Here is a 72089-nt window from a genome sequence, read left to right as displayed (position 1 = left end):
ATTGCTCTAAAACAAAATAATATGTACGCTATCGACATTAATGATCTTTGTAATGAAATGTGTTTTTCGGTTTTGAATGACGATGCTTGGCTTTGGCATAGGAGGTTAGGTCATGCAAGTATGAAACTAATCTCTTAAATTTCATCTAAAGAACTTGTGAGAGGAATTTCTTACATTAAGTTCATCAAAGACAATGTATGTGATGTATGTCAACTAGGAAAGCAAATAAAAAGTAGTTTCAAAAAAAAGAACCAAATAAGAACCTCTAGGCCATTGCAATTAATCCATATGGACTTATTTGGACCAATTGCTACATCAAGCCTAGGAGGAAGCAAATACGTATTTGTCATCATGGATGATTTTAGTAGATACACATGGACTTACTTTTTAGCACACAAAAGTGATTGCTTGAGGTGTTTCTCCAAGTTTTATAAACTTGTTCAAAATGAAAATGAATTTATGATTTCATCAATTCGAAGTGATCCCGATGGTGAATTTAAAAATCATGATTTTTAAGAATTTTGTGAATATAATGGATACAATCATAACTTCTCTACTCTAAGAAATCCTCAACAAAATATAGTAGTAGAAAGAAAGAATAGAAATTTACAAGAAATAACAAGAAACATGTTGAATGAACATAGCATACCCAAATATTTTTGGGTCGAAGCCATAAACACGACATGCTATATTATGAATAGAGTTCTAGTAAGACTCTTACTCACCAAAACTCCTTATGAGTTGTGGAACAACAAAAAACCCAATGTTCCATATTTTAAAGTTTTTGGGTGTAAGTGTTTTATCTTAAATGAAAAAGATGCCTTAAGAAAATTTGATGCTAAATCCGATGAAGGAATTTTTCTTAGCTATTCTTCTATTTCTAAAGTATTTCGTATCTTTAATAAAAGAACCTTAATTATAGAAGAGTCTATTCATGTTGTTTCCAATGAAGTTTCCGAAGTTAAAAAAAATGAGTTTAATGATGATCTTAATTTTGATTCCATGAATTTAAATGAAACCCTTTCTTCATCTAACAACTTGGATGCATCTTCTTCCAAAACATCCTTACCCAATAAAAGGAATTATGTAGATGCTCATCCTAAGAAGCTAATCATTGGAGACACATCAAAAGGGGTTCAAACTCATTCTTCTCTTAAGAATTTTTATGTCAACGTCGCTTTTCTCTCCTAAATTGAACCAAAATGCATTGATGAGGTCTTGAAATATGATTCATGGGTTATCGTAATGCAAACAGAGTTGAATTAATTTGAGATAAATGAGGTGTGGAAGTTTATTCCTAGGCTAAATGACCATTTAGTTATTGGTACTAAATGGGTCTTTAAAAACAAGCAAGATGAATTTAGTATCGTGGTTAGAAATAAATCTAGATTAGTGGCCAAAGGTTTCAACCAAGAAGAAAGAATCGATTATAAAGAGACATTCGTTCTTATGGCACGATTAGAAACCAAAAGGATGCTCTTTGCCTATGCTAGTAGTAATAATTTTAAGTTATTTCAAATGGATGTTAAAAGTACTAGTCTTAATGACTTTATTTCCGAAGAAGTTTATATTGAACAACCTCCCAGATTTGAGAATGATAATCTCCCTAATCATGTGTTTAAATTGACTAAAGCTCTCTATGATTTAAAACAAGCCCCAAAGGCTTGGTATGAGAGACTTAGCTCATTTCTTATCAAAAATAATTTTTCTAAAGTCAAGGTCAATATTACATTATTTATCAAAAATTTTGAAAATAATTTTCTTATTGTTCAAATTTATATTGATGATATTATTTTCAGTTCTACGAATGAATCTCTATGTGAGTCATTTACTAAAAGTATGATTCTTGAATTTGAAATAAGTTTGATGGGGGAATTAATTTTCTTTTTGGGCTTACAAATCAAACAACTAAGTAATGGTATATTTCTTAGTCAAACAAAATATGCTTTAGATTTACTAAAATGGTTTAATATGGATAGCTCAAAGGCTATCAATACTCCCATGAGCATCTCCACTAAGTTAGACATTGATGAAAGTGAAGAAAGCTTTGATCAAAAAGCTTATAGGGGTATGATAGGAAGTTTACTATACCTCATCGCAACTAGACCAAATATCCTGTTTAGTGTAGGACTTTGTGCTAGGTTTCAATCTAATCATAAGATATCTCATCTTAAAGCAGTTAAGAGAATACTTAGATATCTTAAATGAACCACAAATCTAGTATTATGGTATCCAAAATCCAAGAACTTTGAACTAATTGCTTATGCTGATGCGGATTTGCTAGATGTAGATTAGATAGAAAAAGCACATCCAGAACATGTCCATTTTTTGGACACGCATTTGTTTCTTGGTCTTCCGAGAAACAAAACTCGGTTGCACTATCTACAATTGAAGCTGAGTACATTGCAGTTAGTGCATATTATGCATAAGTTGTGTGGATGAAAAACACTTTAGAGGATTATAAGATTCATCTTAAAAACATTCCCATAAAATGTGATAACACAAGTGTAATATGTTTAACAAAAAATCTCATTTAACACTCTAGAACTAAATATATTTATATTAGGCATCACTTTATATGAGATCATGTCAATAATCATGATGTAATCTTAGAGCTTATTGATACAAAATATCAATTAGCCGATACTTTTACAAAACCTTTAAGTGAAGAACAATTTGATTTTATTAGAAGAAAATTAGGTATGTTCATTTGTCCGAATGCATGAATTTGTTAAATTTCACTTTCAGACTTTCTTGATTCTTTGGATCAATCACTTAAATCTTCTCCTCTTATGATGCAAATTTTACATGATGATATAAATAAGGTTATGTACTTCACGACAATAAAATGTTTACTTTGATGTTGGAATTCTGTTCTTTGATAATGTAAACTTAAAATGCTATTTACTTTGATAGTGGAATTCTGTGCTTTGATGTTGAAAATTTCTATGATGTTGTGATCTTTTTAAATGATGAGCATGTTATCATATAATGATGCAAAATCATGCTTACTTTGATGCTGAAAATTTCTATGATGATTATGATCTCTATTGAATATTGACAAGTTTCAATCATACATGATGCAATATCGTATTCTTAACTTTTGAGTGCTACAAGCACTAATGATATTACCTCATGCAAGTAGTGATGAAAGGTTATGACAAAATATTTTATAAATGCATGAAGTGTTTATACATATCTTGATATTTGATACATGGAAGTAATTGACAAATGCATCTCTCACAGATTTCACTCTTATGAATTTTTAATGAGAAATGGATTTGATGTAATGCTCTTCTCACTATGAAGTTTTATTCATGAATTTCTCCTTCATGTGATACTCCTCTCCCATGAATTATTCTCATAAAAATTGAAGAAATTCCAATAGATATCTTAATCCTTGAAAGATGAATTTTCGTGTGTAATAATGAAAGCATGTTTTAACAAACCCTTTCTCATGTGTGATAATGAAAGCATGTGTGTGATAATTTTGGTGGGGATTTGATTTCATATGGATATCTCGATCCTTTTCATGAATCCATTCTCTTTGTCAAATGAAAGCATGTTTTAATAAAAACATATTTATCATTTTTCGACTTGATTCAAATCATTTCACAAATTTAGTTCTTAATGGATTCCCTCCTTACCTTCTTTCCTCCTCTTCATGCAAAATTGTGATGACAAAGGGGGAGAAGTTGTTGGAATCTATTGTTTTAATGTTGATAACATTTAATGATGAGAACTTTTGAATGTGAAACTTGCTTGATTTTTTTACCACACTTGCATTGTTGAATTGTTCTCCTTTTTGTTGATGACAAAGGGGGAGAAATAATACCAAAATATGGTAAATTGATGACAAATGTATGCAATGTATTTCATCATATATACTTGAAATGTTTGCTTGATAAATTTCTTTCATTATGTTAAGATATCTATAGCTTAACTTGCTATATTACAATTGATATCTTACCATAGAATGATGAATTGCTATCTTTGTCATATATCATATTTGAAATATCATACTAGAAAATGTATGTCATGCCTTGACATCATTTTGAGAAATACTTGGCATCGGAATGTTAGTTCATGATGGGAATCATAATGTGCATGTTAATAAGTTTGATGAACTTATCTTATTAGTTTGTTTCTTGAATTCAAAGGCCTTGAATTCAAGAATGTCTTTTCTCAAGTATGGCATATAGGTAGGGGGAGTTAAAGTTAACTCCGTCATTAATTGATTGTCATCATCAAAAAGGGGAAGATTGTTGAATCTCGGATTTTGATGATGAAGTCAATTATAAATTGTTTGATCTAATCTATATGTTGAGAAAAGTGTACAGGATTAACTATGATAGCAATAAGACATAAAGCAAGTGTTGTACCAGAGTCAAGATCGAGATCTCATTAGGAGTTTGAGAGTTCATCGGAAGTCCGGACGTTCGTCGGAAGTTCTGTCGGAACTAACCGAGAAGTCTAGGAGCTTGGCAAAGAAGCTCATCGGAACTTGCCAAGAAGATCATCGTAAAATCCAGGAACTTGCCGGGAGTCTGCCGGAACATTGCCGAGAGTTCATCGGGTGTTCGTTGGAAGTACGCTAGAAGCTCGTCGAAAAAGCAATTGATGCATCGGAACAAGAAGTGCTGTAATTATGTCTTAATTATTGTAGTTAGAGTGTAAATTAAGTTAGGATTAGATGATAATCTCACTAACTTAATTAGGGGCCAACTATGCCCTTAACAAGGCTGAATTGGGCCAAATTGATCAGTCAATTCAGCCCCTAAATTCTTGGCCAACGGTGGCACCGCCAGGGTCAAATTCAGGGGCTGAATTAGCTGATCAATACGACCCAATTCAGCCCTATTAAGGGCCCAGTTTGCCCCTAATTAAGTTAGTGGGATTACCTCCCAATCCTAACTTAATTTATACTCTAACTATGATAATTAAGATAAAATTATAGCACTTCTTATTTTGGTGCGTCAATTGCTCTTCCAGCGAGCTTCTAGCGTACTTCCGGTGAACATCCGACGAACTCTCAACAATGTTCTAGCGGACTCTCAACAAGCTCTTGGATTTTAGGACGATCTTCTTGGTAAGTTCTAACAAGCTTCTTTGGCAAGCTCCTAGACTTCTCAGTTGGTCCCGATAGATCTTCCGACGAACGTCCGGACTTCCGATGAACTCTCAAACTTCCAATGATATCTCGATCTTGACTCCGGCACAACACTTGTTTTATGTCTTACTACTATCATAGTTAATCCTACATACTTTTCTCAACATATAGATTAGATCAAACAATTTACAATTGACTTCATCATCAAAATCTGAGATTCAACAAGAACCACCTCATAAATCCATAAGTGTGAGATTCTATACAATCACAAGAACCAATATTTACCACATATTCATATCATTACACAAATTAACTTAACACTCCAAAATTCTAACATGAGAGGTTCTTTAAACTTTTTCAAAACTTATAAGTTCAGATTTACCATCAACATTTCAGACACCAAGTGTACTTATACAACAAAAACATATCATCCACTAAAGGTTTGCTCAAAGTCTTCTAGCTTTCCACTATCGGAGCTCAATTTAAACATTCTAACAAGCAACAAGCTATCCTGAAAAATTTATATAGCAACGGGATGAGCACTTAGAGCTCAACAAGCAACTAACATATTAATAATGAAAAAGGATAATTTCAAAGCAAATAAGGTACCAAATATAAGGCAGGGATACAACAGTTCATAGATAGCCGCTCAACAAATGCAAAATTACAATGTTATTTCATTCGAAGCTTGTTTTGTTTATAATAATGGAGTAAAGACTAATTGGAGCAAATCATTAACGTAATGAAATATTTTGAAACATATCAATGGCAAATGAAATATTTCGGAATATATCAATGGTATATGAAGCATTTCAAAGTATATCAGTGGCATAGGAAGCATTTCAGAGTATATCAATGGCATATGAAATGTTACGGAGCATATCAATGGCATATGAAGCATTTCAGAGCATATCAAGGATGTATGAAATGTTTCGGAGTATATCAATAACAAATGAAATATTTCGGAACATATCAATGATGGATAAAATGCTTCGGAATATATCAATGGCAAATGAAGCATTTTGGAGTATATCAATGGCAGATGAAACATTTCGGAACATATCAATGGCAGATGAAATGCTTCGGAATACATCGATGGCATATGAAGCATTTCGGAGCATATCAAAGAATAAATATGAAATAGAAGTTCAAACGTCGCATTTAACGTTGCACACATTTTATTCTTATCCAAAACACATATAGAAGCACATAACCAAAGCTCTGGATACCATATCAAACAGATAGAAGGTGAAGTGGGATCCCAAACATATTCTCCCACATTTGGGAGCATCATCCATCCACGTCCGGATAAAGCCAGAGGGGGCCGGCAAAGCAACGCGGGCTCTAAGCATATACCCTTTACCATTTCTGGTAAAAATCTAGATAATCCCTTTACCATTTCTGAAAAAGGTCCAAATAATCCCTTTACTATTTCTAGCAAAGGTCCAAATAATCCCACAAACACCAGAGTACAAAAGGGTATTGTGAACAATAAATTGGAATACATGCGAAACAATGGAATGCATATGCCTATACGAAATATTGCGATACAAATATGAACTTTACATAATATATTCAAATATACAAATAATTAAAGGACAAGATATACAAAAACTTAAAGCAATAATGTAAAACTCAATGAAGTAAAGATGTTGGCTGAAATCAATTCTCCACATTTGGGTACCAAACTTTTCTAAGGCAAGTATTCTAACCCCTTCCTACAGAACTCTTGATCTTTGATTTCATCTTAATCCTGAAAATTTTGGAAGATTTTGACATCATAAATAATATTTCTTTCATTTGGGAACAAAACTGTGAATTTGAAATTTTTTGAAGATTTGACCTTTCTGTATTGTTCTAGCTATAATTTTTTGCACCAATTTTGGAATCAAACAACCTAAATTTATCCGAAAATAGACTCACACTTCTTTCTTTAGACACTTAGAATGGTAAATTTGGAGTCTATTTGCCTATCCAAACTGTAAGTATATATACATATATATGTATATATATATATATATATATATATATATATATATGTACGCATGTAGATTAGGGTTTTTGATATATTTAAAGTTTTACCCTCGAGGCTAGGTTTTTATCAAATTATAGTTTTGTCATTTATAAATTTTATAATTCTAGTTTATGTCCTATCAACATATTTACATTTTTGCTCTTATGTATGAGAATTCTAATTTATATCCTCAATTGTAAAATTAATAAATATGACCCTTGATTGAAGGAACTCTCCTAATAACTTATCCTAGACCCTTTGCTCTCGCCTATATATAGACAGGACCTCTAAGGACTGAATGATGATTTTACGCATCTCATAGAGGAAATTTGAGAGATTATAGTTTCTCTCTCAACCTCCCTGAACCATCACTCTAAGTAGTCCTGTGAAAGGATACGAAGAGAGGAGAAGGAGAATCTAGTAGATTGAGAGTGATTTTGGATCTAAAGACGGTGCCCTTACAGATCACATAAAGATCCTTTCATATGGCATCAAAAGGTAAGCATCGTAAAACTAGATCTAATATTATTTGATTTCAATCCTGGCATAAAAGATTATTTTCACATTTCATATAGCATATTATAGATTTTATACTAACAATTGGTATAAAAGCCTAGGTTCTTGAAATCAAATATATTAATTTTTTTGTAACATGATGTTCAATTATCATGAAGCAGCAATGGTCACTATTGTAGCGTCGCTGCTGACCCTATTGCGTATAGCCAACGGATCTGCTAGCGGTAGTAGCTACACTGGGCATTGTGTGCGCCATAGCAGCATCAACGCATGCGAGCAGCACCGAACCCATGCGGCAGCCTCACGCGGGTAGAATCTGCACCCATGTGATGGCTATATGCGGGCAGAACCCGAGTTTAAGCAATGGCCACACGAGGGTAGGCAGCCGTCCATGCGGTGACTTCGTGCGGGCATAAGCCGCACCCAAGCGGTGGCCATGCACGGGCAAGAACGGCATCTAAGTGGCAGCCGCGCACAGGCGACGATCGCACGTGGGTAGGTTGCGCCCAAGTGGCGGCCATGCACGGGCAAGAATCGTGGCCAACCATGCGTAGGCGATGGTAACTGCGCAGGCAGCAACCGTGCGTGGGCACAGGCAGCACTACAGCAGCGGCAATCGTGCGCTAGCGACGATCGCACCAACGACGATGGTGCATGTAGATTAGGGTTTTTGATATATTTATAGTTTTGCCCTCGAGGCTAGGGTTTTTGTCAAATTATAGATCTGCCCTTTATAAATTTTGTAATTTCAGTTTGTCCTATCAACATATTTATAGTTTTGCTCTTATGTATGAGAATTCTAATTTATATCCTCAATTATAAAATTAATAAATATGATTTATTATAATTATGATTAAATTTGATCATGATTATATTTTTTATTATTTAATTAGATTTAATTTAAAAAATTATAAATTACAGTTTACTTTTATTCTTATATGACTTATTGATTATATTTTTACATATAGTAAATAAAATCCAATTATTGTTCTTGAATATTTATTTCATTATTCACATGTATATATTTGAAATTTTAAAATAATATTTATCTTTCACATGAAGGCATGATTTATATATTATCATGATTATCATATGAGTTTTTTCTTTCATTGATTAATGTTCATTAATTATTATGGTTGCTATTCTATTATTGAACTACTTAGCATAAATTAAATTGAAGAAATTTGACGAATATTATTTATAACTCATCTTCTTAAGTTTTATTTGACTTGTAACTAATAAAGTAGCTTAAGATGATAGGCTTTTGGGATGTGAATTACACTAAAAGTTTTATCATTTATAAGATATTTTAAATTATATTTTATATTATTATATTGGTCTTGTAGCCACTAAAATGACATAGACCAATAACTTATAAAATAACATTAAGGAATTAATCCTAAATGATATTAAAAAAATAATATTCATAATGACACACATAATTAAGAGATTTAGATAATCTCAAAAGATAATCTACTTCGAATAATTATATGATGGGGTAGTATGATACTATTTTGGATATCCTAGTAGTTTAGGATTATATACCCAAATGTAATAATACTATTCCACAAGGATGATATCAGTCCTCCATAGATGATCTTGAGTGAACACTAGATATGTCAATTTTTCACCTAAAGGTAAAATATAGATGATATCAATAGTTTATCATATTTTGAATAAAAAACTTAAAGAATTAATATTATTTTATATTTCTTAGTGGTACTTCTGTTCATATATTTTTATGCTCTAAGTGTCCCTGTACTCTCTGGATCAAACTATTTAGAATGATTAGAGCATGTGCAATTCACACTCGATGTATTAGATCTTGATTTAGCATTGCTTATTGAAAAGCCCACAAACTTGACTTATGAAAGTACCATGGAATAAGTTAATGAAATGAAGGCTTGGGAAATATTTGATACGCTTAGTTTAATGTTCATAAGAATGACGATTGTAAATAACATAAAGATTTCATTACTTATTGCAACTAGCGCACAAGAATATTTAAAGGTTATTGAAGACAAATTTAAATCTGCTGATAAGTTATTGGCTGGCACACTAATGAAAGAACTAACTATAACTCAATATGATGGCACTTAAGGAATTCAAGATCAAATCCTCAATATGGCTGATAAAACTACAAAACTTAAAGCATTAGGTATGAATGTTGATGAGTCTTTCCTTGTGCAATTAATTCTCAATTCTCTTCCTTCTAAGTTTGGCCCATTCAAGATTCACTATAATATAAATAAGGATAAGTGGGACTTGAATGAGTTAACTAGTATGTGTGTTTAAGAAGAATTGAGATTAAAGCAGGAAAGTTCATATAATGTTATAATTGGTACTCAAGGAGCTGGTAACAAGAAAAGAAAACTGAAACATCATCCATTAAAGAAATTTATCAAGTTGAAATGTTAAATAGATTAATGAAAAGAAAGCTTTTATTGTAAAGTGTTTCTTTTATGGCAAGAAAGACATGTGAAGAAGGACTGCATTAAACGCAAGACTTGGTTTGAAAAGAAAGGTATAAACTCGACCTTTGTATGTGTTGAATCAAACATTACAAAAGTTTCTTATAATACTTAGTGGATTGAACTAGTGCTTTAACTCATATTACCAATAATATGGAGGAATTTTTTTCAATTTGGAATCCAAAATAACATTGAAGATTCATCATTATGGGAAATCGTCTCAAAGCGAAAGTGATATTAGTGGAGACTTATCGTCTATGCCTAGAGACTGGTTTTTTGATGGATCTTGTTGACACATTTTATATTCCTACTATTTCTAGAAATTTAGTTTCTTTTTCTAGAATTAATGAGTTAGAATATTGTCTTTCTTTTAGTAATGGTAAATTCAGTATATTTTATTATTCAACAAAAATTAGTTCTGAAATTTTATGTGATGGTTTGTACATAATTAATTTAAATCTTGAGTTTGTAAAGATATTATTGACCTTACAATCAAGTGTTAGAGTGAAACATAGTTTCAATAATGAAATATCTTCTATATTGTTACATAGACGATTGAGGCATATCGTCAAAGAAAGAATTGAAAGATTAGTAAAGGATAATATTTTGGAACATTTAGACTTCACTGATTTTGATGTTTGTATAGATTGCATTAAGGGAAAGCAAACTAAACATATAAAAAAAAATATCACAAGAATTAAGAAACTCCTTGAGATTATTAATACTGATATCTATGGACCACTCCATATTCCTTGTTTTAGTGGAGAAAGGTATTTCATCATATTTATAAATGACTTATCCGGATATGACTATGTTTATCTAATATATGAAAAGTTTCAAGTCGTTGACACTCTTGAAGTGTACGTAAATAAGTTCGAGAGACAATTAGATAGAAAGGTTAAATTTGTCAGATTTGATAGGGGTGGTGAATTTTATGGTAGATATGGTGAATCCGATCAAAATATTAATCCTTTTGCTAAATTCCTAGAACAACGGGATATTTGTGCTTAATATGTATTACCAAGTGTGCCACAAGAGAATGGTATTATTGAAAGGCAAAATCATACTCTTATGGATATGATTAGGAGCATGATGAATTATTCTTTTGTACTTGAGTCAATGTGGGGTGAAGCTCTTAAGACAGCTATGTACATTTTGAATAGTGTTCCTAGTAAGTCAGTTCTATCAACTCCATTTAAGTTATGGACTAGTATAAAGCCTAGTTTGAGACATTTATATATTTGGGAGTATCCTACAGAGATAAGAGTATTCAATCCATATGAAAGAAAATTGGATCCAAGAACTATTTCTGGATATTTTATTGGTTATCTAAAAAAATCCAAGGAATACATATTTTATTATCCGAATCATAGTACAAGGATAGTAGAATCTGGTAATGCAAAATTTCTAAAAATGGTGAAATCAATGAGAGTGAAAAATCTCGAAGGATTAATTTTGATATTGAGGAGATTCAGGTTAATTCTCTCTTATTCAAGAATTTATTGTTCCTCAAATTATTGAGAGAATTGATGAGGGTGAACAATAAAATAACATCGATGAACTCTCACATGACATTGATGTCACCGCTGATGATCTTGTAGAACAATCACAATTGGTAGCTTTAAGAAGATCTCAAAGGAAAATGAAACATGTCATTTTTTATGATTATGTGGTATATTTACAAGAATCATATTATGATACAGGAATAAAAAGAGACCTCTTATCGTTTTCATAAGTCATAGAAAGTAATGATTCTGAAAAATGGTATAATGCAATGAAAGAAGAGTTAAAATCAATGGTCTAGAATGGTGTCTAGGAATTCATTGAATTACCTAATAATTATAAAAGAGTTGGTTATAAATGGGTCTTTAAGATAAAATGTAACTCAGCGGACAATATCGAATAATATAAAGCTAGACTTGTGGCCAAAGAATTTTTTTAGAAAGAAGACATCGACTATAACGAGACTTTTACTCTAATTTCTAGAAAAGACTCATTGAGAATCGTCATGGCGTTAGTAGCTCATTATGATCTTAAGTTACATTAAATGAATGTGAAAATATATTTCTAAATGGGGATCTATATAAGGGAATCTATATGGAACAACTTGAAGGATTCATAGAAAGGGGAAAAGAAAGTTGGGCTTGTAAACTTAAGAAATCCAATTATGGCCTTAAACAGGCTTCTAGACAATGGTATATAAAATTTCATGATAACATTACTTCCTTCGAATTTAAATAAAACATTGTTGATCAGTGCATATATCTGAAGATAAGTGGGAGCAAGTTTAATATATTAGTCTTATATATGGATGATATTTTACTAGACAGTAGTGATTTTGGTTTATTATACGAAACTAAGATATTTCTCAACAAAAATTTAAGATGGTTGATATGAATGAGGCAACCTATATTATTGACAATGAGATATTTAGAGATAGATCTCAAGGATTATTAGGATTGTCTCAGAAAGGATATATTAATCTTATTTTGAAGAAATTTAATATGCAGCTTTGCTCAGCCAATAATACACCTATTACTAGAGGTGAAAATTTTAGCTAACACCAGTGTTCGAAAAATGACTTAGAAAAGAATCAAATGAAGAATATTCCTTATGGGTGCATAGTTGGAAGTCTATTATATGCTCAAACCTGTACAAGACCATATATCAGTTTTGTAGTTGCAATGTTGGGAAGATACTAGAGTAACCCAGGAATAAAACATTAGAAAGTTACAAAGAAAGTAATGAGATATCTACAAGGAACAAAAAATTATATGCTTACTTACAGAGATCAGATCAGCTTTAAGTGATGGGAAATTCAAATATCGATTTTGTAAATTATCTCGATAGTAGGAAGTCCACATTAAGATTTGTATTCATGTTAGTTGGTGGGGCAATTTTATAGAAAAGTGCAAAGCAATCACTTATTACATCATCAATAATGGTAGCTGAATTTATGGCATGTTTTGAGGCCATAAATCAAGCTTTATGACTGCGAAATTTTATCTCAAGATTTGGTATGGTCGACTCAATTGTCAGGCCGCTGAAGATATTTTGTGATAATATCGCAACAGTTTTCTTCTCTAAGAATGACAAGTACTCTAGTGGTTCCAAGTACATCGAGATAAAGTACTTGGAGGTTAGAGAAAGAGTTCAGAAACAATAAGTGTCAATTGAAAACCTGAGCACCACTATGATGATTGTTGATCCATTTACTAAAGCTTTATAGTGTAAAATATTTAAAGAATATATTCTTAGAATAAGACTTGTGAGCAAGTCATAAAAGATATGGTGATGGATGTTTAGGTGGATGTTATTATTGACATTATTTCTTGCTTAATTAAAGTTATTTGTTTCTGCTATCTTATTTATATTTATGTTTATGCATATTATAGTTGAATGTAATAACAGGACTATCTTAACAAGACAAATTACAAGGGTCATTTTGGACTATATTAGGAAAGACTAATAATGTTGTGGTATATAGAAGGGAGTATGACATTGATGATATATGACCGCTATGACTCACATTAATAGTTGGACTTAATGTAGTATTATTATATTTATTAGACTTATTAGCTTGTTTTAAAATTCATGGCTATGTATAAAATTCTTTTCAAAATTCTTTAGAATCCAATTAGATAAAATTATTTTCAAACAAATTTTATTTTCTTTATTTTGATTTTGAATATTTTTTATATCTTATCAATTATGGGCCAAGTAGGTGTTAGGATAAAGAGCACTAAGAGAGGGGGGGGGGTGAATTAGTACAGCGGAAAACTTTCGATGATTTAAAATGACGTTTATATGATAAAAACGATTTCGGTAAGAAAGCCGATTCAGAAATCACTTTAACTTGTGATCAAGTGAGATGTAGTTAAAGTAAAGATATAGAGGTAATTTACAGTTAAGATAGAGAACAGAATGTAATTGCAAATCGAAATATGACGTTCGTATGATAAAAACAATTTCGGTATGAAAGCCAATTCAGAAGTTGCTTTAACTTAGATTAGGCGAAGTGTAGTTAAAGTAATAAGGAAGTGAAGCACATATGGAGGTTTGCAGTAAGGTAAGCAGCAAGAAAAAATGCAAACCAGAGAGCACCGCAATTTTAGAGTGGTTCGGTCAATCTTGACCTACATCCACTTTTGGCTTCCTCCTCCGACAAGGTCACCGACATCCACTAGAGGCCTTCCTTCAATAAGCGAAGGCCAACCACCCTTTTACAGTTTCACTCCTTTTGACGGGCTTAGGAGACAACCCTTACAAACTTTTCTCTCCTCTCTTGAAAGATCAAAACTTGGAAGAAAAGAGGGAGGAGAACTTCTAGCCTTTACAACACTTTTGAGCTCTAAAAATCACAGAGTAAGATTGGATTTTTGATGTCCTTTCATGCAGGAAAGAGTGGGGTATATATAGGCCCCAAACTGGTTTGAATTTGGAGCTCAAAAATGTCTTTTCTCGGATTTCCGGGGTCCTGGCGGTACTATCTCCTGACTGGGGCGGTACAACCACTTGGCAGCTCAGAAACTAAGCCTCTAGGCGGTGCCACCACCTGACAAGGGTGATTGCACTGCCCAATCTCGCTCGGAGACTGAGCCCAAGCGGTGCCACCACCTGACTAGGGTGGTTGCACCGCCCAGTCTCGCTCGGAGACTAAGCCCAAGCGGTGCCACCGCCTAACCTGGGCGGTTGCACCGCCCAGCTTTCCTGGGAGACTATCTCCTGGGCGATGCCATCGCATAGCAGGAATTCTGGTCCGAATGAGTTGATTCATTTAGCCCAATTTGAGTCTATCAAGGGCCCAATTTCCCCCAGATTAAGTTAATGGGATCACCTCCCATTCATAACTTAATCTACATGCTAACTATGATATTTCTTAAGACATTTACCGCAACTTGCTCCGGTGCGTCAATCGCTTCTTCCTGCGAGCTTCCGGCGAACATCGATGAACCTTCGGCGATGCTCCGGTGGAATTCCGGCAAACTCCTGGACTTGCAACGATTCACTTTGCAGGTTCCGATGAGCTTCTTTGGCAAGCTCCTAGACTTCTCGGATTTGTTCCCGTAGAACCTCCGACGATCGTCCGGACTTCCGTCGAACTCTCGAACCCCCAACGTAATCATGGTCTTTACTCCGGTGTAACTTCTACTGCATGTCTTACTTCCATCGTAGTTAATCTTGCACATTTATCTCAACATATGGATTAGATAACTAATGACAATTGACTTCATCATCAAAATATAATATTCAACAGAAGGAGAATGTTAGATTATGCGGCCCTTTATATTTGGATAAGATATATAATAAAACTTATTGGATTTTGATGATAGATATTAGCCAATAGAAAAGAAGTCCATTTAAAGTAGGATTCCTTAGGGGATGCCCTTGATAGGAGGAACTCTCCTAATAACTTATCATAGACCCTTTGCTCTCATCTATAAATAGATAGGACCACTAGGGACTGAATGATGATGTTACGCATGTCATAGAGGACGAGTTGAGAGATCACAGTTTCTCTCTCAACCTTCCTGAACCATAAATTTAAGTGGTCCTATGAAAGGATAGGAAAAGAGGAGAGTCTAGTTTATTAAATCTCAAATTTTGATTATGAAACTAATTGATAGTGTTTATGATTTTATCTGCATTTTAAGTGATGCTGGAAGCTTCGATCAGAAAAGACAATCAAAGCAGGAAGAATCATGTTGGGCCGGAGTAGAACATGTCAGAAGATTGGATGTCAAGCCAGAGGATCAATCGATATATCGGCAGAAGGCTTCGGGGCATGAGTTTGGGCATCAGGCCAAGAAGAACGAAAATTGCGCCAAGGATATCAGAGTTGCGGAGGTCAACTGGCCGATTGGGCAATAGGCCGCAAGAGAGGATGATGTGGCGAAGATTCAGACGAAGCACCGATGAACCAATGATATATCGAACAACATTTGCTTTGCTTTATAAAAATTATCTAGATCAAAGTAGGTTTTAAGTGTGCAGGATTAACTATGATAGCGATCAAGGCATAAAGCAAAATAAAGTCCCGGAGTCGAGAATGAGATTTCGTTGGGAGTTCGAGAGTTCGTCAAAAGTCCGGACGTTCGTTGGAAGTTCTGTCGTAATTGACCAAGAAGTCCAGGATCTTGCCAGAGAAGCTCATCGGAACTCACTAAGAAGATCGTCGTGAAGTCCAGAAGCTTGCTAGGATTCCATTGGAACATTGTCGAGAGATCGTCGGAAGTTCGTTGGAAGATCAATAGAAGCTCACCGGAAGAAATCGGACTTATTTAGTTTAGTGTATGCCTTAAATTTTGTAGTTAGCACAAAATTAGGTTGAAATTGGGCCAACTCAATTAAGGGCCAGTTGGGCCCATATATGGACTATGTTGGGCTAAGTGAAAGGCCCAAATAGTGATCCAACAGGTGTAACCATTGTGGCACGGTCTCTGAGACTATGTCAGGCGGTGGTCCCGCCTAGACTTAGTCTCCAAGACTGTCAGGCGGTGGTATCGCCAGTCTGGGCGGTGGTACTGTCCAGACATAGTCTCCTAGGTGGTAGTACTACCAGATTGGATGGTGGTACCACCCAATGTCAGTGCTGCAGGTGGTGGTACCACTAGGACCCGGGATGAGACCTTTTTAGGCTCCAAGTTTAAATCAATTTGAGGCCTATAAATACCCCTCTCATCCTTGGTTAACATACATACAACTAAGAGCAAAAGGAAAAGAAAACATTGTTGTAATCTTGTCAAAAGAAGAATCGAGTTGTAAGGGTAGTTGATCTTTGCCCATTGAAGGAAGATCGTCAGTGGATGTCGGTGGCCTCGACGGAAGAGGAATCGGTGGAGTGTATGTAGGTCACGATGATCGAACCACTATAACTCAGTTTGCATTTCATTCTTACATTTTATTCTAAATGCAGTCTTACCCGCTTACTGCTTTCACTACACTTACGAACGAGATTTCAAGTTATCTTTCCGAGGTTGGTTTTATCGTACGAAGAAATTTTTTAAACCGACGACTTTTATCCGCTGCACTAATTCACTCTCCCTTCTTAGTGCCGACTCATTCCTAATAGTTGGTATCAGAGCCATGTTATTTCTTATTTGGTTTAACACCCAAGAGAAATGACTCTTTTCAGATTTCAAAAGGGTTTTTCAATCGTTCATCCTCCTATGTTCAATGGGATGGACTACACTTATTGGAAAACTAAAATGAGAGTTTTCTTGCTTTCTATGGATTTAAACTTATGGAATATTGTTGAAAATAGATTTCAAAAGTCTTCTACTCTAATGAATGAATGGAATGATTTGGAGAAGAAAACTTTTCTTTAAATGCTAGAATTATGAATACTCTATTTTGTGCCTTAGACAAAAATGAATTCAATCAAATTTCTATGTGCGAAATAGCTTTTGATATTTGGCACACTCTTAAAATCACACATGAAGGCACTAGTAGAGTAAAAGATTCTAAGATAAATCTTTTGATGCATGATTTTGAATTTTTTCGAATGAAGCTAAGCATGATTATTGGAGACATATACACCCATTTTACATATATTGTCAATAGTCTAAAAGCACTTGGCAAATGTTTTTCAAATTTTGAACTTGTTAGTAAAGTTTTACGATCTCTTTCTAGAAATTAGGACTCTAAAGTAATGGTCATTCAAGAGGCTAAGGATTTGAATACTTTTTTGATCAAAAAACTTATCGCGTCTTTGATGACCTATGAAATGACCAATGTGGCATTTGACAAACTTGAGAACAACCTTCCAAAGAACATGAAGGATTTTGCACTTAGAACAAAAGAAGACCACTCGAGCGAAAGCTCAAGTGATGGTGAATTTAAACTTCTCACAATAAAGATTAAAAAAATTTTAAAACAATAATAAAAAATTAAAAGTAAACTTAGAAAGAACGCAACTACTTGTTATGAATGCAAGAAGAAGAAAGCACTTTGGGATAAAACGAGTACCTCCGAAGATGAGGAACAAACCAATAAAGGCGATGTGGCAAACTATGTCTTAACGCCTTTGGACGACGAGGTAACCAAAACCATCTTAGTTTATTTTGAAATAACTTTACTTTTCATGAGTTATTTTTTAATTAGTTAGTAAAAAAATTAATAAATAAATAAATATAAGGGGATCATGCTTTTCTTATGCTAGTAATTTTGAAAATATTGATTCTATATATGTTTTAAGAAGTAATAATGTATATCTTAATGATTTTCATATTGCCTTCTGATTATAAATGATGATGCATGGCTTTTGTATGGAAAACTAAGCATGAAAAGTTATATTCACCTAAAAAGAAAAATGCATGACTACAACAAACAAAATGATTTTGATGAAAAATGCTTTATGTTTGATGAAATTAATTTTGATGATTTAATGATGTATAATAATGTAATTATGTAATGAAAATATCAAAAGTTTTGGTACCATGCTTGGTGATTTTATACTATGCATGAGATTTAGAAATGATGCATGATGATTTTTGTGATTTATGCCTTATTGATCTTTGTCGTAATAAATCTTGCACTTTCGGTTTTAAACATTGATGCATGTTTTTATTTGGCATAAATAAAATAAATCACATGAATTAAAACAACTAAAAAGAGGAAAGCATTTTTCTTGAAAATTTCTGTTTCTCTATCTTATCGATTTTTTACTAAGAGATTGATAAATTTATTTATGTCATTTTGAATCTCTTGAAAGTGATTTTGATGATTTGTTTATTTGAATTTAGATGAGTTTCATCTAACCATAATTTTTATCTTGATTTCTCGATATTTATAACTTGAGATTTACCCTATATGAATCGAGATCTTTTATCCTCAATGTTTCTTTTTGCTATCTACTATCCAAATGAATCATGATTTTTTAGAATTATAATATTATGATTCATAATAAATTAAAATATATTATATATGAATCGAGATCTGTTCTCTTATGACACCTTTTACTATAGGAATGTTTTTATCATGATCTTGAATTCTTGATATTGATACTTGAAAATTTTCTATGAATCAAGATCTTATTTTCGAACTCCTATGTTTCATTTTTGTATTTACTAAAAGGGAGAGTTATCAAGATAAATCATGTCATTTAGTATTCATGACTTAATCCTTCATAATCTTCGATATTTTATCTTTCATGATATGATTTTTATGTATAATTTCTTGTGTTTATGAAGTGTTTATCTCATCACCCAATTAATTTTTCTTTATATTCTTCATGTAATGATATGAAATTATGCATGAAATACTCATGATATTATGTTGATACATACAAATGAGAATTTATGATCATGCATGATACAATGTAATGAAATTTAACATTTTAATACCATCATGATGTGAAATATTTATGATTTAGAATGATGCATGCAATACTATGATTTCTTTTGATAAAATTATATATCATGAATGCTTGAGTATCATATATGATATGCCCATAGTGATGATTTATTTTTAGTATCATGCATGAAGGATGAAATGTAAGGTATTGAAATTGCGCATGTTTTAATTTGAAACTATAATGATGTACAAACATATTGAAGTAAAAGATTGATACTTTACCCTTATCATGATTTGAAAATTATTGTAAAGGGAAAAAAGAATTATAAAATTATATTGTTCCCTTTTTTTTACAATGACAAAGGGAGAGATAAATTTGTTAACTTGCACATCTAAAGAGAAGCAAAAAGTTTGCTCATCTCAAAAGAGACAAATTTTATCAACCTTCATATGTGTAAAATTTGCTAGCTTGCATTCTCTAAAATGATATAAAATTTGCTAGCTTGCATATTCTAAAATGATGCATTGCTATCTTGCTAGCTTACTATCTTTCATTCTTTTCAAAAACTTGTTAGCTTTTATACTTCAAAAAGAAGTAACACTTGCCAAATTGATAGCTTGCATATTATAAAATGATGTAAAATTTTGGACATCTTTAAAATTAGTAATGATTTGGTGATTATACATATTGTAAAGTGATGGGAAATTTGCTAAATTCCTCAACATATATATCTAAATCTTGAAAGTTGCATTTCTTCTTTTTGTTGATGACAAAGGGGGAGAAATATGATGATGTTATGCATGATTTTATGATGACATGTTGCTTGAATTTTTGAATCCAAGAGTTCTATCAATACAGCATATTGATAGGGGGAGTTAAGGTTAACTCCGTCATCAAAAAGGGGGAGAATGTTGAGTCTCAGATTTTGATGATGAAACCAATTGATAGTGTTTATGATTTGATCTGTGTTTTGAGTAACGTAGGAAGCTTCGATCTGGAAAGACAATCAAAGCAGGAAGAATCATATTGGGCCGGAGTAGAACATATTAGAAGATTGGACATCGAGCCAGAGGATCGGTCGACGTATCGACAGAAGGCTTCGGGCCATGAGTTCGGGCACTGGGCCAAGAAGAGTAGAAATTACACCAAGGATATCATATTGTGGAGGTCAATTGACCGATTGGGCAATAGGCCGCAAGAGAGGGCGATGCGCCGAAGACTCGGATGAAACACCGATGAACCAATGACATGCCGGACAACAGTTGATTTGCTTTATAAAAATTATCTAGATCGAAGTAGGTTTTAAGTGTGCAGGATTAACTATGATAGCGATCAAGGCATAAAGCAAAATGAAGTCCTAGAGTCGAGAACAAGATTTCGTTGGGAGTTCGAGAGTTCGTCGGAAGTACGAACATTCATCGAAAGTTCTATTGGAATTGACCAAGAAGTCCAGGAGCTTGCCAAAGAATCTTATCGGAACTCACCAAGAAGATCGTCGTGAAGTCCAGGAGCTTGTCGGGAGTCTATTGGAACATTGTCGAAAGTTCACCGGAAGATCACCGGAAGCTTGTCGGAAGAAACTGGACTTATTTAGCTTAGTGTATGCCTTAAATTTCATAGTTAGCACATAATTGGGTTGGAATTGGGCCAACTCAATTAGGGGCTAGTTGGGACCATGTATGGACTATATTGGGCCAAGTGAAAGGTCCAAATAGTGACTCAATAAGTGGAACCTTCGTGGCACAATATCTGAGATTGTGTCAGGCAGTGGTACCACCCAGACATTGTTGGGAAATCATAGGGGGGCGACATCATATGCGCAGCGGAAGAACAAGAAAACAAAAATCCCCGATTCCCAAAAAGATGTTCATCGTCGTGCGAAGATTGGTGCGCAAAAATCCGCAAAACACAAAACTGCGTATAGAGATTGTGTTACCTAGGGAGATCGTATATCCCTGTTTCCTTGCAGATCCTTAGGAGAGGGTGAAGGAGGTCAAGCGTCCTCCTCTCTAGCGGTGATCCACACAGCAGGGTTGCGACGACGCTCCTCAAAACTCCAGGCCTACTCTGAGGTGGAGAGGGAGAGGAGAATAGGAAGGGCAAGCAAAGACTCTAGCCTATGAGGCTGTGAATCCCTCCTATTTATAGAGATCCCGTGTCAAAACCCTAATGGGTCCTTTCCCTAGTGGGTATTGGATCTGCATCCAATAAGACAAGGGCTCCGTCGGATATCTCATATCCGAACCTCTACTCATCGCAATGCCTACCATATGTGTGTGACCCTCTAGGCCCAATATCGAGCTGGCCGTGAGTCATACCTGTCAGAACTCCTTCTAACTAAGTGAATTATTATCTCTGTAATAATTCACTCGACTCATCGACTACGGAAGTACTAGGCCACTACGCCGTAGTCCCCAGACGATACAGGGGAATCCAATCCATTGGACCTGTCTGTCCTCAGTTACCATGTACCTATAGTCCCTCATCCATCTAATATCCCAGAGACCGTATATCGAGCATGGTGCTGTCAGACCCATACGGTTTCTACTTGAGTCTCGCTCTAATCGGATTCTCCCGGAGAACTCTTTCTCTCTCAACCCGAATGACCCTGGCCAGGGATTTGTCTGAGCAAGAACACATGGGATATTCCTCTCATGATACCGAGAGTGGATGATCCTCTATCGACACTCAATAGCCCTCGTAAGGTCGACTACCACTCCCAATGACCAGCTGTACTAGATCTGGGAACAGCCAAACCTATAAGTCTGGTATCAAAGAGTGGAGCACTCATACAGGACATCCTTGGTGTCTCAAGTCTAAGAACCAGATACACCACTAGGACTACGGAATCGTTGTCTGACAATAAGGCATCATCAACCATCCAGCATTCCGTAAGCGGATCAATCAGTGAACTCATTCTCCAATAAGCACCTGTACTGTATCCCTAGTGTCCCTACACGAGCAGCTATGAGACCAGCTGCATCCATCATATGGACGGGTATACAGCACACCAGTCTATCCGGTTATCACGATGTCCCTCTCGAGTAACCTATGACCGGGATTATTTAGGATATGTGTTTAAAGGTGAATCGATCTCATTATCGTGATCTCATCACGATCCGATTCCCATTGCACAAATCCAAGGACATCACAATATATATGCATTTATGCAATAGTTATAAAGTGATATACGCCAAAATATAATAAGCAAAAAGATTCTGTATCAAGTCACACGTGCCATCACTCACGTGATTGGCTTGTTGGGCACTTATGACTAGCAGACATAGTCTCCTAGATAATAGTACCACCAAACTAATGTTGAATCTCATATTTTGATGATAAAACTACTTGATATGTGTTTATAATTTAAAATGTATTTTGAGTGATGCAGGTCTACTCGATCAGGATTAGACAGTTAACGCAGGAGGAATTAACGTTGCGTCGGAGGATATCATGTCAGGATATTGGACGGCAGAAGGCTTCGGACATCAGGCATCGGGCCAAGGAGAGCGGAATTGTGCCAAGGATATCGGGGTTGCGGAGGTCAACCGCCGATTGGGTAACAAGCCGCAAGAGAAGACGATGCGCTGAAGAATCAGACGAAGCGCCAACCAATGACGTGCCGGGCAACAGAATGTCAATTCGCGTTGTAATAATTGTCTAGATCGGAGTAGAGTTTTTGCTTGTGTGTGCAAGATTAACTACGATAATGACGAAGACATAAAGCAAAACAAAGTGTCGGAGTCAAGCACGAAGGATTCGTTGCGAGTTTGAGAGTTCGAATGAAGTCCGAAGGTTCGTCGGGAATGCTGCCGGAACTAGCCAAGAATAAGTACGGAGCTTGCCGAAGGGTTTTTCGAAAGCTCACCGGAAGGTTCGTTGGAAGTTCATAGAGCTCGCCGAGAAAGATCGAAGCTGGCCGAAGAAGCTCATTGGAACTCGCCACGATCAAATCGTGAAGTCTAGGAGCTTGCCGGGAGTCCGCAGAATGGTTTCCGAGAGTTTATCGGAAGACCACCGGAAGCTCGCCGAAAGAAGTCTTGACTTACGGACTTTGTAATAGCTTAGAAAATGTCTTTAAATTCATAGTTAGCATATTAATTAGGGTTAGGATTAGGTGTTAATCCTATAACCCAAGTAGGGGCTAATTGGGCCCGAGTTCGGATTAGTTTGGGCCAAGTTTAGAGCCCAACCAATGAGCTAAATTGGCCTAGGCGGTGGCACCGCCTAGACTAGGCGGTGGCACTGCTTGACTGGGCAGTGGCACCGCCAGTCCACTGTCAGTGTCAGACACTGACAGGCGGTGGCATCGTTGGCCTCGGAAACCAAAGAGAATTCAAATTTTGGAGCCCAAATTTGAATCCTCTTGAGGCCTATAAATACCCCTCAAATCTCAGTTGAGATTACAACCTTTTGAGAAGCTAGAAGTTGAGAAAAGCTTTAGGAAAAGTCTTGTTTTCAATAGCTTGAGTATTCTCCTCCTTTCTTTTCATTGAAATCTTTGTAAAAGGGTGAACCACTTGTAAAAAGTTGTAAGAGGGGTGTAAGAAGGAGGTTGATCTTTGCCTAGTAAAGGAAGATCATTAGTAGATGCCGATGGCCTCGACGAAAGAGGAATCGGAGGAGTGGATGTAGGTCATGATTGACCGAACCACTATAAACTATCGTCTTCTCTGGTTTGCATTTTATTCTTGCTATTTACATACTGCAAACTACTTTACTTAGTCACTACGCTTCCATATGCTTCTAAGTTATTAAGCTTTTCAAGTTTGATTTTTTATCGTACGAAAGATTTTTCCAAAATCGAAGTTTTAATCCGCTGCACTAATTCACCCCCCCCTCTTAGTGCCGCTCTGATCTTAACAATTGGTATCAAAGCCCGGTATTTCTCATTTCAAATTTACACCCGAGTGAAATGGCTCTTCATGGCTTTCAAGAGGGCTTTTCGGTTGTTCGTCCACCGTTGTTTAACGGATTGGACTACACTTATTGGAAAACTCGAATGAGAGTTTTCTTGATTTCTATGAATTTGGATATATGGAATATTGTTGAAAATGGTTTTCAACTTCCCTCTAAACCGATGAACGAATGGTCGGATTTGGAGAAGAAGTATTTTTCTTTAAACGCAAAGGCTATGAATGCCTTATTTTGCGCTTTGGACAAAAATGAGTTCAATCGGGTTTCTTTGTGCGAAACAGCTTTCGACATATGGCACACTTTTGAAATCACACACGAAGGCACTTCTAGAGTTAAAGATTCGAAAATCAACATTTTAATGCATGATTTCGAGCTTTTTCGATTGAAGCCGAGCGAAACCATTGTTGACATGTACACCCGTTTTACGGATGTCGTCAATGGTTTACAAGCTCTTGGCAAATGTTTCTCGAATTTTGAACTTGTTAGTAAAGTTTTACGATCACTTTCTAAATCTTTGGAATCAAAAGTAACGACAATACAAGAAACAAAAGATTTAAATATTTTTTCACTTGAAGAACTTATCGGCTCATTGATGACATATGAAATGGTGCGCAATGCATATGATGAACACAATGAACACTTGAACCACCTTCCAAAGAACAGGAAGGATTTGGAACCCCGGACAAAAGAATACCACTTGAGCGATAACTCAAGTGATGAGGACAATGATGAACTTGAACTTCGAACACTAAATCTTAATAAGTTTATTAAACAAAAATCTAAAATAAACAATGAACTTGAATGGAGGAAGAGGCCAAAGAAAAGGAAGGCAACCAAGGATGAATCAAGAACTTCCAAAGGTGAAACAGCGAATTGGGCTTTGACGGGCTTCAACTACAAAGTAAGTAACTCAACTCTCTTGAATTATTTTGAAATTACTTGAAGTTTTTCATGAGTTCTTAATTTAGATAGTAGGAATAGGAAATAAAAAATTGTTTTTCAAAAATTATATCATGTTTTTCTTTTTAGCATCTTTGAAAAAATTAAAAATTTGATCATGAAAAGTATATTGCTAAGGTTTCATGCATGTTATGTTTTGAAATGTTGAATGATGTATGCAACATTATGGATGATAGTTATATGATATGTGATAATGCTTAGGATTAATCCATGCATGTGTATTTTGATGATTTTATGTCATGCATGAGTTTTTGAAGTAAATGTTGATTTGATACTCTCATTTTGGATTAACATGTTTTTGGTTTAATCATTTTTATGACGAATTAAGATGACATTCTCATGACATATTAAGATGACATAGTGCATGTACATCTATGTATGAATTTCTTAATAGTCTTTTGATGATAGATGTGATATCATGATGTTTTATTTTTGATGTGTTTGGTCTTGATGGCTTTATGACGAAACTTATGTTTTGACTTTAAATGATGATACAATGTTTTCACAAAAAGACTTGAACACCCTCACATGAAATCAATTGTATGAAATGGGAATGAATTTTATATCCTATTGAGATTAATGAATTTATTTTACTAATCTTGTGAATCTCATGAAAATAAACATGATGAATATTTTAAAAATAAATGAGTGTATCATGCATTTGGTCTTAATGATTTCTCTTGAACATACTTTTTGAAATCATACTTGATAATGAATATCAAGATATTAAAAGGATGTTATCATGGAATCATGCTTGATAATTTATTTTATGAAATTTACCTTTCTATCTTGAATGTTGACATTTTTTTTAAAAGCAAAGGCATGTCATAAGAAGCAAATCACATGAATAGAAATTTATAAAAATAAAATGTAATCCTCTATCTTATTGATTTTTCAATAAATCTATGCTTGTCATATATGAATTTATTGAATGTAATTTTGAGGATGATTTCAGATTTGACAAATGCTTGATTCGTATTTACGACATAAGATACATTTTAAATATGAATCATGCTTCAATCATGTTAAATGCTTCAATCATTTTCTATCTCTAGAGTTCTCGATTTTGATGAAATACAAGTGATAAATTCATTTATGATATCTTGTAAATCACTTGAATTATAAATAAGTTTTTTTTATGATGTGTTAAAAGAATCACTTAAAAAGAAAATGCTTTTCCCATCTTATCGAGATTAATGATTTCATGATATTGTGTGAATCTCGAAATTGAGTTTGATGAAATAGTAATAACGTTATTCATGTTATGAATCTCAAAAATGATGATTTGATTATGATTTTTTTTTTAATTAACTTGAATGAAATTCTGTTTTAACCGAATCATGAACTTTACCTTGACTTCTTGACTTAAGAATTTTGAAGAAACATGATGATTACTTGATATTTGATTCTTGAAATTTCTTGTAAAATATGATCTTGATAAGAATGTTTCAATTTGCTCTTTGTGCTATATCTTTTCAAATGAATCATGAGCCTTGATATCATATATTTCATAATATAGAAATAACAAGATTTCTTTGCCTTGTATGTCTTGTGTGATGATTGTACATCAATTTGCTTTATTATGAATTATATGAATCTTGATCGTGAACTTGTTAAGAAGAATTTTAATGAACCATGAATCATATCTTTGGTATTCATGAATTGATCCTTATTGATATCTTTCATGAATTCTTTGCATATTTGGCTTGTTGAATGGTTGAAATTTTTAGCCATTGAGTTCTCCCTTCTTTTCGATAATGATAAAGGGGGAGTTAGTTTACTAGCCTGCATATTTCAAAGGAAGAAAAATTTGCTAGCTCGATCATTTCATTGAAAGAACTTGCTATCATAAACACTACCAATGAATTACAAATCTTGCAATATAAAGAGAAGCAAAGAATTGCTATTTCGAAAGAAGCAAAAAAAATGCAAAACTTAGAAAACTTGTAATATAATTGCTCTTGCCATGCTTTGTATCAAAAATAGGTTGATATCCTTAAAAGCATCACATTATAGTTTTTAGTGTATCGTAATGTATCACATGTATCACAAATTGAAAATTTTGAGACTATTATCATATCATGTTTAACAATTGATATCTTTCATTGATATGATAAATTATCATCTCATGATATATCACATAATTATATCATGCTTTGTGATTGTATCATGTGATCTTTGCTGAATTTTCACATTAATATTCTTCATGACATGATTTCTTTGCATTGTTGTATGCTTCATGTGATAATATGAATACATGAAACACTTATGATATGATTTTTATACAATTCCGTGTATTCATAAAATATTTATCTCATCACCCAATAACTCTTCTTGATATTCCTTATGAGATGAAATGAAATAATGTATGAAATACAAATGAGAAGTTAATGATCATGCATGATAGGATGTAATGAATTTTGACATTTAGATACCATCATTTGAATAGCTATGATCATGTTGCCAAAATGATATATCATGAATGCTTGAATATCATGTTTGATATGCTCATAATGATGATTGATTTTTCGGTATTGTGCATAAAAAAATGAAATGTAATGTTAATGAATTTGTGCATTGAAACTATAATGATGCACAAATAAGAATGATTACTTACCTTTGTCATGATTTAGAAATTGATGTAAAGGGTTTTTCCCTTCTTTTTTGACAATGACAAAAGGGGAGATAGCTAGCTTACACAATTCAAGAAGGAAGCAAAAATTGCACTTCTCAAAAGAGAAGAAATTGCTATCTTGAACATCACTGAGAATTGCTACCTTGAAACATCAAGAAAATGCAAAAATGTGCTATCGTGCTTATCTCAAGAAAAGCAAATATGCCAACTTGCATATATTTGAATTTGCTAGCTTATAAAACTTGCAAATTTCAGGAAGCAAGAGTTGCTTTCTTGAACATCTCTAAATTGCTAGCTTGCAAGTTCTAAAATGCTGTAAAACTGCTAGATTGCATGATGATAAAAATTTAATATTATGTTTTTCATGCAATAAGTTGAACCCATATAACAAATACTTGATTGTGGTACTTCTCCTTTTTGTTGATGACAAAGGGGGAGAAGTATGTTAATGACATGATATGTGATGCATAAGTTTTATGAATATGTTCATGATGATGTGCTGCAAGTATTCATGATGAATATTGCAATGACTTGAATTCAGTTTGAATTTAAGGTTCTATCAATATGGCATATTGATAGGGGGAGTTTATTTAAACTCCGGAAGTTAAGGTTAACTCCGTCATCAAGTGGTTGTCATCATCAAAAAGGGGGAGATTGTTGAATCTCATATTTCGATGATAAAACCACTTGATATGTGTTTATAATTTAAACTGCATTTTGAGTGATGCAGGTCTACTCGATCAGGATTAGACAGTTGACGCAGGAGGAATTGACGTTGCGCCGGAGGATATCACGTTAGGATTTTGGACGGCAGAAGGCTTCGGACGTCGGGCATCGGGCCAAGGAGAGTGGAATTGCGCCAAGGATATCGGGGTTGTGGAGGTCAACCGCCGATTGGGTAACAAGCTGCAAGAGAGGACGATGCGCTGAAGAATCGGACGAAGCGCCAACCAATGACGTGCCGGGCAACAGAATGTCAATTCGCGTTGTAATAATTGTCTAGATCGGAGTAGAGTTTTTGCTTATGTGTGCAGGATTAACAATGTTAATGACGAAGACATAAAGCAAAACAAAGTGTCGGAGTCAAGCACGAAGGATTCGTTGCAAGTTCGAGAGTTCGACGAAAGTCCGAAGGTTCGTCGGGAATGCTGCCGGAACTAGCCAAGAATAAGTACGGAGCTTGCCGAAGGGTTTTTCGGAAGCTCACCGGAAGGTTCATTGAAAGTTCGCGGAGCTCGCTGAGAAAGATCGAAGCTGGCCGAAGAAGCTCGTTGGAACTCGCCAAGATCAAATCGTGAAGTCTAGGAGCTTGCCGGGAGTCCGCAGAATGGTTTCTGAGAGTTTATCGGAAGACCGCCGGAAGCTCGCCGGAAGAAGTATTGACTTACGGACTTTGTAATAGCTTAGAAAATATCTTTAAATTCATAGTTAGCATATTAATTAAGGTTAGGATTAGGTGTTAATCCTATAACCCAAGTAGGGGCCCGAGTTCGGATTGGTTTGGGCCAAGTTTGGAGCCCAACTAATGAGCTGAATTGGCCTAGGTGGTGGCACCGCCTAGACTGGGCGGTGGCACCGCCAGTCCACTGTCAGTGTCAGACACTGACAGGCGGTGGCACCGCCACTGATAGGCGGTGGCACCGCCGGCCTCGAAAACCAAAGAGAATTCAAATTTTGGAGCCTAAATTTGAATCCTCCTGAAGCCTATAAATACCCCTCAAATCTCAGTTGAGATTACAACCTTTTGAGAAGCTAGAAGTTGAGAAAAGCTTTAGGAAAAGTCTTGTTTTCAATAGCTTGAGTATTCACCTCCTTTCTTTTCATTAAAATCTTTGGAAAAGGGTGAACCACTTGTAAAAGGTTGTAAGAGGGGTGTAAGAAGGAGGTTGATCTTCGCCTAGTAAAGGAAGATCATTAGTGGATGCCGGTGGCCTCGACGGAAGAGGAATCGAAGGAGTGGATGTAGGTCATGATTGACCGAACCACTATAAACTACCGTCTTCTCTGGTTTGCATTTTATTCTTGCCATTTACAGACTGCAAACTACTTTACTTAGTCACTACGCTTCTAAGTTATTAAGCTTTTCAAGTTCGATTTTTTATCGTACGAAAGATTTTTCCAAAACCGAAGTTTTAATCCGCTGCACTAATTCACCCCCCCCCCCCCCCCCCCCCTCTCTTAGTGCCACTCCGATCCTAACAACTAAGTGGTGGTACCGCCCAATATCAGTGTTGCAGGCGGTGGTACTGCCTAGCATAGGCGGTGGTACCGTTGGGACCCAGGAAACCCAGGATGAGACCTTTTTAGGCTCCAAGTTTGAATTAACTTAAGGCCTATAAATACTCCTCTCATCCCTGGTTAGCATACACACAACTGAGAGCAAAAAGAAAAGAAAACGCTATTGTAATCTTGTGTGAACTTCTCGAACTCTAAAGTGTTAGTCTTGCTTAAGAGAAGAGTGAAGGGGGTTGTAAAGGTTCTCTCCTGAACCTGTCAAAAGGAGAATCGAGTTGTAAGGGTAGTTGATCTTCACCCATTGAAGGAAGATCTTTAGTGGATGCTAGTGGCCTTAACGGTAGAGGAATCGGTAGAGTAGATGTAGGTCACAATGACCGAACCACTTTAACTCTGTTTGCATTTCATTCTTGCATTTTATCCTTGCTGCAAACTACCTTACCTGCTTACTACTTTCTGCTAGTCATAGGTGCCCAACAAGCCAATCACATGAGTGATGGCATGTGTGACTTGACACACAATCTTTTTGCTTATTATATTTTGGCATTTATCAATTTATATTGACTATTGCATATATGCATTTATATATTGTGATGTTCTTGGATCTGTGCAATGGAAATTGGATCGTGATGAGAACATGATAATGAGACTGATTCGCCTTTAAACACATATCTTAAATAATCTTGGTCATAGGTTACTCGAGAGGGACATCGAGATAAGCGGACAGACTAATGTGTTGTATACCTGTCCATATGATGGATATAGTTAGTCTCATAGCTGCTCGTGTGGGGACACTAGGGATATAGTACACGTGCTCATTGGAGAATGAGTTCACTGATTGATCCGCTTACAGAATGCTGGATGGTTGATGATACCTTATTGTTAGATAATGATTCCGTAGCTCTAGTGGTATATATGGTATTTAGACTTGAGACAACAAGGATGTCCTGTATGAGTGCTCCATTCTTTGATACCAGATTTATAGGTTTGGATGTCCCAGATCTAGTACAATCGATTATCAAAAGTGGCAGTCAACCTTACGAGGGCTATTGAGTATCGATAGAGGATCATCCACTTTCAGTGTTATGAGAGGAATATCCCATATGTTCTTGCTTAGACAAATCCCTGGACAGGGTCATACAGATTGAGAGAGAAAGAGTTCTCCGGGAGAATCCAATTAGAGCAAGACTCGAGTAGAAACCGTATAGGTTTGACAGCACCATACCTGGTATACAGTCTCTGGGATATTAGATGGATGAGGGACTATAGGTACATAGTAACTGATGACAGATAGGTCCAATGGATTGGATTCCTTTGTATCGTCTGGGGACTACGGCGTAGTGGCCTAGTACATCCGCAGTCGATGAGTCGAGTGAATTATTATGGAGATAATAATTCACTAAGCCAAAAAAGGTTCTGAAAGGTATGACTTATGGATAGCTCGATATTGGGCCTAGAGGGTCACACACATATGGTAGGTGTTGCGATGAGTAAAGGTTCGGATATGAGATATCCGCCGGAGCTCCTATCTTATTGGGTATCCAATAAGCTACTGAATTATTGGATCTCATGGATAAGATCTAATAAAAGCCCATGAGAGATTATTGGATAGAGATCCACTAACCTAAGAGGCTTGGGTAGTTGGATGAAGATCCAATACCCAATAGGAGAGGATCCATTAGGGTTAAGTTGAAAGAGATATCTATAAATAGGTGGGATTCAGTGGTTCATAGGGTAGAGCCTTTGCTTGCCTCTCCTATTCTCCTCCTCCCTCTCCACCTTAGAGCAGGCCTAGAGTTTTGAGGAGAGCCGTCGTAGCCCTGCTATGTGGATCACCGCTAGAGAGGAGGGCGCTTGACCTCCTTCACCTTCTCATAGAGATCTATAAGGATTCAGGGATATACGATCTCTCTAGGTAACGCAATCTACTCTATATGCAATTTTAAGTTTCATGAATTTTTTCGCACTAATCTTTGCACAATGACGAATAAATCTTTGAGAAATTAGGGATTTTATTTTCTGTTCTTCCACTGCGCATGTGATGTCCCCCCCAAGATTTCCCAACATTGGTATCAAAGCTAGGTTGTTTATGTAATAGATTGGTTTTGAACTACGTATATTGTGTTTTGGAGAAGATTTTAGTGTCAAAATTGTTGACAAAAAAGGCGAGAAAAGCAGCAACTATTGCTGCCCTTGCTGCGATCGATGATGGGAGCCTTGCTGCCATCTTCATGCAAGCACGCCACCTGCGCACAGCAATAGTTGTTGCATGCAATTGCAGCCGCAGGCGGTGGCACCCACGGGCATTACCTACGGGCATAGCGCCCGCAGCGATGCTCGCCCATAGGTGAGCGACCCGCAGAGGCGACCACCGCCTACAACGTCGATCACAGGGGCAACCTGCCCGTAAGGGTGGCTCTTGCGGGCAGCTCAATGCCTAAAAGAAGGGGGCGCCGCCCGTGGGGGCAACGCCACTCTTAGGGTCACCTACCCATGAGGGCGCCACCCATAGGGCCCGCCCACAAGCGCGGTGCCTACGGGCACTACACCCGCAGGCACACCGCTCGCGGGGTGCAGCGCCGCCCGCGGGGGCGCCCACCTGTAGGGGCAACGCCACCGCCCCCCCGCCGCACAAGCTGCCGCCGGCGGGTTGGCGGCGGCAATAGTAGTAGGGGAGAGGGAGAATGGCATTAGGGTTTTCAGACAAAAGATAGTTTTGCCCCTTGGAATTTTAAAAATTCTAGATTTTGTCCTTTTGTCTAAATTATGAAAATACCCATCAAAATTTAGAAAATTTTCTATATGTCCCTGATTTCAAAAAATATTAATTGATTAAAATATTTAATTAATTATTATTTTTATTATTATCTAGTAGTCCTACATGATGATGATTTATATATGTAATGTATGATGTGTGGACGGATGATCATGGACCGTGTGATGTGTGTACTTATGATTATTATTATTGAGGTCTGCGAGCCTCCAGTATATTTCTCATTTATTGTCGTGCCTGTATGCCTATGATTAAGTTGTAATCATACAAGGAGGCATAGCGAGAGCATGGAAGCGATAGCGGGACCCATGAGACTGACGATTGCAATACATGGAGATGTGTTGAGATGTCGATGGAACCGACGAGGACGAGATGGACGATCACAGGACATGGAGATGCACCACTACACACATAGATCTTGATGTAAGTGATTAGACCCACTAGCTCGGACCTGATCACATTAGGCTATGGTCCATTATCATCTGGTGTGATTGCTTATACATCTACTAGATATGTATGTATATTTACATACGATGTAGATATATATTAAATATGTATATGTGTGACATGTCATATTAGGAGAACAAATCATAGAAACCCTTCGCTTGATAATATTAAGTCGGTAAATATGAGGCAATTAGATTGACCTACATTGCCTTCCATTGTTATAAGTAGGGACCGATTCCCGGTGTAGGTTGAGTTGGTCAAGTCCCTCGAGGCTCACCTACATCGTGATTCGTTATCTTGCCTATGACATAGAGATGTCACCGGTGACCTGAGGACATTGTATGCTTGGTTGAGTCCCTCGAGGGTATATCATCGAATCAGACTCATCTTGTAATGATGGTGTTGACTTAACCGAACATCATGGTTGGTCAAGTCCCTTGAGACCATAGTGATTCGGAGGCCGAACAGGATGAGAATCACAAGGAGTTGTGATCGGCAAGAGTTGCCTACCTTTCGGGCTTAGTGTGATTGGTCGAGTCCTTCGAGATTATACCGGAGACTTCTATTTCATGTGTTGAGGGTGTCACATGACTCGCTAGTAAAATAGTGGGAGTATATTAATATAGAAGTTCATATCTTGATTATTTATTTTTTATAAAATCTGCATGTTATTTATTTCTGCTGCAACTTTATTTTTAGAAAATGTAGCTTTCAAATCCCTTACATGGCATACTTGATGTCAACCGTCTCACTAGTCCAAATTATACAGATTGGCTTCGCAACTTGAGAATTGTTCTCACGGTGGAGAAAATCGCGTATGCCCATAATATAGAGATGCCTACACCCGAGGAAGGGGTAAGCGAGGATGAGATCACTCACTACGTGAAGTATATTGATGACTCCACTCTTGCTCGGTGTTACATGTTGGGCTTTATGACTCCTGAGTTACAAAGACAACATGAAAAGATGGATGCCAGATCCATACTACTATATGTCCGCGAACTCTTTGAGAAACAAGGAAAGCCTCAGCGATATGAGATATCCAAGTGCCTCTTCCGAGCTAGGATGACTGAGGGGACACTGGTTCATAACCATGTCCTAAAAATGATTGAGTAGATAGAGAAACTCACAGGTCTAGGAATGGTCCTAGAGGATAACTTGTATGTGAACATTGTGCTTCAGTCCCTACCAGATTCCTTTTCATAGTTCATAATGAATTTTAATTTGAACAAGCTTGAGGTGACTCTCCCGGAGCTCCTCAATATGTTGAGGGAGCCAAAGAGCACTATTAAGAAAGAGAAACTAATTCTCTACACTAGTGAAACCAGAAAGAAAAGGAAAGCAGAAAAGTTCCTTAAGAAGGGCAAGGGCAGACCAGGTAAAGCAAAGGTTACTAAGAAAGATCCGACAAAGGACAAAGGCTAGTGCTTCCACTGTGGCAATGATGGGCACTGGAAGTGGAACTACAAAGAGTACCTTGTAGAGAGGGTGAAACAAAAGCTTGGAGAAGCTTCAGGTATATTCACGATCAATCTCTATTTGTTAGACTCTTATGATAACATATGGGAATTGGATGCCGGTAGTGCTTATCATATATGAAATTCGTTGTAAGTTCTGGCAAGGTCTAGGAGATTGGTGAGAGGCTAGATGGACCTCAAGATGGGCAATTGAGCAAAAGTTGCTATAGTAGCTATTGGCGAGGTAGCCCTACATCTGCTTGGTGGAGCTATTATTACATTAGATGTATGTTTTTTTATTCCTTCTATTATTAAAAATATTATCTCCATTTTATGTTTGACAGTTAATAGATATAAATTAGTTTTTGAGAACAATGGTTGTTCAATATTATTATATAATAAGATTATCACGAAAGGAACATTAGATAATGGTTTATTTATGCTAGACACTACTCCACATATCATGAATATAAGTGTGTCTAAGAGGAAACGAGATGAGGTGAACAGTGCATACTTGTGGCATTATAGGCTAGGTCACATCCATGAGGGAAGGATTCAAAAATTATGAAAGGATGGATATCTAGATCCATTCGACTATGAGTCATATGCAACTTGCAAGCCTTGCCTTCGTAGAAAAATGACCAACTTTCCATTTAGTGGAATTAGAGAGAGAGTCACTAAGCTATTGGAACTCATACATAGTGTGTTGAATCTTGGATTTTGATGATAAAATCAATTAATGGGTTAATTGATCTAATCCATATTATTGAGTCAGGATTAACTACGATAACCAGAAAACACAAAGCAAGAATACTGGAGTCAAGATCGATGGATGTTTAAGAGTCTGAAGAATCGTCGTAGATGCTGCCGGAACCAACCAAGAAGAAATCGGGAACCTATCGGAATTTTCGGAAGTTCACCGAAGAGATCGTCGGAGGTTCACGGAGATCATCGGGAAGGCTCGGCTACTCGTTAAAGTCATCACAAGATCGGGAGCTTGCAGGGAGTCCGTCGGAAGAAGTTCATCGGAAAGCTCGTCAGAACAAGACTCGACGTTCGCGGTTGAAAACTTGCTTAGGATGTTTTTTTTATTATGTAGTTCACTTGTAATTAGGATTAGGATTAAGAGATAATCCTATATCCTGGTTAGGGGCCAACTGGGCGGTTGCACCGTCCAGCACCCGAGCACTGGGCGGTGGCACCGCCAGCATTGGGAACATAAGAGAATTCAAATTTTCTGGAGCCCAAATTTGAATCCTCTTGAGGCCTATAAATACCCCTCAAGTCTCAGCTGAGAACACAACTTTTTGAGCAGCAAGTGATTGAGAGAAAAGTCTTAGAAGAGTCTTTGCCTTTCTTGTTTTCAATTTGCTAGTGTTCACCTCCTTCTTTCTTGCTAAAAATCTATAAGAGAGTGAACCACTTGTAAAAGTTGTAAGAGGGGTATTCACCCTTCCCTTTCAAGAGATTTGCTAGTGGAAGGTGGGAGCCTCATCGAAGAGGGGCCTCGCAAGTGGATGTAGGTCACTTGACCGAACCACTTTAAAAACGACGTAATCTCTTGTTTGCATTTCATTACTACTATTTACATTACTGCAAACCCTCTTACTTGCTTTATTTCCTCATTATATTTACTGCACAACTTTGCGAATACGCTTTCAAGTTAAGCACTTCCGATTTCGATTTTTATCGTACGAAAGATTTGTCGAAACCAACGTTTTAAGCCGCTGCACTAATTCACCCCCCCCCTCTTAGTGCCGCTCCGATCCTAACAATTGGTATCAGAGCTAGGCTCACTCTCATATTTGGTTTAATACCCAAGAGAGATGGCTTACTCTAGCATGAATGAGGGTCATTCTATCACACGTCCACCCTTGTTTAATGGGTCGGATTATACTTATTGGAAGACTCGGATGAGGATCTTCCTCATTTCTATGGATTTTGAACTTTGGACTATTGTTGAAAATGGATTTCAAAAATCTTCTCTTCTGATGAGCGAATGGAATAAATCGGAGAAGAAGGTTTTTGCTTTAAATGCAAAGGCTATGAATGCCTTGTTTTGTGCACTAGACAAAAATGAATTTAATCATGTTTCAATTTGTGATTCGGCTTTTGATATTTGGAGAACTCTTGAGGTCACTCATGAAGGCACTAGCCGAGTGAAAGAGTCCAAAATCAACATCCTTGTGCACTCTTACAAACTTTTCCGAATGAAACCAAGTGAGTCCATCGGAGACATGTACACCCGGTTTACGGATGTCATCAATGGACTCAAAGCTCTTAGTAAAGATTTTACTAACTTTGAACTAGTAACTAAAATCTTAAGATCCCTCCCTAAAAGTTGGGATCCAAAAGTTACGGTCATTCAAGAGGCCAAAGACCTTAAAGCATTCCCTCTTGAAGAACTCATTGGGTCACTAATGACCTACGAAATGACATGTCAAGCTCATGACGAGCTCGAGAACCCCCTTCCAAAGAACAGGAAGGATATGGCACTCAAATCATAAGAAGACCACTTGAAAGGAACATCAAGTGATGAGGACAGTGACAATGACATTGCACTTTTGACTCAAAAATTTTAAAAATATTTAAGAAAGAACAAATTTAAAAATAATACAAAAAATAAATTTGAACAAAAGAAGGACCAAGTGATTTACTATGAATGCAAAAAATCGGGACACTACAAGAACGATTGTCCTCAAGCCAAAAAGAGAACATCAAAGAAGAAGGCGCTCAAGGCAACGTGGGATGATTCAAGCGCGTCCGAAGAAGAGGAGTCCAACACCGAGCAAGTTGCTCATTACGCGCTAATGGCTTTAGGAGAAGAGGTATGTGATTTATTTAATGAAGATTTATCTTTTGAAGAACTCTCTATCGCTTTTCATGAATTATTTGATGAATGTAGAACTGTTAGCAAGAAGTTAAGTATCTTAAAGAAAGAGCATGCTTTGCTACTAGATAAGTTTGATAGTCTTCAAACTCCTCCATGCTCTAAATGTGAGCATTTAGAAGCAATAAAAAATGAAATTTTGCTTCTTAAAGAAACCTTAAACAAGTTTAAGGTTGGTAGCAAAGGATTAGATATGATCCTTGCACACAAGGGTCACGTCGCAAATAAAAATGGAATTGGATTTGTAAAAGGATTACATCAAAATCCTACCACTTTCATAAAAGGACCTACATTACATGTTTCCTCTTATATGAAATGCAACTTCTGTTGCAAATCCGGACATATTGCCTACAAATGTCCATTTAGGAAAATTAGTTCACAAAAATTAATATGGGTTCCTAAAGGAACTATAAAGGATTCAATAATAAATAACAAAGTTAGTGGATCAATTTTTGAGGCACCCAAAATCAAATGGGTACCTAAAAGTCATCCTCTTTTGTAGACAAACCAACAAGCTAGGAGCAAGAGATGGTATCTCGATAGTGGATGCTCAAGACATATGACTGGAGATCCATCTCATTTCTCTATGCTCACTAGCAAAGAAGAAGGGTACGTCACCTTCGGAGACAACAACAAAGGCAAAATCATTGGCAAGGGAACTATTGGTAACAAATTTAGTTTTTCCATTGATGATGTTTTACTAGTTGATGAATTGAAACATAATCTCTTGAGCATTAGTCAACTATGCGATAAAGGTTATATCGTTAGATTCGAATCAAATATGTATATTATCGAAAAACCAAACAATAACTTGACTATGATTGCATTAAAACAAAATAATGTCTACACCATCAACCTTGATGAACTAAGTAATGAAATGTGCTTCTCCACTCTAAATGATGATGCTTGGCTTCGGCATAGGAGATTAGGCCATGCAAGCATGAAACTAATATCTAAGATCTTATTTAGAGAATTAGTACGAGGGATACCAAATATGAAGTTTACTAAGGAAAAAGTATGTGATGCATGTCAACTAGGTAAACAAATAAAAACTAGTTTCAAACTAAAAAATCAAATTAGCACCACTAGACCACTACAATTGATCCATTTGGACTTATTCGGACCAATTGACACAACAAGTCTAGGAGGAAGCAAATATGCGTTTGTAATTGTGGATGACTATACTAGGTACACTTGGACCTATTTCTTAGTCCATAAAAGTGATTGCTTCAAATGCTTCTCTAAATTTTGTAAAATCACTCAAAACGAAAAAGGTTTCATGATTTCATCAATTCGGAGTGATCACAGTGGCGAATTTCAAAACCGTGACTTTCAAAATTTTTGTGAAGTTAATGGATACAATCACAACTTCTCCACTCCGAGGAATCCCCAACAAAATGGAGTAGTTGAAAGAAAAAATAGAAACCTACAAGAAATGGTAAGAACTATGTTAAATGAACATAGTTTACCTAAGTATTTTTGGGCCGAAGCCGTAAATACGGCTTGCTACATCATGAATAGAGTCCTAATAAGACCATCCTTATCAAAAACTCCCTATGAATTATGGAATAATAAAAAACCAAATATTTCCTATTTTAAAGTTTTCGGTTGTAAATGCTTTATTTTGAATGAAAGGGATGTCTTAGGAAAATTTGATGCTAAATCCGATGAAGGCATCTTTCTTGGTTACTCTTCCATTTCTAAGGCTTTTCGGGTTTTTAACAAAAGAACGTTAGTAATAGAAGAGTCTATTCATGTAGTTTTTAATAAAATTTCTAATTTAAAGAAAAATAATTTTGATGATGATCTTGGTTTTGATAATTTGAATTTAAATGAACCTCCTCCTCAAAATAGCAACTTGGATGCACCTTCTTCCGAAATTTCCTTACCCAAGGAATGGAAGTATATAGGTGCTCATCTAAAGGAGCTAATTATAGGAGATACATCAAAAGGGGTTCAAACTCGTTCCTCCTTCAAGAATTTTTGTACTAATGCCGCCTTCCTTTCTCAAATTGAACCTAAATGCATTGACGATGCCATAAAAGATGATTTTTGGGCTATTGCAATGCAAGAGGAATTGAATCAATTTAAGAGGAATAAGGTATGGAAGCTTGTTCCTAGACCTAGTGACCATTTAGTCATTGGTACTAAATGGGTCTTTAGAAACAAGCAAGACGAAAATGGTATCGTGGTTAGAAACAAGGCTAGATTAGTGGCCAAAGGTTTCAACCAAAAAGAAGATATCGATTACGAAGAAACCTTCACTCCCATGGCACGATTAGAAGCCATAAGGATGCTCCTTGCCTATGCTAGTAGTAATAATTGTAAACTATTTCAAATGGATGTCAAAAGTGCTTTCTTGAATGATTTTATTTCCGAAGAAGTATATGTCGAACAACCTCCCGGATTTAAAAATTCTCTTCTTCCTAATCATGTATTCAAATTGACTAAAGCTCTCTATGGCTTGAAACAAGCTCCTAGAGCTTGGTATGAAAGGCTTAGTTCCTTTCTTATTTTAAATAATTTTATCAAAGGCAAGGTTGATACTATATTGTTTATTAAATATTTTGAAAATAATTTTCTTATTGTGCAAATTTATATTAACGATATTATTTTTGGCTCTTCAGATGAATCACTATGTGAATCATTTGCCAAATGTATGAGTCATGAATTTGAAATGAGTTTAATGGGTGAATTAACTTTCTTTTTAGGATTACAAATCAAACAACTTAGTGATGGTATATTTTTTAACCAATCCAAATATACATTAGAATTGTTAAAACGATTTAACATGGATAATTCAAAAGCAATAAACACCCCTATGAGTACTACGACTAAGTTAGATATGGATGAAAATAGTAAAAATTTCGATCAAAAAACATATAGGGGAATGATAGGTAGTCTACTCTACCTCACCGCGACTAGACCAGATATTATGTTTAGTGTAGGACTTTGCGCTAGGTTTCAATATAATCCTAAATTATCTCATCTTAAGAGTGTTAAAAGAATATTTAGGTATCTTAAAGGAACTCCAAATTTAGTATTGTGGTATCCAAAATCTGATAAATTCGATCTAATAGCTTATGCAGATGCCAATTTTAGCAGATGCAGAATAGATAGAAAAAGTACATCCGAAACATGCCAATTTTTAGGACATGCACTTGTTTCTTGGACTTCCAAGAAACAAAATTCAGTTACACTATCTACGGCGGAAGCCGAATACATTGCTGCAAGTGCATGTTGTGCACAAGTTATTTGGATGAAAAATACATTAGAAGACTATGGAATTCACTTTAAAAACATTCCCATAAAATGTGATAATACTAGTGTCATATGTCTTACTAAAAATCCAATTCAGCACTCTAGAACTAAGCACATCGGCGTTAGGCATCATTTCATACGCGATCATGTCCTTAACAATTATATTGTTCTAGAATTCATTGACATAAAGCATCAATTAGCAGATATATTTACAAAAGCTTTGAACGAAGACCAATTTGAATTCATTAGAAGGGAATTAGGTATGTTAAATTGTCCCTAAAAATAAACTTGTTTGAATGGATTTTCCGTAAAGTTTTTCATCCTCTCTCTATTCCTCGATGAATCTGATCCTTCTCTTTCGATTCTAAATAACATGTTAAATTATCTTATCCTATCTTGAGTCAAACACCGCTCCCATCTGATCAAGATTAATGATTTTATGATATTTTATGAATCTCAAAATTGATTTTGATGGCTTGATTATGAGTTTCAAGTTGACGATGTAAATTTAAATGAGTTTGTATTCGAATTATGATCTTGACTTATTGGAGTTACTACTTGATATTTTTTAATCACAATCTCTTCCTTGCACACCTACAATTTGTGTTATTTATAGAAAGAAGAGATTTGATAAAATGGATGAATGCTGAATTTTCCTTTAGGTGAACTCTGCGTAAATATTTTAGCATACTTAATTTTGGATGATGGATTTTCGTATGATCAATGCTGAATTCCTGATATTATAATCACAAGTTATATTCTTCAAGTCTCATTCCCTTTTTGTTGATGACAAAGGGGGAGAAAAGTGATGACTTGTACCATTTTGATAGCATGACTTATATGAATTTCAAAAGCATGTGTGATATGAATGTCTTATATGCCTTGCAAAATCCTTGAGAATATCGCAAGATTGATTGATCATATTGAAAGCTTGCCTTACATTTATATCATGAAATTCATGTTGAAAATCTTTATCTCCTATCGTAGTAAAAATTGTCTCTTATCATTCTACTTGAAAATGATTTTCATCGAAGTTTTGTACTTACTATTGCTTAATGAGAATAACGATAAGTTCTACGGTTAGAACTTATCGGTTTATGCTTGAATTCTATGGATGGAATTCAAGTGTTTTCATCTTCTCATAATATGGCATATAGATAGGAGGAGTTATGTTTAACTCCGTCATCAATTGATTGTCATCATCAAAAAGGGGGAGATTGTTGAATCTCGGATTTTGATGATAAAATCAATTGATGGGTTAATTGATCTAATCCATATAATTGAGTTAAGTGTGCAGGATTAACTACGATAACCAGAAAATACAAAGCAAGAATACCGGAGTCAAGATCGATTAACGTTTAAGAGTCCGAAGAATCGTCGGAGATGTTGCCGGAACCAACCGAGAAGAAATCGGGAACCTATCGGAATTTTCGAAAGTTCGCCAAAGAGATCGTCGGAGGTTCACGGAGATCACCGGGAAGGCTCGGCTACTCGTTAAAGTCATCACAAGATCGGGAGCTTGCAGGGAGTCCATCGGAAGAAGTTCGTCGGAAAGCTCGCCGGAACAAGACTCGACGTTCGCGGTTGAAAACTTGCTTATGATGTTTTTTTTTGTTATGTAGTTCACTTGTAATTAGGATTAGGATTAAGAGATAATCCTATATCCTGGTTAGGGGCCAACTGGGCCCAAAGTCAGATTTGGTTTGGGCTAAAATTAAGCCAAACCAGTGAATCGGAGAGCCAGGCGGTGGCACCGCCTGGCTGGGCGGTAGCACCGCCTAGCACCAGAGAGCTGGGCGGTGACACCTCCTGGGCTGAGCGATTGCACCGTCCAGCACCCGAGCACTGGGCGGTGGCACCGCTTGGCTGGGCGGTGGCACCGCCAGCATCGGGAACATAAGAGAATTCAAATTTTTTGGAGCCCAAATTTGAATCCTCTTGAGGCCTATAAATACCCCTCAAGTCTCAGCTGAGAACACAACTTTTTGAGCAGCAAGTGATTGAGAGAAAAGTCTTAGAAGAGTCTTTGCCTTCTTGTTTTCAATTTGCTAGTGTTCACCTCCTTCTTTCTTGCTGAAAATCTGTAAGAGAGTGAACCGCTTGTAAAAGTTGTAAGAGGGGTATTCACCCTTCCCTTTCAAGAGATTTGCTAGTGGAAGGTGGGAGCCTCATCGAAGAGGGGCCTCGCAAGTGGATGTAGGTCACTTGACCGAACCACTTTAAAAACGGTGTAATCTCTGGTTTGCATTTTATTACTGCTATTTACATTACTGTAAACCCTCTTACTTGTTTTATTTCCTCATTATATTTACTGCACAACTTTACGAATACGCTTTCAAGTTAAGCACTTCCGATTCCGATTTTTATCGTATGAAAGATTTGTCGAAACCAACGTTTTAAGCCGCTGCACTAATTCACCCCCCCCCCCCCCCCCCCCCCTCTTAGTGCCGCTCCGATCCTAACACAGTGATGTATGTTGACCCATGTCAACTCATGCCATTAATGGTTACTCCTACTTCCTTACCTTCACTAATGATTTCTCAAGGTATGGATATGTGTACTTAATGAAGTACAGGTCCGAGGCCTTTGAGAAATTCAGAGAGTATAAGAATAAAGTGGGGAACTAGAGTGAAAAGAGTATCAATACTCTTCGATCAAATCGAAAAGGTGAGTACTTAAGTATGGAGTTTACCTAGTTCCTCAAGGACCATAGGATTTTATCTCAATGGACATCTCTTTATACACCGTAGCTCAATGGTGTGAAAATCCATCTGAATTCTATTGGCTATTGCAGTATACTATGATTATGAAATCTGGTAGATAGATATGAAAACTGTATTCCTCAATAGGAACCTCGAGGAGGAGGTGTATAAGTGGACAAGTTTAGGTCAGATTTAAGGCCCAACCAGGTTGCTAGACCCTGTCCAGCGGTGGAACCGCCTAGGGAATGGTCTCCCAGGTGGTCTGGGTGATGGTATCGCTCAAAGTGAGTGGTGGTACCATTAGTAGTTATTACTGCCAGGTGGTTGTACCGCCAAAACTCAGTATCTAAGACTCTGTCAGGTGGTGGTACGGCCAGTACCTCGAAAATCTGGAATGACAATTTTTTTCTCTAATTTTGAAGTCATTGGGGCCTATAAATACCCCACCCTTTTCTGCATGAAAGGGTAACAAAGCGTAATCAAAGTGTGAAAAAAAACTCTAATTGTTAGGGTGTTAAAAGTGTTGTAAAAGTGAGAAGAGTCCTCCACCTCCTACTCTTTAGCTTTGTAATCATCCAAGAAGAAGTGTGAGGCTTGTAAGGGTTATCTCCTAAATGTTGAATCTCAGATTTTGATGATGAAGTCAATTGTCATTTGTTATATATTTCATATGTTGAGATAAGTATGCAGGATTAACTATGATGGCAGTAAGACATGCAGTAGTAGTTACACCGGAGTCAAGACCATGATCACATTGGGGGTTCAAGAGTTCGACGGAAGTCCTCACGGTCATCGGAGATTATACGGGAACAAATCCGAGAAGTCCAGGAGTTTGCCAAAGAAGCTCATTGGAACTCACCAAGTGGATCATCGCAAGTCTAGGAGATTTGCTGGAAGTCTGCCGGAGCATCGTTAAGGGTTCATCGGATGTTCGCCGGAAGTTCGCCGGAAGCTCGCCGGAAGAAGCGATTGACGCACCGGAGCAAGTTGCAATAAATGTCTTAAGAAATATCATAATTAGCATGTAGATTAAGCTAGAAATGGGAGGTGATCCCATTAACTTAATCTGGGGGCAATTGGGACCTTGATAGACCTAAATTGGGACGAATGGATCAGCTCATTCGGACCTAGATTTCCTGGCCAGTGGTGGCACCGCTTGGGTCGGCGGTGGCACCGCCTAGGAGCTCAGTCTCCCAGGAAAGTTGGGCAGTGGAACCGCCCTAGTCAGGCGGTGGCACCGCCTGGGCTCAGTCTCCGAGCAAGACTGGGCAGTGGAACCGCCCTAGTCAGGTAGTGGCACCACCAAAACTCAGTCTCCGAGCTCTATCAGGCAGTCGTACCACCTAGTCTGGCGGTAGTACCGCCAGGACCCCGGAAATCCGAGAGATGACATTTTTTAGCTTCAAATTCAAACTAGTTTGGGGCCTATATATACCCCACCCTTTCCTACATGAAAGGGCACCGAAAATCCAATCTTACTCTATGATTTTTAGAGCTCAAAAGTGTTGTAAAGGCTAGAAGTTCTCCTCCCTCTTTTCTTCCAAGTTTTGATCTTTTAAGATAGGAGAGAAAATTCTATAAGGGTTGTCTCCTAAGCTCGTCAAAAAGAGTGAAACTATAAAAGGGTGGTCAGCCTTCGCCTATTGAAGGAAGGCCTCTAGTGGACGTCGGTGACCTCATCGGAGGAGGAAGCCAAAAGTGGATGTAGGTCAAGATTGATCGAACCACTCTAAATCTCAGTTTGCATTTACTTTCTATTTTCTATCTTAACTACAAACTACCTCCATAGCTTTACTTTAACTGCACTTTGCCTAATCTTAGTTAAAGCAATTTCTGAATCGGCATTCATACCGAAATCGCTTTTACCGTACGAACATCGTATTTCGGTTTGCAATTACATTTTGTTCTCTATCTTAACTGCAAACAGCCTCTATATCTTTATTTTAACTGCATCTCACTTGATCACAAGTTAAAGTGATTTCCGAATCGGCTTTCTTACTAAAATCATTTTTACGAATTCATTTTAAATCGTCGAAAGTTTTTCGCTACACTAATTCACCCCCCCTCTCTCTTAGTGCTCTTGATCCTAACAATTGGTATCAGAGCCAGGTTAACTCTCAAACGGATTAAAACCCAAGAGAGATGGCATACATTGGAATCTAAGAGGGGCACTCTATTACACGTCCGCCCATGTTCAATGGGACAAACTACACCTATTAGAAGACCCGAATGAGGATCTTCTTTATTTCAATGGATTTTGAACTTTGGAATCTTGTCGAAAATGGATTTTCGAAGTCTTCTCTTCCAATGATCGATTGGAATGAGTTAGAAAAGAAGAATTTCGCTCTTAATGCAAAGGCTATGAATGCTTTATTTTGTGTGCTTGATAAAAATGAGTTCAATCGTGTTTCGGTTTGTGAAACCACGTTTGATATTTGACATACACTCGAAGTGACTCACGAAGGCACAAGTAAAGTGAAAGAGTCAAAAATCAATCTTTTGATATATTCTTTTGAACTTTTTCGAATGACACCGAGCGAGACTATTGGCGACATGTACACCCGTTTCATGGATGTCGTCAATGGTCTAAAAGGACTCGGCAAAAGTTTTTCGAATTTTGAGCTCATAAATAAGATTCTAAGATCCCTTCCTAAGAGTTGAGACCCTAAAGTCACTGCTATTCAAGAGGCTAAGGACTTAAATAACTTCCCTCTTGAAGAACTAATTGGGTCATTAATGACCTATGAAATGACTTGCAAGGCTCATGAAAAGCAAGAAGACATCCTTCCAAAGAACAGAAGGATATGGCACTTAGAACTTTAGATGACCACTTGAGAGAAAACTCAAGTGATGAGGACTATGACGATGACTTGACACTTCTAACAAGGAAATTCAAAAAATTCATTAAGAGACACAAGTTTAAAAATGATACAAAAAATAAATTTGAACCCAAAAAGGACCAAGTCATTTGTTACGAGTGCAAAAAGCTGGGACACTACAAAAGTGATTATCCCCAAGCAAAGAAGAAAACATCAAAAAAGAAGGCGCTCAAAGCAACGTGGGATGACTCAAGTGCGTCCGAAGAAGAGGAGTCCAACACCGAGCAAGTTGCTCATTATGCCCTAATGGCCATCGGAGAGGAGGTAACAAATTTAATTGATGCAGATTTATCATTTGATGAATTATTAAATGCCTTCCATGACTTATTTGATGAATGTAAAACAATTAGTAGAAAATATAAATTGTTAAAAAAGGAGCATGATAGTCTTATTAGTAATTTTGATAAATTAAAAACTGAATATCATGATAGTTTAGCTCTATGTATAAAATGACATGATATAGAAACTCTCTAAAAAGATAACTTGCTACTTAAGGACACCTTGAAGAAATTCGAGGTTGGTAGCAAGTCTTTGAACATGATCGAAATAAGGGTCACATTCCCAAAAGAAGTGGAATCGGATTTGTGAGAAGTCCTCACCAAAATCCAACCACCTTAATAAAAGGCCCTATCTTACATGTTCGGCACCAAAGCAAATGCAACTTTTGTTGCAAACATGGACATAAAATGTATCATTGTCCATTCAAGAAAATTTGCCCGAACAAACTGATTTGGGTTCCTAAAGGAACCATGATAAACTTTATGCATCATAATAAATAATGTAAATCAGTTTTTGAGGCACCCAAAAGTAAATGGGTACCTAAAAATTATCCTTTCTTGTAGAGACATACATCATCACAAGCTAGGAGCAAGAGATGGTACCTTGATAGTGGATACTCAAGGCATATCACCGGAGATCTATCTCAATTCTCTAAGCTCACTAGTATAGACGAAGGCTATGTCACCTTCGGAGACGGCAACAAGGGTAAAATCATTGGCAAAGGAACCATAGGAAACAAATCAAACTTCTTTATTGAAGATGTTTTGTTAGTTGATGGTTTAAAACATAACCTCTTAAGCATTAGTCAATTATGTGATAAAGGATATATCGTCAAATTCGAATCTAATACTTGCATCATTGAAAAATCACACAAAAACACATCTATGATTGCATCAAAACAGAATAATGTATACACCATTGACATCAATGATCTTTGCATTGAAATGTGTTTCTCGGTTTTGAATGAGGATGCTTGGCTTTGGCATAGTAGATTAGGTCATGCTAGCATAAAACTAATCACTCAAATATCATCCAAATAACTTATATGAGGAATTTCTAATATCAAGTTCATTAAAGATAATGTGTATGATGCTTCTCAATTAGGAAAACAAATTAAGGGTAGTTTCAAATCTAAGAATCAAATAAGCACCTCTAGGGCCTTACAATTGATCCATATGGACTTGTTCGAACCAATCTCTATATCAAGCCTAGGAGGTAGCAAATATGCCTTCGTCATTGTATATGACTATAGTAGATACACATGGACTTATTTCCTGAAACACAAAAATGAATGCTTTAGATATTTCGCCAAGTTTTGTAAACTTGTTCAAAATGAAAAGGGTTGTATGATTTTATCAATTCGAAGTGATCACGGTAGTGAATTTCAAAACCATGATTTCTAAGAATTTTGTGAATATAATGGATACAACCATAACTTCTCTACTCCATGAAATCCCCAATAAAATCGAGTAGTAGAAAGAAAGAATAGAAATTTACAAGAAATAGCAAGAACAATATTGAATGAACATAGCCTACCCAAATATTTTTGGGTCGAAGTCGTAAACACTACATACGATATATTAAATAGAGTTCTAGTAAAACCCTTACTCACCAAAACTCCATATGAGTTGTGAAACAATAAAAAACCCAATGTTTCATATTTTAAAGTTTTTCGTATCTTGGTTATTCTTTAGTTTCTAAAGCTTTTCGTATCTTCAATAAAAGAACTTTATTTATAGAAGAATCTATTCATGTTGTTTTCAATGAGATTTCCGAAATCAAGGAAAATGATTTTGATGAGGATGCTAATTTTGATTCTTTGAATGTAAATGAAACCCCTTCTCCAACTAGCAACTTAGATGCATCCACTTCCGAAACATCCTTACCCAACGATTGGAAGTATGTAGATGCTCATCCTAAGGAGCTAATTCTAGGAGACACATCTAAGGGGGTTCAAACACATTCTTCTCTTAAAAATTTTTGTGCCAACGCCGCTTTTCTCTCCCAAATTGAACCTAAATGTATTGATGAAGCCATGAAAGATTATTCATGGATTATCGCAATACAAGATGAGTTAAATCAATTTGAGAGAAATGAGGTGTGGAAGCTTGTTCCTAGGCCAAATGACCAATTAGTTATTGGTACTAAATGGGTCTTTAGAAACAAGCAAGATAAATATGATGTCATGGTTAGAAACAAGGCTAGATTAGTGGCCAAAGCTTTCATCTAAGAAGAAGTTATTGATTACGAAAAAACCTTCCCTCCTGTGGCTATATTAGAAGCCAAAAGAATGCTCCTTGCCTATGCTAGTAATAAAAATTTTAAGTTGTTTCAAATGGATGTTAAAAGTGCTTTTCTTAATCATTTTATTTCTGAAGAAGTTTATGTTGAACAACCTCCCGGATTTGAAAATAATAGCCTCCCTAATCATGTATTTAAATTAACTAAAGCTCTCTATGGTTTAAAACAAGCCCCAAAGGCTTGGTATGAGAGACTTAGTACTTTTCTTATTGAAAATAATTTAACAAGAGGCAAGGTCGATACTACATTGTTTATCAAGAATTTTGAAAATAATTTTCTTATTATTCAGATTTATGTCGATGATATTATATTCGGTTCTACGAATGAATCTCTTTGCGAATCTTTTGCTAAAACCATGAGTCTCGAATTTGAAATGAGTTTGATGGGAGAACAAACCTTTTTCTGAGGCTTACAAATTAAGCAGCAGCTAAGCAATGACATCTTTATTAGTCAAACTAAATATGCCTTAGATCTGCTAAAAAGATTTAATAAGAATAGCTCAAAAGCTATTAACACTCCTATGAGCACCTCCACTAAGTTAGAAGTTGATGAAAGTGGAGAAAGCTTCGATCAAAAAACTTATAGGGGTATGATAGGAAGTTTACTTTACCTTACTACAACTAGACCAGATATCATGTTCAATGTAGGACTCTGTGCTAGGTTTCAATCGAACCCTAAGATATCTCATCTCAAAGTGGTTAAAAGAATACTTAAATATCTTAAAGGTACCACAAATCTAGGATTATGGTATCCAAAAACTGAGAATTTTGAGTTAATTGCTTATAATGATGCGGATTTTGCTGGGTGTAGACTAGATAGAAAAAGCACATCAGGAACATATCAATTTTTAGGACATTCCCTTGTTTCCTGGTCATCTAAAAAACAAAACTCGGTTGCACTATCAACAACCGAAGTTGAGTATATTGCAGTTAGTACATGTTGTGCACAAGTTGTATGGATGAAAAACACCTTAGAAGATTATAAAGTCCATCTTAAAAACATTCCCATTAAATGAGATAACACAAGTGCAATATGTTTAACAAAGAATCTCATTCAACACTCAAGAACAAAACATATTGATATTAGACATCACTTTATACGAGATCATGTCACTAATCATGATGTAATTATAGAGTTCATTGATACTAAGCATCAACTAGCTGATATTTTTACAAAACCTCTAAGTAAAGAACAATTTAATTTCATTAGAAGAGAATTAGGAATGTTAATATGTCCAAATGCATGAACTTATTAAGATTATTTTTCAGACTTTTTTGATTTAATGATCAAATCACTTAATTGCCATGATGATTTTACACAATTACATGGCATAATTACATGTTGGAAATTATGTGTTTTGGATACAAAAATTTTCATGATAATAAGCATGTTTTATCTTCATGATTGAATTTGAAAATCTATAGCAAAACCTTGTCCGAATGTACGAAAGTGTTAAATTTCATTTTCGGATCTTTTTGATCCTAACAATCGGATGTTCTCGATACATTATTCTCTTCAGAACTTTATAAACATATGTCATATCGAGTTTGATTCACATTATTGATTTTTGACATATGGAATCAACTAGCAAATGCATCTCTCATAGAATTATCATGTGAAAAATATCTTTTGAGAAATGGATTTGATGATTCCTTCTTATATCTTTTGAGAAAAAGTTTTACGTGCAAGGATTTAATTCACACACATATCTTGATCCTTGTAAAAATGAAGCGTGCTTTAATATCTTATCAATTTTAACTTCATTCGGGTAAGCTCACAAATGACTTTCCTCCATCATACAAAAAGATAATAACAAATAAAAAGGAAGAAGTAATGAAAGTTACCTCTATGTCATATTTTCCTTGAGATATTTTTATAATTGGTATCTTATCCCTCATTGTTGAAAAATGACATAAACCGAGTTAAAATTTGCTTATATCGTTCTCCTTTTTATTGATGAAAAAGGGGGACAAATATATGAATTAATACTATGAGTGGTATATTTGAATGAGAAATATATGAATTGATGCTATGAGTGTAATATTGGAATTTAATGCTATATAAATTGATGCTATGAGTGCCATACTTAAATTTGAATTATGTTGAGATATCAAAAGCTTGCATCGAAATATATGATAAATTGGTAATAGAATTGCTATGATAGCCATATTTGCACTATGCCATATTTGCACTATGTTATTGCCATATTTGCACTATGTTAAGATATCTAGAGCTTACATCGCAATTCTCTAAATTGATATCTTGTCATGTGATGAAATGCTATGATTGCTAAACACTTGAAATATTTACATTATGTTAAGATATCAAGAACTTACATCGTAATTTTACATATTGATATCTTGTCATATGATGAATTGCAACAATTGCTATCTTTCATATTTGAAATGTAAAACCTGAAAATGGATGTTAAGCCTTGACATCATTTTCAGAGAAATACATCATGATAGGAATCATGATGGGAGTATTGATAAGGTTAAATGATCTTAACTTATCAATATATCTCTTGAATTCAAAGGCTTTGAATTCAAGATGACTTATTTATAGGGAGAGTTAAGTTTAACTCCGTTATCAATTGATTGTCATCATCAAAAAGGGGGAGATTATTGAATCTCGGATTTTGATGATGAAGTCAATTGTCATTTGTTATCAAATCCATATGTTAAGATAAGTGTGCAGGATTAACTACGATGGCAGTAAGACATGCAGTAGGAGTTACGCCGGAGTCAAGACCATGATCACGTTGGGGGTTCGAGAGTTCGATAGAAGTCCGGACGGTCGTCGGAGGTTCGGCAGGAACAAATCCAAGAAGTCTAGGAGTTTGCCAAAGAAGCTCATCGAAACTCGCCAAGTGGATCATCGCAAGTCCAGGAGATTTGCCGGAAGTCCGCCAGAGCATCGCTGAGGGTTCGTCGGATGTTCATCGGAAGTTCGCCGGAAGTTCGCCGGAAGCTTGCCGGAAGAAGCGATTGACGCACTAGAGCAAGTTGCAGTAAATGTCTTAAGAAATATCATAGTTAGCATGTAGATTAAGCTAGAAATGGGAGGTTATCCCAGTAACTTAATCTGGGGGCAATTAGGCCCTTGACAGGCCCAAATTGGGCTGAATGGATCAACCCATTCGGACCTAGATATCCTAGCCGGTGGTGGCACCGCTTGGGTCGGCGGTGGCACTGCCCAAGAGCTCAGTCTCCCAGGAAAGCTAGGCAGTGGAACCACCCTAGTCAAGTTGTCACGCCCCCCTCAAATAAATATCGATAATATTAAAATTTTAATCATAAACCAATCCAGGATCCAAACACACATTTGAGGACACTGAAAAACATTCTATCAAATTCACATCTATAAAACTTGTGCAGTTTATAATAATATATCACATCACTCGATAATTCATATTTATGGCAACTCAAGCCAACTTGACAAACATGAACAACATTTATAAATCCACAAGCTAAATAAATTATACAATCAGAACTCCAACTATTCACCACAAGTTCATATCATTATAAATTAGACTTAACATTCTGAAATTCCAAATAAGAGAGATCTTCTAACACTTTTACAAGGTATATCCATTTCGGTTCATCGACAATATTTCATTACATACAAAATATACTTAAACAATAATAACATATTAACCAACAAGACTTGCCCATAATTCTGAATAGCTCTCCACTGCCTCAGCCCAATTCAAACATCTCAAAGAGTGACAAGCTGACCTGAAAGATTTATATAACAATGGAGTGAGATAAAAACAGCTCAGCAAGTGACAAAGCATATTCAAAACAAAAGGAACGGTTTCAAACAAGTAAGATATCATAATGCAAGGCAAAATACAAGAATTCTCAAGGATACCATCTCATTAGATACAAAATCATATGTGCCATGTCATTCAAAAATCTATTTGGTTCATAACAAATGGAGCATAGAGTAATTGGAGCATATCAATAGCGTACGAGATGTTCCGATGCATATCAATGGCAAATAGGACATTTTAGAACATATCAGTTTATAGCAAATGGAGCACAGAGTAATTGGAGCATACCAATAGCGTATGAAATGTTCTGGAGCATATCAATGACAAATGAAACATTAGGAGCATAACAATAGCAAATGAAACATTTCAGAGCATATCAAAGGCATATGAAATGTTTCGGAGCATACAAATGACAAATGAAACATTTCGGAATATATCAATGGTATGTGAAGCATTTAGAAGTATAACAATGGCGTATGGACCATTTCGAAGCATTCAAAGATGAATACGAAACAGAAGCTCAAATGTCGAATTTGACGTTGCATTCATATCATTCATATCCAAAGCATGTATAGAAACACATAACCAAAGCTCTGGATACCATATCAAACATACGGAAGGTGAAGTGGGACCATAACATAATATGGTATATCCATTTCTGAATAACCACCAAACATAAGTCTCCCACGTCTGGGAGCTCCATCCACCCACGTCTGAGTGAAGTTATAGGGGTCGGCAGAGCATCTCAGGCTCTATGCATAACTCCCTTCACCATTTCTGGCAAAGGTTCACAATATCCCACAAACACCAGAGTACAAAAGAATAGTATGAACAATGAATAGCACATATCGGAAGCACATGCGGAACAACAAAACGTACATGTGCCTTTACGAGTTAATACGAAGTAAGCAATAATCTTTCACAATTATATTCAGATTTGAAAGGAAATGAAAGAAAGGGCACACATGGAATCCAAGCAATCATATACAACTCAATTCAAATAAGAAGGTTAGATGAATTCGATATCCAAAGGAATGAAACTAGAATAGGCACACATCGAAAGCAAATGCGGAACAATGGGTTATACATGTGCATATATAAGTCAATGTGATATAGCATAAACGTTACACAATATGTTCAGGAATGATAATAATTTATAGACAAGAGCAAATGAGAATTCAAACATTAATATAAGACATAATTGAGTGAAGAGAACTGAACAAAATCTATTTCCAAACGAATGAAAACAGAAGATACGAAATCGATCAAAGCTCGATTTCTGACAGAATTCGAGAGGCTCATTGGATAAATACTTCAGATTGTCAATTATGCTCTAATACCCACAAGAAGGCTATTATTGAAAGATATATCAATCTATTTTCTATTGAACCAAGTTTCGTATGAATCATGGTTTCCAACAAGGAGTTACCTTTGATTTGGTAACACAAGGTCAAAAATAAAATTACTATTTTGCAGAATTCATAGGGTCGGATTCAATAGATAATAGGGTAGGCATTTGAATTCCAAATTTTTCAGTCTACATGTCAAAATAAAGGTCTACAAGTCTAGTTTCGAACAAAGTTAGTTTGGTATAAATCAGAATTTCCAACAGGGACTTATAGGTATTTTAGTATCGAAAGGTCAGAAATTTTGATCCCTGTTCTGTAGCATCTATAGGCTCATTTGAAACAAATGTTTGGATAAGTATTCGGTGTCCAAAATCTACAAAATCAGTGTAAAAGAAATATATAAGAGTCTAATTTCAAACTAACTAGGTCTTGCCTGAATCCACATTTGGTGCTAAAAATTATAGCTGAAATAGTATATAGGGGTCAGTTTACCGAAAAAATTTTAGATCATTGGTTTTATGTCCAAAGAGAGAAATATCAGGTTCTAAGCATAAATCTTTCATAATCAATATAAGAATATAGACTAATAATTCTATAGGATAGAGTTAGAATACTTGCCTTTGAAAATTATGACCCCAATTGAAAAGATTTGAGTAAGAAACCTCAAAGCCCCAATTTTTTTCTTCTTCTTCTTCCCCCTTTTTTTATTCCTCTTCTTCTTTCTTTCTTTCTCTGTTCATCCACGTAGCTGCCTTCTCTGGTTCCTTAAGAATGAAGGCAGAGAGGCTAAAATGGTGGGATTTGTATTTTTGTGTATTTTACAGTTTAGTCCTTGTATTATTATATTTACGATTAGGTCCTCAGGGTTTACATATAGGTCCTCATATTTTTTTTTTCTTTTTGAACAAATCCCCCAAATCTTATGAATAAGTTCTCAGATTCATATTTTTGTTATTTTATCAAATTTAAAATAGATACTTACATTACAACTAGAAACTTATACGAAAATTCAGAAATGAGGGATGTTACACTCTCCCCCCTTTAAAAGAAAAATTTAGTCCTCTAAATTTATCATACCTCTATCGATGAAAAAATGGGGATAAACCTTTTTCATTTCCTCCTCTACCTCCCAGGTTGTTTCCTCTCCAAAATGATATCTCCAAATTACTTGAACTAGAGGGATGACCCGATTCCTTAGGATCTTTTCTTCTTATCAACAATTTGAGTGGGCTCTTCCACATAAGATAAATCTTTATCGATCTCCATCTGCTCATACTTAATAATATGAGAAGGATCAGTTATATACTTCCTAATCATCGAAACATGAAATATATCATGAATATGGCATAATGCTGGTGGCAAGGCAATCTTGTAAGCGACAGAACCAACCCTCTCAAGAACCTCAAAAGGTCCAATAAATCTTAGGCTTAACTTTCCTTTCCTCCCAAACCTTATAATGCCTTTGGAAGGGGAGACCTTTAAGAATACCAAATCTCCGATTTCAAACTCAATATCTCGTCTTCTTTTGTCAACATAACTCTTTTGACGACTCTAAGCAGTTTTTAACCTTTTCCTTATAACTTTTTTTTTTCGGTAGTTTCTTGTACTTTGTCCGGTGCTAACAACTTTTTGTCACCAACTTCCTCCTAACATATAGGTGTTATGCACTTTCGCCCATATAAAGCTTCATAAGGAGCCATCTGAATACTTGAATGATAACTATTATTATAAGTGAACTCAATAAGTGAAATATCTTTATCTCATTCACCTTTCCAATCCATAACATAGGCTCTAAGCAAATCCTTAAGTGTTTGAATTGTTCTTTCTGACTGACCATCAGTCTGAGGATGATATGCAGTACTAAACTTAACTTTAGTGCCCATAGATTCCTGTAATCTTCTCCAAAATCTAGAGAGAAATCTGGAGTCTCTATCAGAGATAATCTCCTTTTGAATACCATGAAGTCTTATTATTTCATTGACATATAAATCTGTAAGTCTATCAAGCGAATAAGTCATATTAATTGATAGGAAATGTGCAGATTTTGTTAACCTATCAATGATAACCTAAATAGCATCATGCTTTTTAGAGGTTCTGGGTAGTCCTGAAACAAAATCCATAGTAATACATTCCCATTTCCATTCAGGAATATTAAAAGGTTGCAACAACCCTCCAGGTCTTTGGTGTTCTACATTGATTTGCTGACAAGTCAAACATTTTAAAACATACATTGCAATTTCCTTCTTCATGCCTTCCCACCAATAATGATTTTGAAGATCTCTATATATCTTAGTGCTCCCAGGATGCATAGTGTACTTTGAAGTATGACTTTCCTTTAGGATTTGATTCTTGATATTTGGTTCATTTGGTACACACACTCTCTCCCCAAATCTCAATAGGCCATCCTTTGAAACTTGAAATTTTGGCTTCAATTACTTTTCTACTTCATTCCTCAAGTAGATTAAATATGGATCTCGTAATTGTCCTTCCTTAATTTGTTGAATAAGATCATATTGCACTTGAATGGAGGCCATCAATATCATCGAATCTTGCTCTTTCCTCAAAGCTTTCAAATCAAAATTTTCTTCTAATAACTTCCATTGCTTCATGACCAGACTAGCCATAAAACTTGTAGATTTTCTACTAAGTGCATCAGCTACAACATTGGCTTTGCCCAGGTGATAACGGATGGCACAATCATAATCCTTCAGAAGTTCTATCCATCTTCGCTGCCTCATGTTTAACTATTTCTGAATGAAAATATATTTTAAACTCTTATGATCAGTAAAGATTTTAAATTATCGACCATACAAATAATGTCACCAAATCTTTAGAGCAAAAATAATTGCTGCCAATTTCAAATCATGAGTTGGATAATTCAATTCATAACCTTTTAGTTGCCTAGAAGCATAAGCAATCACTCTCCCTTCCTGCATCAAAACACATCTAAGGCCCTTTCTTGAAGCATCAGTATAAACTACAAATCCCTCACTACCACTTGGAATAGTGAGAATAGGGGCACTAGTTAATCTTCTTTTTAACTCTTGAAAACTTTGCTCACAATCATCACCCCATACAAATTTCACATTCTTTTTAGTGAGGTTGGTGAGAGGTTGAGCAATTCGAGAAAATCCCTTCACAAATCTCCTATAATAACCTGCCATGCCCAAGAAGCTTCTAACTTCCGTTATATTTGTTGGTACATCCTATTCAACTACAGCTTCCACTTTCTTTGGATCAACAGATATACCCTTCCTTGAAATCACATGGCCTAAGAAAACAACTTCATTCAACCAAAATTCACATTTGTTGAACTTTGCATACAACTCCTTTTCTCTTAGTATGGACAATACATTTCTCAAGTGTTCCTCATACTCCTTGAATACACCAATATGTCATCAATGAATAAATTACATAGCCATCCAAGAGCGGTTGAAATATCCTATTCATTAGTTCCATAAAAGCTACAGGGGCATTAGTCAAACCAAAAGGCATCACCAAGAATTCATAGTGACCATATCGAGTTCTGAAAATTGTTTTTGGAATATCCTCCTCCTTGATCTTCAACTGATAGTAACATGACCTCAAGTCAATCTTAGAGAATACTTGTGCACCCTGCAGTTGATCAAACAAATCATCAATCCTGGGTATGGGATACTAGTTTCTTATGGTCACCTGATTTAACTGTCTATAATCAATACAAAGCCTCAATGTTCCATCCATCTTTTTAACTAACACCGGAGCACCCCATGATGAAATATTAAGCCAAATAAAATCCTTATTTAATAGTCCTTGTAGTTGCTTTTTCAATTCCACTTACTTAAATGATATCATTCTGTAGAGAGGCTTAGATATTAGGATTGTCCCAAGGACCAAATCAAAAGCAAAGTCACGTTTGGAGGTAATCCAAGCAAGTCATCCTGGGATACATTAGGCAAGGAGATAAATCATGTCCAATACTTTCAAAATAAAAGATGGGCTGATCTAATATGCAAAAAGTGATCATTTGTTATATAACAATCCATACTGGTATGATAAGAAGATAGCTAATCAATACCAAGTATAATATCAAAACTCCAAATCTCTAGGAGAACTAAATCAGCAAAAAGTTCAAGTTCTCCAATAAAATCAGACAAGAGGACAATATTCAAGTTCGTTATCAAAGAATCTCCAATGATCGTATTTACATATAGCACATAATGCAGTGGTCTAGGTTGAATACCCAAGTGATAGGCAACATGTTACGAATCAAATCATAGACAGGACCCATGGTCAAACAAGTATTTGCATTCTTTCATAAACATGCATAATACCTTCGACTACTAATTTAGAAGTTTTAGAATCATATTCAGTGATAGCATACACTCAAACATGGGCTGATGATTTAGGAGGCAGTGACTCTTTTTCTTGTTCAAAGGGCAGTATTTTATTTTATGATCCAACTTTCCACAAGCAAAATAGACTCTAGTCACCCCACAAATACAAACTTGTTTCATAATTTAACTTGCATCATACATGATTGAGTCTTTTGTGGTGACTTCCCTTTTCAAATCCAAATGTCTTGACCCTCTTGTTATCACTTTCTAATTCATTTCCAATCATATTTTTATTGGTAAACTTGTCCTTATCATTCTTGCTATTGATCTTCAAAAATTCTTTTCATTGTTCCCATTAATAATCAGCCTCTACTTCCAATATAAGGTGGCAAAAGAAATCGTTTGATCATCGGAACAATTTTGAACATCAAATATCTTCTCCGTTTGCATCATCCATTTTTCTATGCTATCAACGAAATTAGGTTCACCATGCTTTCATTGCGCTACTCTGATTTAGTATCCTCGATCAACCCTTTTATCCCCTTTAATTAATCAGAAATAAATGAAATAGGAGGACCAAATGTCCTCATCATCCTATATTCCTAAAATGCATCAAAGAAAATTTTCACCGATCACTATAATTCACTAGATCACAATATATTTTACACGTCAACATATTGAATATTTCAGTGATCCTCAAACTATGCTCTGATACCACCTCTGTCACGCCCCACTCAAATAAATATCGATAATATTAAAATTTTAATCATAAACCAATCTAGGATCCAAACACACATTTGAGGACACTGAAAAACATTCTATCAAATTCACATCTATAAAACATGTGCAGTTTATAATCATATATCACATCACTCGATAATTCACATTTATGGCAACCCAAGCCAACTTGACAAACATGAACAACATTTATAAATCCACAAGCTAAATAAATTATACAATCAGAACTCCAACTATTCACCACAAGTTCATATCATCATAAATTAGACTTAACATTCTGAAATTTCAAATAAGAGAGATCTTCTAACACTTTTACAAGGTATATCCATTTCGGTTCATCGACAACATTTCATTACATACAAAATATACTTATACAATAATAACATATTAACCAACAAGACTTGCCCATAATTCTGAATAGCTCTCCACTGCCTCAGCCCAATTCAAACATCTCAAAGAGTGACAAGCTAACCTGAAAGATTTATATAACAACGGAGTGAGCTAAAAACAACTCAGCAAGTGACAAAGCATATTCAGAACAAAAGGAACGGTTTCAAACAAGTAAGATATCATAATGCAAGGCAGAATACAAGAATTCTCAAGGATACCATCTCATTAGATACAAAATCATATGTGTCATGTCATTCAAAAACTTATTTGGTTCATAACAAATGGAGCATAGAGTAATTGGAGCATATCAATAGCGTACGAGATGTTCCGATGCATATCAATGGCAAATAGGATATTTCAGAACATATCAGTTTATAGCAAATGGAGCACAGAGTAATTGGAGCATACCAATAGCGTATGAAATGTTCCGGAGCATATCAATGACAAATGAAACATTAGGAGCATAACAATAGCAAATGAAACATTTCGGAACATATCAAAGGCATATGAAATGTTTCGAAGCATATCAAAGACAAATGAAATATTTCGGAATATATCAATGGTATGTGAAGCATTTAGAAGAATATCAATGGCGTATGGACCATTTTGGAGCATTCAAAGATGAATACGAAACAGAAGCTCAAATGTCGAATTTGACGTTGCATTCATATCATTCATATCCAAAGCATGTATAGAAACACATAACCAAAGCTCTGGATACCATATCAAACATACAGAAGGTGAAGTGGGACCATAACATAATATGGTATATCCATTTCTGAATTACCACCAAACATAAGTCTCCTACGTCTGGGAGCTCCATCCACCCACGTCTGAGTGAAGTCATAGGGGCTGGCAGAGCATCTCAAGCTCTATGCATAACTCCCTTCACCATTTCTAGCGAAGGTTCACAATATCCCACAAACACCAGAGTACAAAAGGATAGTATGAACAATAAATAGCACATATCGGAAGCACACGCGGAATAACAAAACGTACATGTGCCTTTACGAGTTAATACGAAGTAAGCAATAATCTTTCACAATTATATTCAGATTTGAAAGGAAATAAAAGCAAGGGCACACATGGAATCCAAGCAATCACATACAACTCAATTCAAATAAGAAGGTTAGATGAATTCGATATCCAAAGGAATGAAACTAGAATAGGCACACATCGAAAGCAAATGCGGAACAATGGGTTATACATGTGCCTATATAAGTCAATGTGATATAGCATAAATGTTACACAATATGTTCAGGAATGGTAATAATTTATAGACAAGAGCAAACGAGAATTCAAACGAGAATTCAAACGTTAATATAAGACACAATTGAGTGAAGGGAACTGAACAAAATCTATTTCCAAACGAATGAAAACAGAAGATACGAAATCGATCAAAGCTCGATTTCTGACAGAATTCGAGAGGCTCATTGGATAAATACTTCAGATTGTTAATTATACTCCAATACCCTCAAGAAGGCTATTGTCGAAAGATATATCAATCTATTTTCTGTTGAACTAAGTTTCGTACGAATCATGGTTTCCAACAAGGAGTTACCTTTGATTTGGTAACACAAGGTCAAAAATAAAATCACTGTTTTGCAGAATTCATAGGGTCGGATTCAATAGATAATAGGATAGGCATTTCAATTCCAAATTTTTCAATCTATATGTCAAAAGAAAATCTACAAGTCTAGTTTCGAACGAAGTCAGTTTGGTACAAATCAGAATTTCCAACAGGGACTTATAGGTATTTTAGTATCGAAAGGTCAGAAATTTTGATCCCTGTTCTGCAGCATCTATAGGCTCATTTGAAACAGATGTTTGGATAAGTATTCTGTGTCCAAAATCTACAAAATCAGTGTCAAAAGAAAGATATAAGAGTCTAATTTCAAACAAACTAGTTTCTACCTATATCCACATTTGGTGCTAAAAATTATAGCTGAAATAGTGTATAGGGGTCAGTTTACCGAAAAAATTTCAAATCCTTGGTTTTATGTCCAAAGAGAGAAATATCAGGTTCTAAGCATAAATATTTTAGAATCAATATAGGAACATAGACTAATACTTCTGTAGGATGGGGTTAGAACACTTGCCTTTGAGAATTATGACCCCAATTGAGAAGATTTGAATAAGAAACCTCAAAGCCCCAATTTTTTTCTTCTTCTTCTTCCCCCCCTTTTTTTTTCCTCTTCTTCTTTCTTTCTTTCTCTGTTCATCCACGTAGCTGCCTTCTCTAGTTCCTTAAGAACGAAGGCAGAGAGGCTTAAATGGTGGGATTTGTATTTTTGTGTATTTTGTAGTTTAGTCCCTGTATTATTATATTTACGATTAGGTCCTCAAGGTTTACATATAGGTCCTCAGATTTTTTTTTTCTTTTTTAACAAATCCCCCAAATCTTATGAATAAGTTCTTAGATTCATATTTTTATTATTTTATCAAATTTAAAATAGATACTTACATTACAACTAGAAACTTGTACGAAAATTCAGAAATGAGGGATGTTACACAAGTGGTGGCACCGCCTGGGCTCAGTCTCCGAGCAAGACTGGGTAGTGGAATCGCCCTAATCAAGTGGTGGCACTGCCAGAGCTCGGTCTACGAGCTCTGTCAGGCGGTCGTACTGCCCAGTCTGGCGATCGTACCACCCAGTCTGTCGGTAGTACTGCTAGGACCCCGGAAATCTGGGGGATGACATTTTTAAGCTCCAAATTCAAACCAATTTGGGACCTATATATACCCCACCCTTTCCTGCATGAAAGGGCAACGAAAATCCAATCTTACTCTGTGATATTTAGAGCTCAAAAGTGTTGTAAAAGCTAGAAGTTCTCCTCCCTCTTTTCTTCCAAGTTTTGATCTTTTAAGAGAGGAGAGAAAATTCTGTAAGAGTTGTCTCCTAAGCCCATCAAAAGGAGTGAACCTATAAAAGGGTGGTTGGCCTTCACCTATTGAAGGAAAGCCTCTAGTGGATGTCAGTGACCTCATCGGAGGAGGAAGCCAAAAGTGGATGTAGGTCAAGATTGATCGAACCACTATAAATCTCGGTTTGCATTTACTTTTTGTTTTCTATCTTAACTGCAGACTACCTCCATAGCTTTACTTTAACTGCACTTTGCCTAATCTAAGTTAAAGCAATTTCTAAATTGGCTTTCATACCGAAATCACTTTTATCGTATGAACACCGTATTTCGGTTTGCAATTACATTGTGTTCTCTATCTTAACTGGAAACTGCCTCTATATCTTTACTTTAACTGCATCTCACTTGATCACAAGTTAAAGTGATTTCCTAATCGACTTTCTTACCGAAATCATTTTTATCGTGCGAACGTCCTTTTAAATCATCGAAAGTTTTTCGCTGCACTAATTCACCCCCCCCCCCCTCCCCCTCTTAGTGCTCTTGATCCTAATACTAAACCCGTAAAAAGGAAAAAGCACTATAAAGAGGTGGTTGGTCTTCGCTTATTGAAGGAAGACCATTAGTGAATGCCGGTAACCTCAACGGAGGAGGAATCGGAAGTGGATGTAGGTCACAACGACTGAACCACTATAAATTCTGGTGTGTTCATTCCTTACTGCTTAATCTCTTTACTAAATTCAACTTTACTTCATTACAAATTGTCCAATCCCCTCTTCTCTACTCATTCAAGAATATCAAAATGGTTTTCGTCAGAATCATATTTTATCGTACAAAAATTTTTAAACCGGTGTAATTTTTTTGCTTCACTAATTCACACCCCACCCCCCCCCCACCCCCCCTCTTAGTGTCATTCTTGGTCCTAACACTTATTTGATTCTTTGATTTGAAACTACTTTTTATTTGTTTTCATAGTTGGCATACATCATAAACTTAATCTTTGACAAATTTTTAAACCGGTGTAATTTTTTTGCTGCACTAATTCACACCCCACCCCCCCTCTTAGTGTCATTCTTGGTCCTAATATTTATTTGATTCTTTGATTTGAAACTACTTTTTATTTGTTTTCATAGTTGGCATACATCACAAACTTAATCTTTGACAAATTTATTTTTTGGCATACTGCTAGTCATAGGTACCTTGTAAGCCAATCACGTGAGTGATAACACGTGTGATATAATACGCATTCTTTTTACATACTATATTATTTGATATTTTATCATTTTATATTGTTTGTTACATATATGTATATATATATATTATGATGTATATGGATCTATTCAATGAGAATCAGATCGTGATAAGATCATGATAATGAGATAGATTCACCTTTAAACACAGACCCTAAATAATCCCGGTTATAGGTTACTCAAGAGGGACATCGAGATAACCGGACAGATCGGTGTACTGTGTTAGGATCGAGTCAGTACTAAGAGGGGGGGGTGAATTAGTGCAGCGGATAAAAGTCATCAGTTCAAAAATCTCTCATTCGATTAAAATTGATTTTGGAAAGATAACCTCAAATCTCATTTGTAAGCATAGTGAAAACAGTAAGCAGGTAAGGCAGTTTGTAGTAAAGATAAATTACAAGAATAAAAATGTAAACTAAGTTTTATATTAGTTTGGTCATCGTGACTTACATCCACTCAGTTGATTCCTCTTCTGTCGAGGCCACCGGCATCCACTAATGATCTTCCTTCAATGGACGAAGATCAACTACCCTTACTATTCGATTCTCCTTTTGATAGGTTCAGGATAGAACCTTTACAAACCCCTTCACTCCTAGCGGTACCACCGCCTATGCTAGATAGTACCACCTCTTATAGCATTAACACTAGGTAGGACCACTGCGTAATAGTCTCTCGGAAACTATGTCTAGGCGGTACCATCGCCTGATACAGTCTCGGAGACTATGCCACAATGGTTTCACCTATTAGGTCACTATTTGGGCCTTTTCACTTGGCCCAACATAACCCAAACTTGGGCCCAATTGGCTCCTAATTAAGTTGGCCCAATTCCAACCCAATTATGTGCTAACTACGAATTTTAAGGCATACACTAAGCTAAATAAGTCTAGGTTTCTTCTGGTGATCTTCCAGCGAACTTCTGATGATCTCTCAGCAATGTTCCAATAGACTCCCAACAAGCTTCTGGACTTCATGACAATCTTCTTGGCGAGTTCCAACAAACTTCTTTGGCAAGCTTCTAGACTTCTCAGTCAATTATGGTAGAACTTTCGATGAACGTCCGGACTTCTGACAAACTCCCAAACTCCCAACGAAATCTCTTTCTTAACTCCGGGACTTCATTTTGCTTTATACCTCGATCACTATCATAGTTAATCCTGCACACTTAAAACCTACTTCAATCTAGATAATTATTACATAGCTTGAATCAAATGTTGTCCGGCATGTCATTGGTTCATCGATGCTTCATCCGAATATTCGGCGCATTGTCCTCTCTTGCAGCATATTGCCCAATCATCCAGTTGACCTTCGCAACTCTGATTTCCTTAGCACAATTTTTGCTCTTCTTGGCTCGATGCCTGAACCCATGGTCCGAAGCCTTCTACCGATACGTCGACCGGTCCTCCGGCTCGATGTCTAATCTTTTGACATGTTCCACTCTGGCCCAACATTATTCTTCCTGTTTTAATTGTCTCTCCCTGATCGAAGCTTCTTGCGTCACTCAAAACATAGATCAAATCATAAACACTATCAATTGGTTTTATCATCAAAATCTGAGATTCATCAATCTCCCCCTTTTTTATGATGACAACCAATTGATGACGGAGTTAACCTTAACTCCCCCTATCAATATGTCATATTGATAGAACCTTGAATTCAAGTCAAAGCAAATTTAATCAAAAAATCATTATGAGTCCAAGCAACATAAAATCATGCATAATCAAATTTTCAATACATTATTCCATGTATAATCATCAACATAACTTTTCTCCCTTTGTCATCAACAAAAAGGAGAAGTGCATCTAGCAAATTTTTTGAGATATAATTTCAAATTATTGCAACATAATCTCAAGTTTTATCATCATGCAAGCTAGTATTTTTTTTTATTCTCTTTTGAGAAGTGTAATTTTTTTGCTTCCTTTGCAAAGCGCAAGCTAGCAAAATTTTACTTTATGCAAGCTAGCAAATTTTTGAGATGTTCATGCATCATAAGTATTGTCTATCTTGAGATGTACAAGATAGCATTTTTGCCTCCTAGCAAGTTTCTCTCCCCCTTTGTTAGTGTCAAAAAGAAGGGAAGAATACAACGTTGTAATTCTTTTCCATTTGCATCAATTTCCAAACCATGACAAAGACAAAGTATCATTCTTAATTCAATATATTTGTGCATCATTATAATTCCAAATTTAAACATGCACAATTTCAAAACCTTACATTTCATCCTTACTTGATGCATGATACCAAAAATAAATCATCACTATAGGCATATCATACATGATACTCAAGCATTCATGATATATCATTTTATCAAAAAATCATAGTATTGCATGCATCATTCCAAATCATCACATGAAGAATATCAAGAAAAATTAATTTGGTGATAGAGATATATACTTCATGAATACAAGGGAGTTGCGAACCAAATTTCAAATTGTGAATACCAAAAAATCATGAGAAAAATTATGATTCTTTTTGGATGACTCAAATAGTGAAAAGAAGAATCATAGTAAATGATGTTGATTCATAAAAAATCTCATATTATAATTCCAAAAATTCATAAGAAAAATCATGATTCATTTGACAAAAAGATTGTCGATTCATACATTTGAATAAATATTTTTTAAACCATCATCACTTCAACTCATCACGCACAATATCAAAATTTAAAATCATCAAACATGATGCAAACATTTATTTTCAAAATACTCATCATTATTTTCAACTCATTCAATTTATCAAATCAAAAAAGTCACTTTCAAGAGATTTAAAATGAAATAAAGAGATTTATCGATCTTTCGAAATGCAAATTATTTCCTTTCTCCCCTTTGTTGTTATAGATAAGAAAGAAGAATTTTTAATGGTGAATTTATTTCTTTCTTATATCAATGCTCTAAGCATCACATAAATACAAAGGTAATCATATGAAAATCATGACACGAAAGATGAAAGATCAAGAAAGATCAATTCGTAAATGATTCATCTTGACAAATCTCCTTTTTAGTAATCAAAAGGAAATCTTAGGACATCAAATAATACAATATCTTCAAAAAAAATTTTAAGTCATAAATTCCAAAAAAGATATTCTTTTTAGTAAATCATAAAAAGAAACATAGGAGAAAATGATCTCAATTCATATAAAGATTTCAAGTATAAAATATCGAGAAATCAAGATCATGATTTGGATTAATAACTCATTCAAATCTAAGTCATCAAAATCACTTTAATAGTTCAAGAGATTTATAAAATAACATAAATAGATTCATTAGTCTCCTTTTTAAAAAATTGATAAAGTAGAGAAAAAATAAATTTTCAAGGAGAAAGCATTCTTCTTTTTAGTGTTTCAATTCATATGAATGATTTCATATAAGTATGCCCAAATTATTAAGCCAAATAAAAATACACATCAACATTTAAAACTGAAAAAGAAATTTTATTATGGCAAAGATCGATAATCCATGAATCACAAGAATCATCATGCATAATTTCGAGAACTCATTAAGCATGATCTTAAATCATAAAGCATTTTTAATCAAAATCAGATATTATCAATTTAGATATACATTATTTTTTCTTAAAAACATACATAGGATTAATCATTAGATTTAAATATAACATTTTGTTGTATTTTCATAAAACATGCAATTGTCAATTATCATTTTCAAAATTACTAGCATGATCTCAATAATTTTTTTATTTTTAAACTAATTTAAAAATAACTCATAAAAAGCATCAATTAATTTCAAAAAAAAGCAAAGGGGTTTTGGTTACCTTGTCGTCGAAAGTCATTAAGGTGTAGTTTGCCCCCTCGCCTTTGTTAGTTTTTTTATCTTCGGATGAACTCAATTCATCCCAAGCCATGAGTGTTTTCTTCTTCTTTTGTAGCTTCTTCTTTTTAGGTTCATTTTTGTTCTTTGATTCTTGTTTTAAGAATTTTTTAAGCTTTATTATGAGAAGTTCAAAGTCATCATCACTTGAGCTTTCGCTCGAGTGGTCATCTTGAGTTCTAAGTATCAAATCCTTCCTATTCTTTAGAAGGTTATTTTCGAGTTCTTCATATATATTATATGTCATTTCATAGGTCATCAAAGACCAAATAAGTTCTTTAATTGGTAAATGGTTCAAGTTCTTTGATTCTTGTATTGTATTGACGATACTTTCAAATCCTAATTTTTAGAAAGTAATCGTAAAACTTTATTCATAAGTTAAAGATTCGAAAAACTTTTACCAAAAGCTTTTAAACTATTGACGGCATCCGTAAAATGAGTGTACATGTCTCTAATAGTCTCGCTTAGTTCCATATAAAATAATTCAAAATCATGTATCAAAATATTTATTTTAGAGTCTTTAGCTCCACTAGTGCCTTCGTGTATGATTTCGAGTGTATGTCAAATGTCAAAAGTCATTTCACATGTAGAAACCTAATTGAATTCATTTTTATCTAAGGTGCAAAATAGAGCAATCAAAGCTCTAGCATTTAAAGAAAAAGTCTTCTTCTCCAAATCATTCCAATTGTTCATTGAAAGAGAATACCTTTGAGATCTATTTTCGACCATATTCCATAAATTTATATCAATAAAAAGCAAGAAAACTCTCATTCGAGTTTTCCAACTTGTGTAGTCCATCCCATTGAACATAGGAGGACAAATGATATAAAGTCCCTCTTAAAATTCGAAAAGAGTCATTTCTCTTGGTTGTTAAACTAAATGAGAAAAATCGTGGCTCTGATACCAACTGTTAGGATTGAGTCAGCACTAAGAGAGGGTTGTGAATTAGTGCAGTAGATAAAAGTCGTCAGTTCAAAAATCTCTCGTTCAATTAAAATCGATTTTGGAAATATAACCTCAAATCTCGTTCGTACACATAGTGAAAGCAGTAAGTAGGTAAGGCAGTTTGCAGTAAAGATAAATTGCAAGAAAGGAAATGCAAACAGAGTTTTATAGTGGTTCGGTCGTCGTGACCTACATCCACTCCGTTGATTCCTCTTCCGTAGAGGCCACCGGTATCCACTAACGATCTTCCTTCAATGGGCAAAGATCAACTACCCTTACAACTTGATTAATCCTACACACTTAAAACCAACTTTGATATAGACAATTATTACATAGATTGAATTAAATGTTGTCCGGCATGTCATTGGTTCATCGGTGCTTCGTTTGATTCTTCGGTACATCGTCCTCTCTTGCGGCTTATTGCCCAATCGACTAGTTGACCTCTGCAAGTCTGATTTCCATGGTGTAATTTCTGGTCTTCTTGGCCCGATGCCTGAACCCATGGTCTAAAGCCTTCTGTCGATACGTCGACCGGTCCTCCGGCTCGACATCCAATCTTTTGGCATGTTCCACTCCGGCCCAACATGATTCTTCCTTCTTTAATTGTCTCTCCCTGATCGAAGCTTCCTTTGTCACTCAAAATACAGATCAAATTATAAACACTATTAATTAGTTTTATCATCAAAATCTGAGATTCAACACACTATATACCTATATATATAATGGAGGTGGTTTGTCTCACAGATGCTCATGTGGGGACACTAGGGATACAGTGTAGGTGCTCATTGGAGAATGAGTTCATTGATTGATCTGCTCATAGAATGTTTGATGGTTGATGATGCCTTATTGTCAGACAATGATTCTGTAGTCCTAGTAGTATATCTAGTCCTTAGACTTAAGACACTAAGGATGTCTTATATGAGTACTCTACTCTTTGATACCGGACTTATAGGTCTAGAGATTCTAGATCTAGTATAGCTGGTCATCGGGAATGACATCCAACCTTACGAGGGTAATTGAGTGTTGATAGAGGATCATCCATTCTCAGTATCATAAGAGAAATTTCTCATGTTTTCTTGCTCAGACAAATCCCTAATTAGAGTCATTCAGATTGAAAGAGAAAGAGTTCTCTAGGAGAATCCGATTAGTGCGAGGCTCAAGTAGAAACTATATAGGCCTGATAATACGATGCCCTGTTAGGATCGAGAGCACTAAGAGGGGGGGGGTGAATTAGTGCAGCGGAAATCTTACAGCGATTAAAAACCAAAAGCTGCGTTCGTTCAATAAAAGCTATTATGATGCAAAAGCTAATTCTCAGTTTGTATCTAAGTGCAGTTTGTGTCTAAGCGCAGATTGCGTCTAAGCGCAGTTTGCGTCTAAACACAGTTTGCGTCTAAGCGCAGTTTGCGTCTAAGCGCAGTTTGCGTCTAAACACAGTTTGCGTCTAAGCGCAGTTTTGCGTCTAAGCGCAGTTTACGTCTAAACTCAAATTTACGTCTAAACGCAGATTTACGTCTAAACGCAGATTTACGTCTAAACGCAGATTTACGTCTAAACTTTGAAACTCGTTTGTATATTTGCAGAAGGTAGTATGCAGTTGAAATCAAGACGTAAACGTGAACTGAGAACTGATGATTGTGAGAGGAAAGCCGATTTACGTCTAAATGCAGTTTTACGTCTAAATGTTGAAACTCGTTCGTAAAATTGTAGAGGACAGTTTGCAGTTATCAATAGGATCAAAATGTAAGTGTAAACTGCAAAGAAACTCTTTCGTAAAAGCACGGAAGACAGTTCTGCAGAATCAAACGTAAACGTAAACTGTAATGTACGAAAATACGAATTTACGTCTGAATGCAGATTCGGAAGAACAGCACTTAGAACTTGTTCGTGAGAGCGCAGAGAGCAGTAGTAATGGAGGAGGTTTGCAGTAATGATAAAGTGCTCAAAAATAAACGCAAACCAGAGATTTAGAGTGGTTCGGTCAGCCTTGACCTACTCCACTTTTGGCTTCCTCCACCGACGAGGTTGCCGACGTCAACTAGGGGCCTTCCTTCAATGGGCGAAGGCCAAACTGCCCTTTTACAGTTTCTCTCCTTTTAACAGGCTCAGGAGACAACCTTTACAGACCTTTCTCTCCTCACTTTACAACTGAAAACTTGAAGAACAGAAGGAGGAGACTTAAAGGCTTTACAACACTTTTGAGCTCTTAGAATCACAGAAAAGATCAAGATTTCGGTGTAGGTATGTGTCTTTTCAGTGCTGAATGGGTGGGGTATTTATAGGCCCCAACCCAATTCAAATTTCGAGCTCAAAACGATCAAATCCCGGAATTCCGGGATCAGGCGGTTGCACCTCTTGACTGGAGAGGTGGCACCGCCTGGCAGAGCTCGAAGTCTGAGCTCAGGCGGTTGCACCTCTCGACTGGAGAGGTGGCACCGCCTGGCAGAGCTCGAAGACTGAGCTCGGACGGTTCCACCTTCTCTGTCAGGGGTGGTTGCACCTTCCTGCCAGAGCTCGAAGACCGAGCTCAGGCGGTGCATCTCCTGACCAGAGAAGTTTCTCTTCTCTGCCAGAGGTGATCGCCTCTTTCTGCCAGAGGTGGTTGCACCTCTCTGCCAGAGCTCGAAGACTGAGCTTAGGCTGTGCATCTCCTGGCCAGAGAGGTCGTACTTCTCTTCCAGAGCTCGAAGACTGAGCTCGGTGATTGCATCACCAGGCAGAGCTCGAAACTTGAGCTCAGGCGGTGCTACCGCTTGACAGAGGAGGTTGCACCGCCCAGTCTTGCTTGGAGACTGAGCCCTGGGCGGTTGCACCGCCTGGCTGGAGCGGTTGCACCTCCCAGTCTCGCTGGGAGACTTAGCCTGGGCGGTTGCACCGCCTGGCTGGAGCGGTTGCACCGCCCAGTCTCGCTGGGAGACTTAGCCTGGGCGGTGGCACCTCCCTACCTGGGCGGTTGCACCTCCCACAGCTTCTTGGGTTCGAATGGGTTGAACCATTCGACCCAACTTGAGTTCTTCAGGGGCCCAATTGCCCCAGGATTAAGCTAATGGGATCACCTCCCATTTCTAACTTAATCACCGTGCTAACTACGATTAAATCTAAGACAATTTCTGCAGCTTTGCTTCGGTACGTCAATCGCTTCTTCCGGCGAGTTTCCGACGAACTTCCGTCGATCATCCGATGAACCCTCGGTGATCCTTCTGCGGACTTCCGGCAAACTTCTGGACTTTGCGACGATCTACTTGGCGAGTTCCGACGAGCTTCGCTTGGCAAGCTTCTGGACTTCTCGGATCTGTTCTCGCAGAACCTCCGACGACCGTCCGTACTTCCGTCGAACTCTCGAACTCCCAACGTGATCATGAACTTGACTCCGGCGCAACTCCTGCTGCTTGTCTATCTTTCATCGTAGTTAATCCTGCACACTTATCTCAACACATAGATTAGACAACAAATGACAATTGACTTCATCATCAAAATCCGAGATTCAACAATCTCCCCCTTTTTG

This window comes from Musa acuminata, chromosome BXJ2-3 (assembly GCF_036884655.1).
Source record: "Musa acuminata AAA Group cultivar baxijiao chromosome BXJ2-3, Cavendish_Baxijiao_AAA, whole genome shotgun sequence".
In the NCBI taxonomy this organism is placed as follows: domain Eukaryota; kingdom Viridiplantae; phylum Streptophyta; class Magnoliopsida; order Zingiberales; family Musaceae; genus Musa; species Musa acuminata.
The sequence above is the reverse complement of the archived record's forward strand: the minus strand, read 5'-3'. Positions refer to the sequence as shown.